At 41.8% G+C, this 72,089-nt stretch overlaps 1 protein-coding gene, 1 long non-coding RNA gene and 2 gene segments (V, D, J or C); all 4 read left to right on the top strand.

Moving 5' to 3' along the window:
- Window positions 1-6,241: 6,241 nt before the first annotated feature.
- On the top strand, window positions 6,242-7,503 carry LOC126934367 (uncharacterized). The gene is made up of 3 exons (XM_050755207.1): window positions 6,242-6,426; window positions 6,494-6,579; window positions 6,788-7,503. The coding sequence occupies exons 1-3, from the start codon at window positions 6,242-6,244 to the stop codon at window positions 7,336-7,338; spliced, it is 822 nt and encodes a 273-aa protein (XP_050611164.1). The 3' UTR covers window positions 7,339-7,503.
- A 15,901-nt stretch (window positions 7,504-23,404) lies between these two features.
- Window positions 23,405-29,924, top strand: LOC126934483 (uncharacterized). 2 transcript variants are annotated; one of them, XR_007718958.1, is made up of 4 exons: window positions 23,405-24,158; window positions 24,790-24,883; window positions 25,958-26,067; window positions 26,584-29,924. It is a non-coding gene; the product is annotated as an uncharacterized LOC126934483 (long non-coding RNA). The 2 variants fall into 2 exon arrangements; XR_007718957.1 differs by having other exon boundaries at window positions 23,405-24,883.
- An 8,529-nt stretch (window positions 29,925-38,453) lies between these two features.
- On the top strand, window positions 38,454-38,967 carry LOC126934472 (immunoglobulin kappa variable 1-5-like). The segment is given in 2 exon segments: window positions 38,454-38,521; window positions 38,638-38,967. Coding segments are annotated over 2 exon segments (378 nt in total).
- Window positions 38,968-61,590: 22,623 nt separating this feature from the next.
- On the top strand, window positions 61,591-62,460 carry LOC126934478 (immunoglobulin kappa variable 3-15-like). The segment is given in 2 exon segments: window positions 61,591-61,652; window positions 61,822-62,460. Coding segments are annotated over 2 exon segments (564 nt in total).
- The last annotated feature ends 9,629 nt before the right edge of the window (window positions 62,461-72,089 follow it).

Raw genomic sequence — 72,089 nt, 5'->3', positions numbered from 1 at the left:
TTGCTTGCTTTTGTTAAATTTGTCAAAAAGATCCGATAGTTGTAGGTACGCAGTCTTATTTGCAGGTTCTCTATTCTGTTCCATTGATCTATGTATCTCTTTTTGTACCAGTACCATGCTGTTTTGATTACTGTAGCCTTGTAGTATAGTCTGAAGTCAGGTAGTGTAATGCCTCCAGCTTTGTTCTTTTTGTTTACAATGGCTTGGCTATTTGGGCTCTTTTTTGGTTCCATACAAATTTTAAAACACTTTTTTTCTAGTTTGTAGAATAATCACAATGGTACTTTAATGATAATAGCATTGAATATATAAATTGCTTTGGGCAATATGGTCATTATAATGAAATTGATTCTTCCTATCCATGAGCATGGAATGTTTTTCCATTTAATTGTGTCATTTCTGATTTCTTTGAGCAGTGTTTTATAGTTCTCTTTATAGAGATCTTTCACCTCTCAGGCTAGCTGCATTCCTAGGTATTTTATTTCTCTTTGTGGCAATTTTGAATGTTATTGCATTACTGATTTGACTCTCAGCTTGGCTCTTCTTGGAGCATAGAAATATTAGTACTTTTTGTACATTGATTTTGTATCCTGGAACTTGGCTGAGGTTGTTTGTCAGCTTAAGTAGCTTCTGGGGTTTTCTGAGACTATGGGGTTTTCTAGAGATATAATCATGTGAGTCCAGGTGCAGCGGCTAGTGTGTGTAATCCCAGCACTTTGGGAGGCCAAGGTGGGTGGATCACTTGAGATCAGGAGTTTGAGACCAGTCTGGTCAACATGGTGAAACCCCATCTCTAGTAAAAATTCAAAAATTAACTGAGCATGGTGGTACACACCTGTAATTCCTGCTACTCAGGAGGCTGAGGAGGGAGGATCATTTGACTCCAGGAGATGGAGGTTGCAGTGAGCAGAGATTATACTGCTACACTGCAGCCTCGGTGACAGAGCAAGATTCTGTCTCAAAAAAAGAAAAGAAATCATTTTGTATGTAGCAAGGATAGTTTGACTTCCTGTCTTCCTATTTGGGTGCCTTTTATTTCCTTCTTTTGCCCGATTGTTCTGGTCAGTACTTCTAACACTATGTTGATAGGATTGGTGGAGAGAGGGCATCATTGTCTTGTTACAGTTTTAAAGGGAAATGCTTCTAACTTTTGCCCACTCAGTATGATGCTGGCTGTGGCTTCGTCCTAGATGTCTCTTATTATTTTGAGATATGTTCCTTCAATACCCAGTTTGTTGAGAGTTTTTAACATAAAGGGATGTTAAATTTTATCAAATGTCTTTTCTGCATCTATCGAGATAATCAAGCCATTTCTGTGTTTAGTTCTGTTTATGTGATGAATTATATTTATTGATTTGCATATGTTGAACCAAACTTATATCCTGGGGATAAAGTCTACTTGATCATGGTGGATTAGCTTTTTGATATGTTGCTGGATTTGATTTGCTAGTATTTTGCTGAGTATTTTTGTATCAATGTTCGTCAACCATATTGGCCTGAAGTTTTTGTTGTCGTTGTTGTTGTATGTCTGCCAGGTTTTGTAAGATACTGGCCTCATAGAATGAGTTAGGGAGGAGTCCCTCCTCCTATTATGTCTCTCTCTCTCTCTCTCTCTCTCTCTCTCTCTCTCTCTCTATATATATATATATATATATGTCTATATATATATATACACTTTTTTTTTTTTTTGAGGCAAAGTGTTACTCTGTTGCCCAGACTGGAGTGCAGTGATGTGATCTCCACTAACTGCAAGCCCCACCTCCCGGGTTCATGCAATTCTCCAGCCCCAGGCTCTCATGTGGCTGAGATTACAGGCACATGCCACCATGCCCAGCTAATTTTTGTGTTTTTAGTACAGACAGTGTTTCACCATGTTGGCCAGGCTGGTCTTGAACTCCTGAATTTTTTTGTGTGTCTTATCTCCTTCAGTTCAACTCTGATTTGCTGCAATGTTGGAAGAACACTGGTGGCCTGGTGCATGTCCATGGGAGCCACTCTGCTGAAGCATTTTCCTTGTCAGACGCAATCTGCCAGTGCAGGAGCTATGATGTGGGCCCCCAGGATGTACCTAGGGGCTGCAATGCAACCAGGAATGATGAGGCTGTGGCCCCAGGAGACAGTAGCAGCCCAAGGGACACTCAAATCAGATTGGCCATGTTACATGGACAAGATCACCTGGCAGAGTTTATGTCATACAGTTCCCCTAGGGCTAAAGTCTCCTATGGGAGCAAGTTGAGCCTAGGGGAATGAGTGTCCCTGGCCATACTCCACTACAGACGTTCTGCACCAAACCCTCTGGGCCCTGTGCTGGCTGGAGTTCTGTCCCTATCACTTCTCTAAGTAGCTCTCCCTGACAAATCAAAGTCTGTGGTGTTCAAGCGATTCCAGACTCCTTGTTAGTTCAACTCATCCCTATCACAGGAGTCACTGGGAGCTAGGAATGTGTCCTGGTACATGGTAGCCCCACACAGTGTTCCCAGCTTCCTCCCCCTTCAGCCCAGCATCTTTGTCTTCCCTTCATCTGTTCTCAGTGCCTTCCCTCTGAAGATCTGCTAGAAATGCAGATCTTCAGAGATCTGCAAATTAGAGAGACATTAGTCTCTCTAATGTCCTGATCCCTTGGTGTGAGCTCTTCCTCCTGGCTGTGAGTAGTCAGCCATCTTGGAGCAGTTCTCATGGAAATATAATTCTATGTTGGCAGGTCTTTTCTTTCAGTACTTGAAATGGTGTTATTTCCTTCTAACCTTCATGGTTTCTGAGAAGGAATTATCTGTCATTCAAACCATTTTTCCCCTAAAGGTTATGAGTAATTTAAAAAAAAAAATCTGCCTGTAAAGGTTTTCTCTGTGTTTACTTTTTAGAAGTTTGACTAGGATATGCCTTACCATAGATTTCTTTCTGTTTATCTTGTGTCTACATCCATTTTCCTTTTGGTCTATTTTCTCACTGTTGTTTAGATTTGATAATTACTGTTATTCCAGTTTCCTATGTCTACTCATTTCTGCTATTAGGCCATACACTGAGCTGCTCATACAGTGATTGTATCTTTCAATTCTAAAATTTCACTTTTTAAATTTTATTTTATTTTGTATTTCATTCTTGATGCTATTATTTGTCTCAAGTGTGTTTGCAATTGTTCATTGATGAATTTTTATGAGGGTTGCTTTAAAATACTTTTAAGATAATTTTAACATATCTGTCATGTAGGGGTTAAATAGCTACTGACTTTCCCATTCAAGTTGAGATTTTCTTAATTTTTGGTATAAAGAGTGCAATTTCATTGATATATGGACCTTTTAGGTGTTGTGTTATAGTACCGGACCTAATATTTTGAATGCTCTAACAAGTTCCCAGTTAATTAAAATGCTGTGGCTGCTGGACTACAGAGGCAAAGAGCCAATTAGATAAGAGGTTTTCTATCCTACTTGCATCTATAAATATTCTGGGAAGATTTTTAAACAAGTGGCTAACTGAACTCCAGTCAAGTATTTTTAGCCAACTAGGCTGGGATAAGAGCAGGCAGCAATACTTTAAAAATATTTCAATTTGATTCTAGTATGTGGCTAGAATTACCTTGGAAAGAGTGATTCACAGCTTTCAGGTATGAAATACAAAATGAACACACACGATACATGTTGTTGAGGGAAGTAGATCATAAGACACAAAACTAAAAATTTCCATGAATTTTCTGAGCCTTGGAGGTTCTTGTTATAGCAGCACTTCTCCTGAAAGAGCTGGAGCAAAGGTGCCACTTAGAAATATTTTCCTTTTCCTACCTTCTTTTAATTATTTGTAATTTTACTTTACATTAAGTTGAGGATTAATTATCATCTAATTATGGTATGTGTTCTTCAATCCAGACATATTCCCAGATATATTCCTCCTCTAAACAAAAAGGTAGCAGAAAACTATCTTTTCATGATTTATTATTTGCTGAAATAAGTACGTTTGGTTGCCTTCTTGTCTACTGGCATAAGGAAACTTGCATTACCACAGCTTGAGATTTAGCTTTAGGATTTTCTATAGTATTCCCAAGTAGAAGCATCTACTCCTGGATATCCAGGAGTAGACATCTGTGGTCAACAGGGTCTAAAGTTGCATTACTGGACACACGTGTCCACCAGCTGGGTTCCTGTGTAGGATGACTAAAGAATCTGCTTGTACTCCTGGCCCTTGGCTTCCAGAACCATTACCTCATTCTACTACGGCCTTTGGCTTAAAGATTCAGCACACCTTGAGGGACAGCATCTAAAATCTGCAGAATATTATACCCTTGTGGATTTCTTTGGGTGATTTATTTGTTAGAACCAATGGATGCTATAATCACGTGGCTATTATTTTGTTTCTTTCCCCACAATGTAGGAACATGGTTCTGAAATATTCCCATATTAATACAAAAAAACACTCTCAGAGCACTGAGATAGCCAATTATCTTTGGGCAGGAAAGGTAAACATATATCTAGAATACAGAAGGATCCTAGTAAGGATGCATCACAGTCATCTCCAGGGGACAGTCATCTGATATCCCAAATTACCACCCACTGGTTGAAGATATTTGTCTCTGCTGCTGTGAAGTTGGATACCCAGAAGGGGCAACAGTGGTATCAACACAGGTGGGGATGGTGGTTGTGAGGCATGGCTCATGTCATTTTACACATTCATAGCCCTGTCCAGGCCATCATGGCTACTTCATTACAGACTCTATTATGCAAATATTATGGAAGTTAAGAGAAAAGACTGAGTTCAGTTAATCTGCTTACAAGTGGATAAGCCTTCCAGTATGGTTGGTTGTTTGGCATCTTATCTGTGGAAGATGTGCTCTGCTTTTTGCAGAAATAAATAAAATTCTGCACATGTAATTTCTTATTCATATGTGTGCATCCACATACCTCTCCTCTGGTGCTTCCTATGATCTTCCAACTTTCTTTATCAAAGACTGTGACCAACCAGCTATCACTAATTCATGCATATACCTGACTCGGTGCATTTCTCTCTCCACACTAAGTTGATGACTACATGCTGTCCTCAAATATCTGCTAACTCAAGATAATATCTCGCAGTCACCCATGATTGTGGCCATAGTGTGGGAGCAGCCCACTTTTACTTGCACAAATATATGATGCTGACCTATTCAAAAAGCCTAGATTTTCTTATTGCTGTTTTGGTTTTCTTCTTTTATTTGTTTGCATTTTTTGTTTCCCCATTTGCTATTAGCTGATCGAGAAAACTCATGAGGTCACTGGAGTGAGCTGATGAAAAGGTGTTAGAGTCAGAGAGAAAAATGATAGGAGGAACTGGAACACATATCCATGTAAATGAAGCATGGCCTCTGAATCTACCTGAACCAAACCCCAAAAGTACCTAATGTTCATCCTAATATTGAATGGTGCTGAGCCCCACCTGACCCTAAAAATTGGTGAGACTGGCCTCCTCCACTTATGCAGTGCAGCTCAGTCACATACTTTTTAAATGCCTCATGGGTTACCTACCGTTACACAGTGATATTCTGCATTTTGAACAAGAAATTTTTTATTTGTTATCTGGTCACTGTTTGGTCTTTTCTAAAATCCCAGGGATTTGTGTCGTGAGTTTTATTGGAGTTTGCAAGACAGTTCACGAAGTGTTCCCATCTAATGCAGATGCATCTAGCACCAAACAATGTTCTGGATCACATGACAGAGCCACTTGTATCAAAGCCCAAAACCTTCTGCAAAACGTTCTCTTTTTCTGAGCCCACTCCAAAAAGACAGCCTTCCAAGTTAGTTTATAAGTGGGGAGGTGGAGTAGACCCAAGTTTGGGATTTGTTGCGTCAACACTCTAAGCAGGCCTTGCCAACACTGTGCTGCATTCTCAGTGGTTGGAGCTGCAAAGTACAGTTATTTATCCTTACCTTGAAGGGAATGAGCCAATGCTACTCACCTACCTTCACTAAATCCCTGATACCTTCTCCAATGTGACAGGCCCTTAAATTTTGTAGGGTTGAATCCCACACTCTGGTCTTCATGTGCATTCACTGAACATCCAGAGTCCTTATTATTTTCTGCTGATCCTATCGAGTTACCATGATGACATCAAAATTGTGTTGTATGGGGTGATGCTTTGTGAAGCGTCCACAGGATCAAAGTTTCTTCAGCCTCATTGTGAATGTGTTGTCAGGAAAGTTAAGATAGCCCTGGGCCGAGACTGAGGATGTGAGCTGCTGTTCACCCCAGATGACTGCAGAGCCTCCCAGAGACTGTGATGGACTCTGCCTTCACTCTGCGGGGGGGCCCTGGGTCTGGTCAAGCCCTGCTGGAGCCTCAGCTGCGCTCATCTGCAGGTGCCAGCAGAGGGCGCCTCTCACATTCACGGAAGGGGCGGGGAGGGCGTTCTCCAGACAAAGGTGAAGACTATTTAAAACAACAGGACATTCCCATAATTTGCATGTATCCTTCCTCCCACATCTGAAGTGGTCCTGCTTCTCAGTATTTTATAAGAGGGTTTTTCTCCTAGATGTGTCTTCAGCAAAACTGAAGTCAAAAGCACTGAGATGGTGTCCCCATTGCAACTCCTGGGGCTTCTGCTCCTCTGGGTTCCAGGTGAGAATATTTAGAAAAAGCTGAAACTAATTATTTGAATCATTAATTGTCTTAATTGGGAACCAAGGACCGTATGGAACTTGGCTTGTTTTCAAATGTGATTTTTTTTTTTAAGTAATGCATATTCTTTCATCTTGTCCTACTAGATTAGTGATGGTTTCATTAAGCAGATGCTTATATTGTGCTAATGTTTGCTGTATGGTTTCAGCCTCCAGAGGTGATATTGTGATGACTCAGTCTCCAGCCTTCGTCTCTGTGACTCCAGGGGAGAAAGTCACCATCACCTGCCAGGCCAGTGAGGGCATTAGCAACTACTTACACTGGTACCAGCAGAAACCAGATCAAGCCCCAAAGCTCTTCATCCAGTATGCTTCCCAGTCCATCTCAGGGGTCCCCTCGAGGTTCACTGGCAGTGGATCTAGGACAGATTTCACTTTTACCATCAGTAGCCTGGAAGTTGAAGATGCTGCAACATATTACTGTCAGCAGGCAATAAGCACCCTCACACTGCTACAACCCAAAACAAAAACTAGCTCAGCCTGGCTGAACAGAGAAACTGAGCAATATCCTGTTTTTATAATCTTTGCAGGTGCAGTTGGGGAAATAATCTACCAAATGCCGTCACGTATGGCCCATTCAGCAGAGCTGACATCCAAGAGTCAGTGCCTCATACTTTCATCTTTACTCACAGTCACTTTCAAACTAGGAGAAGAGTTGTTGAAGATTACTTCTTCTGTTTCTTTCCATAGGTGTACATAAATTGTCCTTTACAAGTTGGTAAAAACTTTGGATTATTCTTCAGGGCTACAGTTATTCATTTATGACAAAACTGCTTTGAAGGGTAAAGATTAGGCAACAGTCAGGTGATGGCCTGGAGCTCTTTTGACAGAAGAGCCATGGACTCAGGTTTCAGCCATTGTGAGTTCACAGGAATGAGACATTGTTCCTATTTCCAAAGCAGCTCTGTGAAGTCTGACATTTGTTAAACCAGATTAACACTTAAGGTTCACTTTCACTGAATATTTGGGTTTTGATACATGAAACTGGTCCATCAGGAACAGGGTAAATACCTAGCTATGGCTTTGGAAATGGGGACTATCCCAGAAACAATATTTACCTGGAACAAAAAAGGAATCAGCATCTTTCGTTGCCAGTCTTAGAAACAGGACAGGGCTACAAGACGAAGAAGGTTGAAATTAACAACTCTTAATTCCTCCATAAGAACTGCTTCACCAAAATCTGAGTGTACCAAAGCAAAAACTACAAAGAGAAAGTAGCTTCAGGAACTCAAGTAAGATGTAAAAAAAAAAAGGACATTTGATTTTATATCTTGTTTGATATATGAAACACAGGGAGATCACCCACGATCCTTGAAATGTTCTTTTCTGCATGTCAAAAGCATTGTCTGTCTCCTCTCTTTTTCCACCTCTATTATCCAAACTGCAGTTTGAAAAAATGTATTTTTAAATTTTTCATTATTCTTGATTGACAGACCAGTATCTTATTGCTAACATTTTTTAAAACTAAGAGCAACTAAATTCATTTTTTTGAGTTTGTTTCCTGTGTATTTATTCATTTATTTAAAAATAACTTTGGAATACAGTGCAGTCATTGAGAATTCAGGCTTATACTCAGTGACATTTTTGTTAAAGATTTGCATTATATTTGGTCACATAAAGTTACATCAATTTTCTATCAAATTTTTTAATAACACAGATATTTTATTCCAAAGAAGTGAAAAAATGCATTGTAAGAAATAATGTGTTTCAGACACTGCCATCAACTTTCTCCACAAGATATTTCAAGTTGGAGAACATCTTCTGGAAAAAAAACTTGAATTTTGTGCCATGGTTGGTTAAACCCAATGTCAAGAAAGGCTGAGAAAGAGACAACATTCTGTAAGATTCTTTAGTTTTTATGTGTGTGGGCTGTTTGTATGTGTTCTGAAGCATGTTGCTTTCAACCTGTATTCCACTTCTTCTATGGATATGCAGAAACCTTAAGGAAAATAAAGTTGTAATTAGAAATATCTGGTCCTGATATTGGACACCTGCCTGAGGTCACTTATTAGACCCTCCCCATGCATCAAAGAACTGACTCCCCTACTCTCTCTATCAGGTCCCATCCACTGTGAGGACCTTTCTTCCATCTGTGTTGTGTACAATCAATCGTACTGGACATTTTACATGCAAAGTAAATTTTCAGAATGATGCTTGTTACTTCTCTAAATGTGTTTTTATAGATTCGTGTCCAATTCATCTTTTTCAACTGTCAAAGTAGTTAAGCGTCTCTAGTTGAGGGAAATGTACCATGTATGTTTCCAATAAGAAAGACAGACATATTTTTGAATTTAATGAATTTTCACTTAATATCAGATTTTTCAGGAACAAGTAAACGCCATCATTTGAGGGTTAGTTGCATGTGAATAATTAAGACAAATTTTGATCCCAAGTACTGAGACTCAGTAGCGGAATGAGCCATGCAGAGAACACTAACCACATAATGAAACTGAATAGAATACTTTCAGTAGTTGACAAACTGCATAAAAATCAGGCAATGATGTGTGGTATCTGGAGGCTGAGGCCACTTATTTTTGCTGATAGGGGAAGGAAGGTCTCAGGGTCATACTGAAGATGTATCTGAGTGATGAGAAGACAACGAAGCGACCGTGGTGACCGGATCACCATGAGGAGGTTAGGGACCGGGAGATTTCAGATAAACAACTGTGTATTGAAAAAAGTATTTTTTTAAACCTCTGTAATAGCCAGCCAATCCTATAATAATCAAATGCCTTCTGTGATTTTATTCCCTTAAGAATAAAATTTATCCTAATATCTTTCACCAAATACCTTGGCTTGGATCATACCCGTGACATAGAATGAATGTTCTCTTGCTCAGAAGCTGGAAGCCCAGATCTCTCCTTTGTTGCTAGTTTGTAGGCTTCCTAAAGCCCCTCCCTGCACTCAAGCCCTTATTGGTGTGTTGGTGGCTGACTTTGGGGTGGGACCATCTGAGGCAGGGGCAACACTGGACACTGGACATAGGACTCTGACCATTAGTGTCCTGGTGTCCTGACTTCAGCTGTGGGAACTCCATGTGACAGGGTTCATATGTCCCATGGGACTGAGATTGAGTCCATTGCTCAGGGAGCCCAGCATTCACCTCCTGCTGGATCAGCCAGCAGGACTCTGCTGGGAAGCCCACAGAGTGAGATGTCATTAATACTGGGGAAGATTTGTATTTTGTTTCCACCTCAGATTCTAGTGGCAACACTGTAGACCCCAGTGTCCAGTCTCTCCCTCAGTGTCTCCAAAAGAAAGAGTTTCTATCACCTGCCTAGAAGCAGTAGAATCCAGAAAATATGCCAAAGATCCACCTATGTGCTCTGCTTTGACCAACACACAGCCCCAGCTTGATGCAATGGTCCTGGAAAAGACCCTTGCTTTTTAATTAGCAACTTAGTTGTCCTGATGACATTGTTGGTTATTATTGTCTAAAACTGTGCTGTCTCACATGGTTAACACTAGCAATGCATAGCTGCAAATATACAAATTAGAATTAATTAAAGTTAAAAATGTAGATTCTTAGCTATACACACTGTATTTCAAAGGCTCAGTAACCACATATGATTAACAGTTACCCTTTCAGAGCATAAATAGAGACATTTTCATCATCTTGGAAAAATTGTTTTGGCTGGTGCTGTGGCCACTCAGTGTTGTGCTTAGAGCACAAGCCTCAGCAGCTTTCATTCAGAGGTCAGTGTGGCCCTGGATCCTTCCTGGCTGGAGCAGCCACTGTGGTCCTCAGAGCTGCTCTGAAAGGGTTTCTTGGATGAGAAGAATGAAACTGAGCTGACAGTTCCAGACCAGGGCCCAGTGTTTCCCATCCCCACCCCTGCCATTATGTTCTGCAGGATTCCTCGTGGCCCATCATCTCTTTTCCAAAACATTTGGCATCTCACATGGGTCACAGAATCTAGCCCATAATACTTCTGTGACGAATAAGCTTTCTGAGTAATTTTTGTCCTCAACTATGCAGCTAGTTTGTTGAGAAGAGAAATTATTTTGTGAATCTGGCCTGGTAATGGATGAATCTGGCCTGAGATCCCCTTCATTAATACCCATGAAAAGACTCACAGTCAAGACTCACTGGGGCTCAGCATCTGTAATCCTATGTAAGAGACTAAGCCACAATCCTGACACTAGATGGTAGACAAACCCCATAATAACCCTAACATCTAAGCCTGATCATAGAAATACTGGGAGAGCTTAGGAGTGATAATGTTTCATTATCAATAGCCCCTGAGGCTGGAACGTGGTCTCTGTGTTACCTAGAGTACCTGGGAGGAGTTGCCAGTGTCCTGAGTTATGGGAACCACCTCTGTGCTGTGTGCTCTGAGGCTAAAAGCCCAGCCTTGCCTTCATGCCTGCCTTAGCTATGTCCCCAAAGCCCACCTGCTATGGAGCGAATTGTGCTTCAGAAATGCTTATCTTGAATCTCTAACCTCGAATATAGCTGCATTTGAAGAGAAAGCATAAAAGGTGGTAATTAGGGTTAAAGGAGATGATAAGGGTGGGGCCCTGATTCAATAAGATTAGTGTCTTTATAAAAAGAGACCCCACTGAGCTCTCCTCCACCCCCAACCTCCATGCATGCAGTGAGGAAAGGCCATGTGAGGACATGGACCGAAGGTGGCATCTGAAAATCAGAGAGAGGGTCCACAGCATAAAATAGACATTTCTGGACCTTGATCTTGGACTTACCAGCCTTCCAAACTGTTAGAAATAAGTTTCCTTTCTTTAAGCCATCCAGCCCAGGGAATTTTGGTGTGGCAGTCCCAGCAGCCAATCTACTGCCCCCACCTTCTCTGAGCAGGATCAGCCTCAGGAGGCACCTTGTAGACTTTGGGACCCAGGTTTCTTCTCTTCTTCCTTCTGTTCTGACTGCCTGGTGAGGAAGGGGAACTAAGGCTTCATCCTCAGATAGTTTGTATTAAATGTGAACATTTCTTTAATGACGAAGTTGTTAGCCTGCTTTTTTTTTCTGATCAGAATTGCATCAAATTGAATAAACTACTTGCTTCGTATTAATATTTGGGGATCTGCATGTCTGTTCCCCACTTGGATGACAGTGAACTTGTGGTGTGAATACCATCTCCAGCCCCCTCCCTGTGTCCCAAGTGAAAGGGTCACTATCACCTGCAGGGCTGGCTGGAGTATGAACAGCATTCTAGTCTGGCACCAGCAGAAACCAGACCTGGCTCTGAGCTCCTACTGGCTCCTGCTATCCCGCTGGACATGATCCCTGTCTGGGTCAGGGGCAGTGGGCCTGAACAGATGTCACTCTGGCCATCGGCAACCAAGATGCCTTCAGAGGTAGGTGCTCCCTCCTCCTGTCCCCTGTCATGCACAAATCTTCCCTAGCAACAGCTCTGCACAGAGGCCGCTAAGGGTCTGAAACCTCAGGGGAACAGGTTTGGGGATACTTCTGAATTCGTATCCCCTCTTTGCCTCATATCCTCTTCCCACCTCCTCTATGGGCACCTCTAGTGTATTTGTGGGCATCACTGCACGGAGCATGTCAGGATGTTTTCTCCCACCCCTACTCCCAATTCATGATGAAAATTCATCTTCACTTCAGACATGGGCTGTCCATGCCTTGTTTCTCTTATATACATGCCCCGGCACATTGCTGAACCCATAGATCTGACCTGACTCCATGAATCTTTGTGGAAGGGTCATGGTTGGCAAGCTGTGGTTACTGGACACCAGAAAGTAAAATGACAAATACTAAGAAGCTTGCGCATGGGACAGACATAGACCATTGTCAGCAGAGTCCCAGCAGCTGGTAAGCCATGAAAGCTGGGCAGAGAGATCCCACATCACCCCAGTCAGAGGGGAGACTGCCAACAGGCCATGAGGTGGCTTTATCCTGTGACTACACAGCCATAGAAGCATGTGTGCTGCCCTGTCTGATGGGAACAACCAGAGGAGGACTTGTTTACCCTGAGCCCTGCACACAAAACAGCCCTTTATTCAGAGCTCAGAGCCACTTTTTCTGCCCCCATTACTCGTTGCTGTGTTCCCCAGACCTATCTGGGGTCACTCCTGATCCTCAGCAATGAATAGTGACTGCTGTCATTCCAGCAGGGCCATGGGGATGGTTCCTGAGTTTCATGACCCTGGGCTTTGTAGTGAGGAAAGGTCCACGGGGTGGAGCACCCATTGCTGGTTTCCAGTATTCAGACTCAATTTATTAAAGTTTGAAATCATACCTTAGACTGTCAGTTAAAGTTATAGCCATTTATATATAAATACACATAATATATTTATTCATAAATAGATGCATAGTATATATATGTGTATCGATACAGCTTATTTCAAAAATATTAGATATATTTAATATGTCAAGTTTATATTAGAAATACATATAGACATATACATAAATGTTATGTTTATTTATGTAGCATGTGTTCCTTTTCCTTCTAAGCAGAACAGAATCTGGCTGAGAAAATACTCTGGAGACATTTGCTGACCTCTTGGGCTCCAGCAGAATCCTATCTACTCAGGACCAGTGAGGACAGCTGGCCCGGGAGCCCAGGCCCAGCTCTAAGGCCCTGATCTCTGGGACTTTCACCCTGGCCACAGGCTCCATGCTTGTTACAGCACCCATGAGTGTGTGAGCAGTTTCCTTCCCCGAAGTTCCTGCCAGGCAGCCCCATGGGCAAGGCCTTTGGTTACCCCCAGGTCCTTAGCCCCATGGCTCAGGAGAGTAGCTGTTTCTGCCACAGCCCTGGGCAAGAGCCCAGCAGCTCTTGGGTAGCACAAGCCTGGCCTTAGCCCTGGGTTGAGGACCCTATTCCAAATCTCTCCTGACTTATTACGGCACCTGAAAGCCCATCATGTTCTTAAACTCATTAAGACTTAAAAGACTACATTTCCACAATTGCTGAAACTAAGCATTGCCACCTTGAAAATTAGAAATTGGAATTCATTGTCATTCTCAAAGCCTAGCTTCTTCCAAGCACACCAGATGAAGATGCACATAGATTCTCTCCTCTCCACACAACTTTACTTAGAAGCACAGTGAAATTTAAAATGTGGGTAAGCTCTTAGCACCTACACAGCAGCCATATCTTTCCTTCTTTAGTACATAGGGCACTAGCTCTGTCCTGGTGTTTAGGACAGTGAGCTTCTCCCAGCCCAGGACAGGAGCAGGGCTTAGGGTCCCATGTGATCAGTTCCACAATAATATGTCAGGGAAGTGAAGGAGGAACAGGGCTTCCGGGAAGGATTTTGATCCCTCATAAGAAGAAGGAAGGTAAAGAGCTTTGCTCTGCACTTTTCCATGGATACTTATGAGAAGACGTGATGCTTAGAGATGTTGCAGCCTTTTTGAGACCATGAGACCACGACACATTGAGCTCACATCTGAAAACCCAAAGTGATAAAGGTGGCAAAGCAGAAATGTAGAAAGAACCTGGGACATTTCTTCTGTCACCAAGCTGCTATATCCTACCAAAATATCCTGAAATTTAGACTTCTTGTCATTGCTTAAGTCATTGCTATCCTTTCTTTCACTTTTCTCTAAAATTATCTAACTTATTCATAAAATACACTTAAGAGCAGGCCAAAGACATGTTCTTTAGGAGAAGAAATGCATTATTATGTGCATGTGTGTTTGTGGGAGTCTGTGGCATGTAGGGCAGGAACCACACTAAGTGATATTCTCCCCTGGCATCTTGGTCCTGCTATGTCCATGGCTAGAGGCACCAGATCTCTTCAAAGAGTATGTAAATTCTTCTCTCTTCTTGTCTCCATTCTTTTTATATCTTAAGCATAAACATCCCCTGTCTGTCCTTAATTCCTCCCTCGTCCAAGGCCATAAAAGTTTAAGATTTGAGTCAGCATGGCATTGTTACCAGAGAGGGGTTCCTATCCAGACCCCAAGAGAGGGTTCTTGGATCTCACGCAAGACAGAACTCAGAGCGAGTCCATAGAATAAAGTGAAAGTAAGTTTATTAAGAAAGTAGAGGAATAAAAGAATGGCTACTCCATAGGCATAGCAGCTCTGAGAACTGCTGGTTGCCCATTTTATGGTTATTTCTTGATGATATGCTAAACAAGGGGTGGATTATTTATGCTTCCCATTTTTAGGCCATATAGGGTAAGTTCTCGGTGTTGTCATGGCATTTGTAAACTGTCATGGCACTGGTGGGAGTATAGCAGTGAGGATGACCAGCTGTCCATTTCATTGACATCTTGATTTTGGTGGGTTTTGGCTGGCTTCTTTACGGTAGTCTGTTTTATCAGCAAGGTCTTTATGACCTTGCTGTAATGTGTTCTGACCTGCTATCTCATCCTGTGACTTGGAATGCCTAATTGTCTGGGAATGCAGCCCAGTAGGTCTCAGCTTCATTTTACCCAGCCCCTAATTAAGATGGAGTCACTCTGGTTCAAACCCCTCTTACAGCATGAGACACAGGCAGCAGGGAGCTGTGGATTCTACACTGTCCTTGTAGTCGCTTCTCCCTCTTTATAGGCTGTGGGATCATTTCTGGAATGAAGATGCCCACATGGAAGGAACATACTAAGGTCAGACAGTCTTGGGTCCAAATCTCGGCCCCAGCATGTGCTGATCATGTGACTTTGGGTAAACCAGTGATGAGCTCTGATAACTGGTTTCCTCGTCTGTGAAATGGAGCACTGTGCATATCATGGGGTATATTAGTTGGTTTTCATGCTGCTGATAAAGACACACCTGAGACTGGGAAATTTACAAAAGAAAGAGGTTTATTGGACTTACAGTTCCACGTGGCTGGGAAGGCCTCACAATCATGGTGGAAAGTGAATGGCACATCTCACATGGCGGCAGACAGGAGAAGAGAGCTTGTGCAAGGAAAGTCCCATTTTTTAAACCATCAGATCTTGTGAGACTTATTCACTCTCATGAGAACAGCAAGGGAAATACCCACCCCCATTCAATTATCTCTCACAACATGTGGGAATTACAGATGAGATTTGGGTGGAGATATATCTAAACCCTATCATGGGGTATTCTGAGGGTTTAATCAAATGGTGCATATTGAACTGCATTTGTGTGTGTGTGTTTGTGTGTGTGTGTGTACACATACGAATATATATACTCAGTCCCCTTTTTATACACTATTGAATGAAGATATGTAAGATAATACTAATATTACTAGCCAACTATTATTTTCAAACCGAAGTCTTCAATATTTATTCTGTAATTAACAGGGGCAGTGGGGACATAGTGCAGTGAAATCCCACTATAGGCACTTATATGTGCATTGTTCCCACCATAAAAACTTTCACCAATCCATTTATGCAGATTAGAAAGATAAACAAGGTTACAAACAAGCATAACACCTTTAGTCCACTTTTTTTCCTGAGCCGATTTTATGTTAGCATTCATCCTTGGGCTCCTAAAGCTGTGGTCAAAAGTCTAAATTCTACATTCTTTCTTCCCACACCCACAGCCTTTTTCAGTGCTCTCTATGCCTCCTCCATGCTGGGAATCCAGACCCACCCTCCTGCTACCCTCGCTTGAATCAAGCACTAACTGCCAGGAAGCTTTTCTTTGTCAGCCATCCAAGACAACCTCTGCCAGGAACCTTGCTGGAGCAATCAGCATCTTCCCCATAGAAAACAACTGAGAAGGGCTGGGCGTGGTGGCTCACGCCTGTAATCCCAGCACTTTGGGAGGCCGAGGCGGGAGGATCACAAGGTCAGGAGATCGAGACCATCCTGGCTAACATGGTGAAACCCTGTCTCCACTAAAAAACACAAAAAAAAATAGCCTAGCATGGTGGTGGGCGCTTTTAGTCCCAGTTACTCAGGGGGCTGAGGCAGGAGAATGACGTGAACCCAGAAGGCGGAGCTTACGCTGAGCTGAGATGGCACCACTGCACTCCAGCCTGGGTGACAGAGCGAGTCTCTGTCTCAAAAACAAAAAGCGGGGGCGTGTAGCAGGGAACCTGCAAACTCCATGGTGGTGTTGAAGAGATGCATACACTCTTGAGATTTTATGTCTTCTCCATGTGTTCTTGACAACAACTCTATTTTTACAGCCTTGGAGGAGGGAGGAATTAAGGACAGACAAAACACAACTCTCTAAAAGCCTTTACAAACTGTAAATGACTTTATTTTAGATTTTAGAGCAAGGACACATCTTGCCATCTTGCATTCCCTGACCCCTTCCACACTCCTTTTTCCCTTCCAATTTCTCTGACTCAGTCGGTTCCTCTCACATTGTGTCCTGAAAATCTAATTTTCCCTCCTAATATGAAAAACAAAATCCTCTTCCTCCTATCATGTGCTGTGAGATCTGACCCATAAACTTTTTTTGTTTTTTTTTTTTTTTTTTGAGATGGAGTCTTGCTCTGTCACCCAGGCTGGAGTGAAGTGGCACAATCTCGGCTCACTGCAACCTCTGCCTCCCAGGTTCGAGTGATTCTCCTGCCTCTGCCCCTCAAGTAGCTGGGACTACAGGCACGTGCCAACATGCCCGGCTCATTTTTGTGTTTTTAGTTGAGATGGGGTTTTGCCATGTTAGCCAGGCTGGTCTCAAACTCCTGACCTCGTGATCTGCCTACCTCAGCATCCCAAAGTGCTGAGATTACGGGTGTCAGCAACCACGCCCGACGCATAAACTCTCCAATACTCAGGTTGTATAAGGGATCATGGAGGGATTTTACCCAATAGATTTTCTACCTAAGAAGAATTCTTTTACTAGCTCATCTCTCACTAAAATGTTTTCTATCTCTTGTCAAAATTGACACCAGATAATAAAAAGGTGGAAATGTTTGAAAGAACTGCACACAACCACAGACTCACTAAGGTAAAGGATAGCTCTTCCCCTTGTGTTAGTTTCCAATGATGTCATTTAAATTACCACAATCTTACTGGCTTGTAACAACACTAATGTATTACCCTATAGTTGTGGAGGTCAGAAGTCTCACTGAGCTAATACCAAGGTGTCAATAGGGCTGTAATTATTCTGGAGGCTTCAGGGGAGAAAATTTGATCCTCTACTTTTTATTTTCAAAGTGCTCCACATTCCTGCTTCCATGGCCCCTTTCTCTGTCACTCCTGCATCCCTTCCTATTGTTTCAGCACTTCTCTGATTGTCACTCTCCCCTGTACCTATTATAGAAAGCCTTGTGATTATATTGGTCTCACCTGGATAAACTAGGATGATTTTCTATCCAAAACATTCTTAATCACATCTATTAAATCCCTTTTTACTATGTAAGGTAGAGTTCATAAGTTCTAGAGACTAGGACATGGACATATTTTGGGATGAGAGCATTTTCCATTTCATGGACAATAAATATCTTCCCCCAAATTGTTCTTCTCTAATGTAGAATTTTTAAAAATTACAAGGCACATATATGAAGCAAGAGAGCTGGAGAAAATCTTACATTCAATGCTATCTAATCTGTGGGTTTTAAATGTTGGAGTATCTTCATTCCACTGTCTCTAATTTTGAGTTCTTGATGTGTAGATAGTTTTAGAGGATTTTTTTGTAACCCAGTGTAAACCAGACAGTATCTGATACAGATCTCAATCAATTTACAGGTTTTGTTTTGCCAAAGTTAAGGATGATGGCCTGTGACACATCCTTAGAAGGTCCTGAGAGCATGTGCTCAAAATGGTTGGGTTACACCTTGGTTTTATGCTTTTAGGGAAGACAGAAGTTACAAGCAAAAGCATCAATCAGTGTATGTAAGGTTTACATTGGTTTGGCCTAGAAAGGCCAGACATCTGGAAGCAGGGACTTCTAGGTCATAGGTGGATTCAAAGATTTCCTGACTGGCAATTTGTTGAAAGAGTTAAGCTCTGCCTGAAGAGTTAAATTCCTCATAAAGAAATGCTTGAGTTTAGATAAAGAGGATGTGGAAGCCAGAATTCTTGTCATGTAGATGAAGCCTCCACATAGCAGGTTTCAGAGAGAATAGCTGGTGAATATCTCTTGTCAAAACTTAAAAGTTGTCACACTCTCCAGCAAAAGATCCAGTGAGGGGAGGAGATTCTCTACAAAATGCAATTTTTTTTCCTACAAGTGACAACTTTGTAAGGCCATTTCGGAATATGTCAAAGAAATATGTGTTGGGGTAAAATACTGTGATTTTCTTCAGGGCCTATTAACTTTCATATGATGCTATACCAGAGTCATGTTGGAATTTGGTGTGCTATTGCCACAGAGAGTCTGCTTTGTCAATTTTAAGATCTCTGTTTTAATTGCAATACTGGTTGGTTGTGTCTGAACTACAAAGGAAGGAGGATATGATGAGGCATGGCCAACACCCCCTTCCCAATATGATCTAAACTAGTCTTTTATGTTTCCTTGAGGTTCCCTTGGCCAGGAGGGGGTCCATTCAGTCAGTTGGGGGATGCCTAAAATTCAAATTTTGCTTTACACCAGAAAAAATAAATTACTGCGCAAATTAAATCTAAAATAGGTTGGTCAAGGAAAAGATGGATGGTGAAAGACACGTCAACAAGCCACCTAAATCTTAGGATGACTGTGGCTCAGCTCCATATAGAAACATGGAGAAAATTCCTCTGGCTGTTCTACCTGAGAGGGGAGGGAGCTGGGATATGTATACACTTCCTTCTGTCCTCACAAATTTCTTATTCTGTTTTGAACTACTATAACATAATCTCCATCACTGGGTAATTCATAGAGACCACAAATTTGTTCTGTCACATTTCTGGAGGATGGGAAGTCAAAGATCAAGGCACAGGCAGGTTAGGTTCTGCTTTATCTAGTTTAAGATGGCAACCTGAATGCTGAGTTCCTCTAGAAGGAAGGAAGATCATATCCCGGCATGATAGGAGAGCAGAAGAGAGAGAAGGAGCCCACTCCCACTGTCCCTGTTTATGGTGGCATTAACCCATTCATGAGGGTGGATCCTCATTCCAGGCCCTCTGTCCAGCCGTGCATGCAGGCAGAGTTGCCTTCTCCAGGATCAGATAACAGAAGACACATAGGTGGCCACTGGAAGTCAGTAGAGGGACAGTGAAGGGAAAAGGCCTAGAGTACGGACAGGGACTGCTACATTCATCAAGGAAAAAACACATGTACAGTTAACCCTTGAACAACATGGGCTTAAAAGTTACAGTTCCATCAACAGTTAAATTTTCTTCTGCCTATGCCACCTGTGAGGGAGCAAGCACTTAATAAGTAATAAATATATTTTCTCGTCCTTACGGTTTTCTAAATAACATTTTCCATTCTCCAGCTTACTTCATTGTTTTAGGAATATAGTATATTATAAATACAACATAAAAACCCATGTTAATCTACTATATTATCACTGAGTCAACAATAAGCTACTAGTAGTTAAGTTTTAGGGATCCCAAAGTGATACACAGATTTTTTGCTGCACCAGTGGTTAGTGACCCAACCTCCATGTTGTCCAAGGGTCAAGTGTACTTTCAATTTGGAGCTGCATCTCTCTGGAACAGGATCTTTACAGGTAGTTTGCAAGTGAAGGATTACAGGAAGTAACATCTCTTAAAATGCTACATGGTATGATTATTATTTCAGACTGAAAACGTTTAGAAAACAACAAATGCACAAAGGCGCTTTTCCCTACATCTCCCTTATCTGTCTAAAGTCAGATTCTCCAGGAGAAAAACAATTGTCAAGAAAATCCTCTCTGGGAATTTTTATATCAGAGAAGATTAGTACTCAAGAGAAGTCAAACTTAGAAGAGACTGAAAGTTGACACTTTTTTCCAGACATCCTATTACCTATTCTTTTAAAGGTCCACTTAAAAAAAAAAAAAAATCTTAGGTCATTTATTCTCCTTAAGTTGTCTGCACTCTCCACTTCCCTCTCACCTATGAAGGATGTATATGCAGCCAGAACTCACTGTATTATCTGGGTGATAATTCTGTGATTTTTCCCTGCGTGTTAAATAAACTGTCTTTTTTCTCCTATGAATCTGTCTTTTGTCCGTTTATTCTCACCAAACCTTTAGAGGACAGAAAACACTTTCTTTCTTTCCCCTTTACACAGGTACCTTCCCTTAAAATTCAGGCTGCTTACAAGATAGCAGAAAAGTTTGTGCACAGGCTACAGCACTATAATCTGACTCCCATAGTTGGGCATCAGTATTGCTCCCTGGAGCCCAAGGCTACAGCCCACTTGTACTGATGCAGTTGGGTCCACTTCCCCTGCTGCTGAGCCAGGTCGCGATGCTTTTGGCAACTTTGGAGATGTAAGACAAAATGGGTGTTCAGTTTTATCTGGATTTGAGTGATTTATCCGTGTACATGGGAAATTGCTTGATAGGAGATGGAGCCTCTCTTACCTAAAGACACCAAGAGGGAGGCTGACATCTGGGTCAGGATGATGTCCTCACTCACTGCTGAAGAGTAAAAAAGGAAAGTGGTGTTGATGGTGCATGACAGGGACATGCACAGAGCAGCAGCTGCCCTTGTTTGGAGGGAGAGTTTCCTGGCCTGTTTCCCCAGGCCCTCTCCCTCAACTGCCAGGTTCCAGGAGAGCTGCTTCTGAGTCCTCAGGAACATGCTGGTGGAAAGTGCATCTCATAGCATTAGCCGGGGAATATGATCTTTATCTTTCTACGTTGGAGATAATTATCACTGGAGCCTTTATTAACCCAGGGGTTCAAGTTTATCCTAGGCCAGGCTCCTACAGTTGGAGGCAAATACAGTGACTTTTGTTGAAGTAATCAGATCTGCATCATTATTCAGCCTTTCATGCTGATGAACTGTGGGAAACAATATTCAATAGCAGAAAAGGGGAGAATATGGAAGTCCCCAAACCAAGAGTAAGGTGCAACTAATTCAGACTCTGGGTTTTAAAGACACCTATAGCTCTGAATAATGATGGATCTCTGAGGGACCCACGCATTGAGGAAACAGCCTGCCATTGTTGCGTATCTGCAGTAAGTTGCTTAATCTTATGCTGGAAAGAAGCATGGCTTAATAGCATTATAAGATATTTTCAGTAATTCAGCATTATTTTGATACATTTTATTTTTAAATTTTAAAAGAAAGGAACAATTTTACATTCATAAAAAAAGTTGCAAGTACAGCACAAAGTACCCCCTCCTGTAACTGGAAACATTTGAGACTATACTGAAGACCTGATGACCCCACCCTCTAACACTTTACCATGTTGTAACCTCCCAATGCATTCACCATGCCTGCTGCCTAGACAGAGCTGATTTATCAAGACAGGGGAATTGCCATGGAGAAAGAGTAATTCGCGAAGAATTGGCTGTGTGGGAGACTGGACTTTTATTAGTACTCAAATCAGTCTCCTAGAATATTTGGGGATGTTTTAAAAGATAATTTGGCAGGTAGGGGCTTGGGAATTGGAGTGCTGATTGGTCAGGTTGAAGACGGGATCATGTGGGTGTGGCGGTGGTTGAAGTGAGGTTTTCTTGCAGTCGTCCATTCCTGGATGGGATCACTGAACTGGTTGATTCAGATTACCTGTCTGGGTAGTGTCAGCTGACCAAGCAAGTGCAGCGTCTGCAAAATGTCTCCAGCACTAATCTCTTAGGTTTTACCCAAGAGGTTTTACCCAAGAGATTTAACCCAAGTGATGCTATCCCCAGGAGCAATTTGGGGAGGTTCAGAGTCTTGCAGCCAGAGGCTACTTGACCCCTAAACCGTAATTTCTAATCTTGAAGCTAATTTGTAAGTCCTACAAAAGCAAACTGATCCTAGGGCAAGAAGGGTGTCTTTTCAGGAAAGGGCTATTATCAATTTTGTTTCAGAGTCAAACTATAAACTAAATTCCTTCCCTAGGTCAGTTCAGCCCATTTCCAGGAATGCATAAGGACAGCTTAAAGATTAGGTTAGAAGGAACATGGAGTCGTTTAGGTCTGATCTCTTTCATTGTCATAATTTCCTCAGTTACAATTTTTGCAGAGGCAGTTTCAAAGTGTTCCCTATAAACAAGATATTCTCCTAAACAGGCCCAATACACCAATAAAATACATTACTCCAGCTAGTCCTCAGGAATATTTCTAATTTTGACAACTATTTCAAAAATGTTTCTTATGAAATTGTCTCCAGGAAGAAACACAATCTCTGCAGACAAATCTGTGCTATCCTGGTCTGAGCTGGGACACTGGGGACACTGAACCTATGCTGAGTTACTGAGAACCAACCCCTGCAGCTGTGCCCAACCTGCCCCATCTCCTGTTGATTTGCATGTTCCCGGGTCACAGCCCACAGCCCTGAAGACTTATTAATGGGTTGGTCACACCCTGTGCAGGAGTCAGTCCCCGTCAGGACACAGCATGGACAGGAGGGTCCCACTCAGCTCCTGGGCTTCCTGTTGCTCTGGCTCTCAGGTAAGGAAAAGCATTAGCAATTTACTCAGCCTAGTGTGGTCAATATTGCCTAGCCATTCAGGGAAGGCCTTATAACATGATTAATTGTCTGCATATTTGTTTTTATGTTTCCAATCTCAGGAGTCAGAGGTGACATACAGATGACCCAATCTCCATCCTCCCTGTCTGCATCTGTAGGAGACACAGTCACCATCACTTGCCGGGCAAGTCAGAGCTTTAGTAGTAGTTTAGCCTGGTATCAGCAGAAACCAGGGAAAGCCCCTAAGCTCCTGATCTATAGTGCATCCAGTTTGCAATCTGGGGTTCCTTCGAGGTTCAGTGGCAGTAAGTCTGGGACAGATTTCACTCTCACCATCAGCAGCCTGCAGCCTGAAGATATTGCTAGTTATTACTGTCAACAGTATTACAGTTACCCTCCCACAGTGTTACACACCTAAACATAAACGTCCCAGGGAAGCAGGTGTGTGAGGCTGGGCTGCCCCAGCTGCTCCTCCTGGTGCCTCTATCGGCTGGAAGTGTTCCTCAGATGCAGATTTAATGAAGGATAGAAATGGTTACACATGAGGATTCTGTTTTATGGACTCAATTGAGATTCATACAGCAAAGGAAAAGTCACTATAGATATTCTAAGCAGGAATTATTAGAATACAGAGAATTGTCTGAACTATTGTTGAAGTCAAAATAAAATGTAGAGATTCGTCTCTACATTTATTGTTTTCTTTGGGAAGACAGAGTTGCAATATGGAGCATACAGGAAGACTGGGTGGTCTTACATATGTCAGAGGAACAAATAGAAGAGGTTTTATTAAAAATAAAGAAAAATGTTAGGTATTACCCTTTGAGAAAGTTAAGTGGCACAAGTAAGGGTTGGAGCTGGCAACTGAGACTGGTCAGCAATGGTAGTGGGCAAAATTAGTCCTTGAGTTTTAGCAAGTTATCTGAGAAGATGTAGATAAAACTAGTTTCAGGTTACAACAAGCAGTCAGGCTCACAGAGAATTACATTCTGGGAGCAGTGTTTCATATCCTGAGTGCTTTTTCACCCTGGCTTCTTGACTTTGTTTTAGGTGAGCATCGCAGGAATGACCCAGTTCCTATGATGAACTTCCACATTACAAACTTTTAAAGTCCAATATATAAAAGTCGGGAAGCTTTACACTAGAAACAGGGGATTCTACGGTGCTCCTTCTGTAGAGACAGCTGCACCTGTGCAGGTGATAAGATCATGAGCTGCACACTTTGCCTTACTTTTTATTTTTTTTGTAAATAAGTTGCCTGATTCAATGCCATATTATGGAAGAATTTCTTAACTGTGATGAAAGCACTTGGAAAATCCTCAAATAATATTTCATGCAGAAATATAACTGACAAGAAAGACAAATGCATGTACAGGAAAACAACCGCTGCCCTCCTTATGTTGGATGAGGCCTTTTAAAAACACCTGACACCAGCTATTAGTCTGATCCTTGATGTCTGTTATAATCTTAGGTTATTCTTCTTGGAAAGGTGGATGCTCAGAAGTGCCGGTATCCCCGTGAGTCCCAGTATGTGGCCGGGGTTACTTTGAAAAGGTTGATTTGTACTTTAAGGTCTGACACAGAAAATGAGCACATATGACACAAGTTGCTGGTACAAAACTAAAAACATAAGCATGCATTTGTTGAGCCCTGGAGCCTGTTATCTTCTGGAAGAGCTGGAGCCAAAACTGGGTCACATATCAGTCTTGGATTTATTTAAAAATGTTTTATTTTATCTGTTTTGTTTTAATGACTCCTAGTTTTACTTTATATTAATTTGAGGATAATCATCATCTGATTTTGACATGTGTTCTTCACTGTCTTTCAGTCCAGACATATTCCCTGACATACTCCTGTCACCATATAAGGAACAGAGAACTATCACTTCATGATAGGTTTACTGTTTAACTTTGCTGAAATAGGTAATTATTTGGTTGTCCTTGTGTGTGTTGGCATGGGGGTACCCTGCATCACCATAGCTTTGAGTTTCAATTTAGACTATTCTATATATTGTACTTGAGGATACATGTAAAGGCATTCATTCCTTTGTACCAGGCCCTGTGGTCAGCAAGGTCTAAAATTGCATGACTGGAAACCCATGTAACCCAGCTGTGTTCCTGTGAATCATAAGAGAGTTTCCTCCTACTTCTGACCTATGACTTCCTAAACCATTGCTTCATGTTAACATGGTCATCAGTTTAAAGATTCTGGAGCTTGCAGTGAGCTGAGATCCGGCCACTGCACTCCAGCCTGGGTGACAGAGCGAGACTCTGTCTCAAAAAAAAAAAAAAAGATTCAGCACATGTTGAAGGAGAGTATCTGAAGTCAGTAGAAGGTCATAAGGTCATACCCACATGGACTTCCTTGGGTGAAGTATTTGGTAGGACCAATAGATGCCATGATCATGTGTCTATTATTTCATTTCTTTCTCCACGTTTTAGTGCCCCGATTATGAAATATTCCCATATCAATAACACATACAGACTCTAAACATGGTAATAGTCAATTATAGGTGAGCAGAAAAGGCAAACATTTATCTAGAACACAGAAGAATCCTAGTACAAATGTGTTACAGCCATCTCCAGGGAAAGTGATCTAATATCCCAAATTATCACCAAATTTCTGATGGTTATTTGCCTCTGCTGCTGAGAAGTCCCAGAAGTGGCAACAGTTGGATCAGCACTGGTGCAGATAGTGATGGAAAGTCACGGCTCATGTGTTGCACATGTGCACTCCAGGTCACCACAGCTGCTTTGTATAAACAATTCTTATGCAAATACTGTGGGAGTTAAGGGAAGAGTCTAGGTTCGGTTAACCTGTGTAAAGGTGGATGATTCATGAGCATGGATTGTTTGTTGTTTCACCTATGGCAGACATTCTCTGCTGTTTTGATACAATAACAAATTTCTGCACACATAATTTCCTACTCCCATGAGTGCATTGACATGTCTCTTCTCTAGGGCTTCTTGTCTCTGATCTTCCAATCCGTTTTCTAGGATGTTGGCCAACCAGCTTCCCAGGAATCCATGTATATAATTAACTCACACTTCGTTATTCACGTTAGTTTGATTACCGTGTGTCCTGCTCAGCTACCTTCTGACTCCAGGTAATATTTCACAGCCACCCATGATGGTGGCCATAGTGTGGGAGGAATTCACTCCTATTTACACGAATGTATGGTGTAGATTCATTCAAGAAGAAGCCTAGCTTTTTTCTTTGTCATTGTGGTTTTGTTTGTTTGTTTTTGTTTTTATGTGTTTCCCCTCTGGCATTAGCTGAATGGGAAAATCCATGAGGTCATTGAACATTAGCATAAGAGAGGAAAGTTATATGGGAAACTGGAACACCTGTCATTCTAAGTGAAGCATGCTTTCTCTGAATCTCTTTTCACCCAATTCTGAAAGTGCAAACTCCATGGTAATACTGAGTAGTTCTGAACATCACCTGGACATATAAATTTTTGAGACTAAAATTCCCAGTGGATGAGGGGCAGCTCAGTCACATAGTTACCTATTGCCTCATGTGCACATCTACTAGGGCCCTGAGATATTCTGAGAGCTGCATTTTAAACAGAAAATTGTTTGTTTGTTTGTTTTCTGGGCATTACACTGTCCTACCCTAGAACCCCAGAGACTGACGCTGTGATTCTATTTTGGAGCTGGCAAGAGAGTTCACAGTGTCCTCATCTAATACAGATGCATCTAACCCAAGCAATGTGCTGGATCACACGACCCAAGCAACAGAGCCACCTGTATCAGAACCTGAACTTAGGACAGAACTTCTCATTCTCTGAGCCCACTCCAAACAGACAGCCTTGCGAGTAAGCTGATAAACAAGATGGTGTAGTAGACCCAAGCGTGGAATGTGTTGTGACAACACTACAGGGTGGGCTTGCCAACACTATGGTTTGTTCTCATTGGTTGGAGGTGCAAGACGAAATTATTTTCCCTTACTTTGAAAGGAATGATCAGCATGACTCACTCCCCTTCTCTAAATCCCTGATATCTTCCCCAACGTGACAGGCCCTTAAATTTGTAGCGATGAATCTTATCTTCTGTTCCTCAGGTGTCTTCATTGTATATTGAGAATCCATATTATTTTCTGCTTATTGCATGATCTCATCAACATATTGTTGTGCGGGGTGTTGGTTTGTGAAAGGTCCACAGGATCAAGGTTTCTTCGGCCTATATTGTGATAGAGAGCAGGGGAGTTAATGTAGCCCTGGGCCGAGATTGAGGATATGAGCTCCTGTTCACCCCAGATGACTGCAGAACCTACCAGAGACTGCGATGGACTCTGTCTTCACTCTGCAGCTGGGCGGAGGGTCTGGTCAAGCCCTGTCAGAACCTCAGCACCATGCGTCTGCAGGTGCCAGCAGAGGGCGCTTCTCACACTCATGGAAGGGGCGGGGAGGGCGATCTCCTGGCAACGGTGATGTCTGTGTATTTAAACCAGTAAGAAAGCCCCATAATTTGCATGTATCCCTCCTCTCACATCTAAAGTGGTCCCACCTCTCAGTATCTATAAGAGGTTTTTTCTCTGAGATGTGGCTGAAGCAAAACTTGCAAGTCAAAAGCAGCCAGCGAGATGTCCCCATGGCAACTCCTGGGGTTTCTGCTGCTCTGTGTTCCGGGTGAGAGTATGTGGACAAAGCTAAAAGTGGGACCATTATTTCAATCAGTGATTTTTTTTTCATTAAGAACTCTGCCTCTTATGAAATTTAGCATGCTTTTTAATGTGAATTTATAAAAAGTAATGCATATGCTTCCTCCTTGTCTAACTAGATTAGTGGTGATTTTGATACACATACCGTTATGGCATGTTAGTATTTTCTGTGTGTTGTTAGCCTCCAGGGGTAATATTGTGCTGACCCATCCCCAGCCTTTCTGTCTGGGACTCCAGGAGAGAAAGTCACCATCACCTGCTGGGTCAGTTAGGGCATTAGCAGTAACTTATACTGGCGCCAGCAGAAACCAAATCAAGCTCCAAAGCTCCTCATCAAGTTTGCTTCTCAGTCCATGTCGGGGGTCCCCTTGAGGTTCACTGGCAACGGATCTTAGACAGATTTCATCCTCACCATCAGTCGCCTTCCAGGTGAAGATGCTGCAACTTATTACTGTCAGCAGAGCAATAGTTTTCCTTACACTGAGTTACAACCCAGAACAAAAACGAGCTCAGCCTGGCTGAACAGAGAAACTGGGGATACCCTGTTCTTCTAACCATTGTAGGGGCATCTGGGGCAATGATCTATGCAATACCATGACATCTGCCACACCCAGCAGAGTTGAAACCCAAGAGTCACTGTCTTATAACTTCATCTTTAACAAGTCTTTTTCAGAATATGTGCAGAGCAGTTGAAGATTACCTCTCCCTTTTCTTTCCATAGACTTACATAAACTATTTTCTACAAGTTGGTAAAAAACAAACAAACACACACAAACTTTGGATATTTCTTCAGAGAAATAGTAATTCATTTATGGCAAATAGGTTTTAAAGGGTAAAGATTAGAAGGGGAATAGGTGATGGCCTGGAGATGTAGTGACAAAAGAGCCCATGAACTCAGGTGTCAGTGAGTGTGGGTTCAAAGGAGTCACACAGTGATCTTATTTCAAAAGAAGTCCCCTGAAGCCTCAGGCTTTATAAGTCAGATTAACATTAAGGTTCACTTTCATCAGTGTAGGAGTCAATGGGGAGTTCAGGAAGCAATGGATATTTAGGTTTTCATGTATGGAAACTGGTCCATAGGCAGTATAAATATAGACATTCAGCTAGGGCTTTTGAAAATAAGACGGTCTCCAAAATAATATTTATCTAAAGTAAAAAAAGAAATGAATCATTTATTACCAGTCTTAGGAGCAGGATAGGACTCCAGGCCTAAAGAGGTTGAAATTAAGAATCCTCAATTCTTCAATGTGAAATGCTTCACCAAAAGTTGAGTATACCAAGGCACTCCCAAGCAAGATAATGTAACTTTGGGAGATTAAAGAAGGTGATAAAACTAAATGGACATTTTGTTTCATATCTTGCTGGACATAGGAATTACAGGAGGATCACCCATGATCCTTAGAGAGAATTTCTGTTCTGCATATCAGAAACATTGTCTGTCTCCTCTTTCATTCTCATCCAAAATCCAAAGTGCTGTTTGAAGATGTATTTTTTTTAAATTTTGCCATACTTAATTGTAAGACCAGTATCCTACTGTGAATACTTGGTGATTCTAATATAAACTAAGTTCATTTGTTTGACGTTGTTTGTTGTGCACTTATCTATGCATTCAAAAATAACTTTGGGGATACGATCTAGTCATTAGCGATGTAGACTGGCATCACAGTAAGCGACACTTTAATGATTTTCATCATATTTGGTCACAAAACTATATCACTTTTCAATAAACTTTTTTTTTTTACCATACAACACATATTTTATTCCAAGATGAAAAATATGATAAAAAATAATATGTCTACATTATGGTTTCAGGCGTATGATGTTTCAAGTTGGAGAACACAATGTGGAGGATGTCTAATTTTGAGCCATGATTGGTTAAACCCAAATATCAAGTATGGGTGAGGAAGATATTATATTTTATAAGATACTTTAGTTCCTGTGTATCTGAGCTGTTTAATAGTATTTTGAAATATACTGTTTTTAATCTTTATTCCATGTATTCTCTGAATGTGCCCAAAAGTTTTCCAGCAGGACTTCCTTAAAATATCAAACCTTAAGGAAAAGAACATTGTAACGAATCATATTAGGTCCTGGTTTTGGATGCCTGCCTGAGATCACTCATCAGCTCCTCCTCTGCTTCTAAGGGCTGACTCCCCCACCCTCTCCAGCAAGTTCCAACAACCATGAGGGCCTTTCTTCCTCCTGTGTTGAATACAATTAATCATAATTGTATACTTTACATGCAAACTGTGTTTATTTAACATCAAGATAATGTTTGCTACTTTTGTCAATATGTTTTCCCACCTCTAGTTAATCATTTTCAACTGTAAAAGTCGTTTGGTTTCCTTAGTTGAGGAGATTGCACCATATTTCTTTTAATTAAAAAAAGAAGCATAAAGTTGCTTTTAAGGGATTTAAATTAATGTCAGAGTTTTCAGAACCAATAGATGCTATCATTTGAGGGTCAAGTGCATGTAAATAAATAAGATAATTTTTTATTCCAAGTACTAATATTCAGTAGGGGAATGAGCCATGCACAGAACAATAACTATATAATGAAACTGAATAGAATGATTTCAGTAGTTAATAAGTTGCATAAAAATTAGGCAATGGTATGTGGTATCTGAAGGTAGAAGCTGTTCATTTAAGTTGTTTGGGGAAGATCTTGGGGTTGTACTGAGGATGCATCTGAGTGGTATGGCAGCAGCCAAGTGACCATACAACCTGCAAAGACCATGGAGTCATCACGGGAAGGGCAGAGGTTGGGAGATTCCCAATAAACTACTGCACATTGAAAAATTTATTTTTACCACTTTAGTAGTATAAAACGCAAACAGTCCTACAATAATCAGATGTCTTATGTGTTTTCAATTTCTTAAGAATATAATTTATCGTAATATCTTTTATCAAACACCTTGACCTGGATCACACTCAGGACATAGAATGTTCCCTTGCTCAGAACCTGGAAGCCCAGGTCTGCACCCTTATTGCTAATTGGCAGGCTCCCCAAAGCCCTTCCCTGTCACTCAAGCCTTCATCACCAGGTCCTGTGGGGTGGGATCACCTAAGGTAGGGGCAGCACTGGACACTGGTCATGGTGCTCTGGCTTCAACTGCGGGGTCTGCATGTGACAGGGTTCATATGTCTCATGGAACTGAGAAATACTATTGATTAGGGAGCACCGCATTCACCTCCCACTTGATCAGACAGCATCACTCTGCTCAGAAGCCTAGGGAGAGGGACATCAGTAATACTGGGGAAGATTTGTGTTCTGTTTCCACCTCAAATTCTGGGAGAAACACTCAGCTTCCCAGTTGCTAGCTTCCCTTTCAGTGCCTTCAAGATGGAGAGTTTACATCATCCATCTGGAAGCAGCAGAATCTGGGAAAGGTTCCAAAGATTCACTCACATGCTCTTTCTACCTTGTCCACCCCAGCTTGGTGCGATGGTCCTAGGATCATCTCTGCTTAATATTTAGCAGATTGGTTGTCCTGATGACATTGCTGTTTGTGACCATCTCAAACTTCCCTGTCTCACATGGCAAACACTAGCAGTGCCCAGCCACAAACATGTACATTAGAATTAACTAAAATTAACAATGTAGTTCCTTAGTTGTTTTCACTACATTTCAAGCGCTCAGGAGCCACATATGACATATAACGGCTACCCTTGCAAAGCATAAATCTAGACATTTTCATCATCTTAAAAAATCATTTTCATTAGTGCTGATCAAAAGGGTTACACTGGCACACAGTTTTATAGCTCACAGCACAAACCTCAGCAGCTGTCATTCCAGAGAATCAGGTGGTCTCAGATGCTTCCTGGCTGGTGCAGCCACTGTTTCAAGGATGAGAGGAATGAAGCTGACTAGACACATCCAGACCAGGGGCCCTCTACTCCCCAGCCTAGCCCTCCACTGTGCCCTCCAGGGCCCCTCACAACCTCACTATCTCTTTTCCAGAACCACATCATTGGCATCTCACATGGATCACAGACTCTAGCTCCGAATGTTTTTGTGATCATCTTTTTTGAACACACCTTATCCTCAACAAGGTGACTGGTTTATTGAGGAGAGGAATCATTTTGTGTTCCCTATAGAATGCAGCCTATTGATGGACGTAATAAAATCAACTCCATGAAAACCAATGAAAAAACTCAATCAAGTCTTATTAGAAAGCAGCATCTAAAATTCTATTTGATATTATGTCATAACCTGCCATTGAAGGGTAAGTCACAAACCTTGCCATTGGACAAACCCCATAATAAGCATAAGATAGAAGTCTGATCTTAGAAATAGTGAAAATAAGGGTGGTGTTGTTACAGTATCAGCAGGCGCCCCCAAGGCCGGATGGGGTCTCATGTGTGACCTGGATCACCTGGGAGGAGCTGCCAGTGTGCTGAGTGGTGGAAAAACACCCTCTGTGCTCTGAGACTGGAAGCCTCGCCTTGTCCTTCCTATTGCCTTGGCCGTATCCACAAAGCGCTCCTGCTATGAACTGAATTTTGATTCACAAATTCATACTTTGAATCTCCAAACTCCAATATGACTGTATTTAGACATAGAGGTTATGAAGAGGAAATTAGGGTCAAATGAGGTGAAAACAATGGGGTTCTGACTTAATAGGATTTGTATTCTAATAGAAAAGAAGTATCATTGAGCTGCTCTTTAACCCCTCACCAGCCTCCAAGCGTGCACCAAGGAAAGCATGTACTTGCTTCTCCTACACATGCCCTGGCACATTGCTGAACCCATGAGACGATGTATCCAGAGAGGACATCTGGAAACAAGAAACAGGGTTCTCACCAGAAAGCAAATCCTTCTGGACCTTGGTCTTGAAACTTCCAGGCTTCTAATACATTCACAGTACATGTCTAATAAGTTAGTAATAAATGTCTGTGGTTGAAGCCATCCAGCTGAGGGTATGTTGGTGTGGCAGTCCGGGTAGACTCATCCACTGTTCCCACCTTCTCTGAGCAGGATCAGCCTCAGGAGGCACCTTGTGGACTTTGGGACGTAGCTTTTCTCCTCTTGTTCTTGCTATTCTTACTGCCTGGTGAGGAAGGGGAAGTCAGGCTTCAGCCTCAGATAGTTTGTATTAAACATGAACTTTCCTTGATGATGAAGTTGTTAGCCTGTTTTTCCTTCTGATCAGAATTGCACCAAGTTGGATGAACTACAAGCCTGGTATTAATATTTGGGGATCTGCGTGTCTGTTCCCCTACTTGGATGACAGTGAGCATGTGATGTGGATGCCATCTTCATCCCCCTCCATGTGTCTCAGGTGAGGGGCTCACTGTCACCTGCAGAGCTGGCCAGAATATGAAGAACATCCTAGCCTGGCACCAGCAGAACCTGGGCCTGGCTCTGAGCTCCTGCTGGCTCCTGCTGCCCTCCTGGACATGATCCCTGCCTGGATCAGGGAGAGTGGGCCAGACCAGATGTCACTGTGGCCATCAGCAACCAAGATGCCTTCAGAAGTAGGTTCTCACTCCACCTGTCCCCTGTCATGCACAAATCTTCCCTAGTAACAGCTCTGCACAGGGGCTGCTAAGGGTCTGAAATGTTCTCAGGGGAACAGGCTGGGGGATATCTCTGAATTCACATCCTCTCTTTGCCTCACACCCCCTTCCCACCACCTCTATGGGCACCTCTAGTGTATTTGTGGGCATCACTGCACGGAGCATGTCAGGATGTTTTCTCCCACCTCCTACTCCAAATTCATGATGAAAATTCATTCTCACTTCAGACATGGGCTGTCTATGCCTTGTTTCTCTTACATACATGCCCGGGCACATTGCTGAACCCTAGTTCTGATCCCACTCCATGAATCTCTGCAGAAGGGTCATGGTTGCCAAGTTGTGGTTATTGGAGACCAGAAAATAAAATGGCAACTATTGAGAAGCTTGTGTGTGGGGCAGACATAGGCCGTTGTCAACAGAGTCCCAGCAGCTGGTGAGCCATGAAAGCTGGGCAGAGGGGAAGTTGGGAGTGAGTCATGGAGGGTCTTCATCCTATGACCATGCAGCCTCTGAGCCACATGTGCGCTTCGTTTGACAGAAATGACTGGAAGAGGACTTGTCTATGCTGAGCTCTGGGGACAAAACCTCCTTCCATTCAAGAGCCAGACTCACTATCCATCTATCTCCTGGGCATCTACTGCTCTGTGATTCCACAGACCCCCCTCAGGTCACTCATCATCCTCAGCAATGGGGAGTTCACTGCTCTCTGCCCAGGGGGATATCGAAGAGGGTCCTGAGCTTTATGATCCTCAGGCCCTGGAGTGAGGAGGGGCCATGAGGTGGTGCACCCAGTTCTCATTTTTAATGTTCACATTCAATTTTTAAAGTTTAAAACGATACCTTATACTAGCAACCAAAGTTATATCTCTTTATATATAAACATGTACCACATATTTATTCGTAAATAGACACATAGTATATTCAAATATACAAATACAACTTATTTCTAAAATATATGTATTCAATATATAAAATTTATATTAGAAATTCTTATTACAGATACACATAATGTTATGTTTATTTGTGTAGCACGTGTTCCTTTTCTTTCCAAGCAGAACAGAGTCTGGCTGAGTAAAGACTTTGAGGACATTTGCTGACCCTCCCTCTTTGACTCTAACAGGGTCAAAGTCATTCAGGACCCTGGAGCCCACTGAAAGTCTCTGACACTTTCACTCTTGCCAGGCTGCAGGATATATGCTTAATGCAGCTCCTCTGAATTTGTGAGCAGTTTCCTTCCCTCAAGCCCCTGCCAGGCAGCCCTGTGGACAGGGCCTGTGGTTCCTCCTAGGTCCTCAGCCCTGTGGCTCAGGAGAGCAGGTGCTTCCCCCACAGTGCTGGGCCAGCGTCTGGCAGCTCTCAGGCACTGCCAGTCTGACTTTAGCCCTGGGCTAAGGACCCTATTCCAAATGTCTCCTCATTTATTGCGCTACCTTAAGTCTGTCTTGTTATTAAACTCAAAGTCTACATTTCCACAATTTCTAAAGCTAGCATTTGCCACCTGGAAAATTAGAGATGTAAATTCGTTGTCATTCTCAGAGTCTGGCCTCTTCCAGCCCCACCAGATGAAGTTACTCATATCTTCTCTTCTCTCCACACAACTTTACTTAGAATTACAGTGAAATGTAACATGCGTTAAAACTCTCATCGCCTGCACAGAAACCATCCTCTTCTCCTTTGGTGCCTAGGGCACCAGCTCTATCCTGCTGGGCATGGTGAGGACAGTGAGCCTCTCCCAGCCTGAGATAGGAGCAGGGATTAAGAGAACCTGTGATGAGCTCCACAATGCAATGTCAGGGGAGTGAAGGAGAGGCAGGGATTCTGGGAAGAATTTGATCCTTCCTAAGAAGATGGAAGGTGAAGAGGTTTGCTTCACCTTTTAAAATCAACCACTTCATTTTAGATTTGGGAGCTGGGACACATGTTTCATTGCCCTGACTCCTTCCACATCTCCTCTTTCTCTTACAATGGCTCTGACTCAGTCTGTCCCTCACAGATTGTGTCCTGAAAATCTAATTTCCCTCCTAATATGAAAACAAACCAACGAATAAAACCCTCTTTCTCCTATCATGTGCTGTGAGATCGGACCCCTAAACTTTGTGACACCCAGATCGTATAAGAGATAATCATGGGACTTTATCCAAGAGATTTTCTAACTAAAAAGAATTCTCATGCTAGCTTTTCTCTCGGAGAAATTTTCTCTGTCTCTTGTCATAACTGACACCAGAAGACAAGGTGGAAATATTTCCAAGAACAGAGGACAACCATGCGCTCAGTGAGGTGAAAGACGTCTCTTCCCCTCGCATTAGTTTCCAATGCTGTTGTTTAAATTGCCACAGTCTTATTGGCTTCACACAACATAAATGTGTTACCCTGTAGTTCTGGAGGTCAGAAGTCTCACTGAGCTAATGTTAAGGTGTCAGTAGGTCTGTATTCCTTCTGGAGGTTCCAGAGGAGAGAATTGTATTCTCTGCTTTTTATCTTCCAGGTGCTCCCACATTTCTGGTTCCATGGCCCCTCCCTTCCTCAAGCCACATACTTCCCCATTGTCCCAGCTCCTCTCTGACTGAGACCCTGCTCCTCTATTTTAATGACCTTTGTGATTGTATTGATTTCATCCGGATAACCAGGTTGCTTATTCGCAAAGTCCTTAACTTACATCTGTCAAGTTCTTTTTTTGCTATATAATGTAGAATTGTTATGATGCCACTCCAATGACTGGAGGAACACCAGGGTTCTCAGTCTCACTCCCATTTGTTTAAAACGACACGGATATGTGTGGAGTTGTTTTAAGGAGCGAAAAGTTTAATACGCAAGAAGGAAGGAAGAAGAAAAGAGCTCCCCCGTACACAGACAGAGGGAGGGGGGATTCGAACTAAGAGAAAATTCCATGTGCGGCGGAAAAGTGGCTGCTTATATGAGGAGGCTGAAGGAGGTGGTGTCTGATTTGCATAGGACTCAGGGGATTGGTCTGACCAGGCATGTCATTCATGTAGCCTGAGAAAAAACTTGTCCTCCCACCCTAGGGTTTTAATATACAAATGCAGGGTGTCATAATGTTCTACACACATGGGGATATGTGGGGGCAGCCATGCTGCCAGGCACATGTGGGGACAAGGAAGAAGAAGGTGGGAATCACCATGTTTGACTGGACTCAATTTCTAATGGTTGGTATTTGCATATCAAAGCTTGCCAGCCCTCTAAGAACCAGGGCTTTCCTGCTAGACAAGAAACATTTCTGGAGCTGCTTTAAAAGAAACAAAACCTACCCAAGGACCCCTTTTCCTCTCTATCTAAAATAACTTCTTAAAAACTCCTATAACACTTGGGTTCCAGAGACAAGGACATGGACATCTTTTGGGGTAGGGACATTATTCATTCCACCGCCATAAACATATTCCCCAAAATTGTCCTTCTCTAAACTAAAATTTTTTTTTGTTTTTTTTTTTGTTTTTTTTTTTGAGGCGGAGTCTCGCTCTGTCGCCCAGGCTGGAGTGCAGTGGCGCGATCTCGGCTCACTGCAAGCTCCGCCTCCCGGGTTCCCGCCATTCTCCTGCCTCAGCCTCCCGAGTAGCTGGGACTACAGGCGCCGCCACCACGCCCGGCTAATTTTTTTTGTATTTTTAGTGGAGACGGGGTTTCATTGTGTTAGCCAGGATGGTCTCGATCTCCTGACCTCGTGATCCGCCCGTCTCGGCCTCCCAAAGTGCTGGGATTACAGGCTTGAGCCACCGCGACCGGCCTAAACTAAAATTTAAAAAAAAAAAATCACAAAATATTTTTATGAAGCAAAAAAGCTGGACAAAATCTTAGACTCAGCTTCCTCGAACTTGTGAGTTTTAACTGTTGGAGTAAGCTCACTCCTCTGTCTCTACTGTAGACTTATGGATGTGTAGATAGTTTTAGAGGATTTTTAAATTTTGTGACCCAGTGTAAATAAAACAGAATCTGAGACAGATCTCAATCAAGTTGTAGGTTTATTTTGCCAAAGAAAAGGCTTATGGCCTGTGACACAGGCTTATGTGGTCCTGCAAACTTGTGCCCAAGGTGTTTGGGTTACACATTGGTTTTATAAACTTTAGGGAGACACAGAAATCACAGGCAAAGACAAAGCAGCAGGAAGGTTTGTGCACAGGCTACAGCACTGTGATTTGGCTCCCCTAGTCAGGCATCAGTAAAATTTTATGGAGCCCTAGGCTGCAGCCCACTAATGCTGATATAGTTGCATCCACTTCCCCTGCTACTGAGCCAGGCTGGGACCTTTTTTGGCACATTAGAGATGTGAGATATAACGAGTGCAAATCCCTGTCCAATTTCATCTGGATCCAGCTGGTTTCTACATGTACATGGGCAACTGCTTGATAAGAGAGTGAGCGTCTCTTTCCTAAAGATGTTAACAGGGAGGCTCGTGTCTGGGTCACGATGATATCCCCAGTCACTGATAAAATGTAAAAGAGGAAAGTGGCATTGATGGTGCGTGGCGGGGACATCCTCCATGCAGTGGCCACCCTCACTTAAAGAGATGAACTTTGGGAAATAATACTCAATGGCAGAAAAGAAGGTAGACTATGGAGGAGCTCAAAATAAGAAAAAGGTGCAGCCCATTTAGTCTCTGGGTATTATAGAGACCGGTAGCTCTTGAAAATGGTGGATCTGTGAGCACTGCGTGCATTGAGGGAACACGGTATCAACTTAGTGTATCTGAAGTAAATTGTTTGATCTTATACTGGTAAGAACAATGGCATAACACCATTACCTAATACTTACAAATATACATTGCCCCATGTAAATAAGTTTTATTTGTAACATTTTTAGAAAGCAACAATATTAAACTCACAGAAATTTTGCAAGTATAGCTCACTTACCCCCTTCACTAACTGGAATCATACGAGAGTCTTTTGAAGACCTAAGAATCCTACCATCTAACGTTTTACTATGTGTTCCTACAAACAAGACTGTTCTAAATAATCCCCACATGCTAATGAAACACATTACTCCATTGACTCCTGAGGAATATTTCAAATTGTCAAAAACAAAAACAAAACAAAACAAAAAACCCTGAAAAAAGGTTTCTCATAGCAAAATAGTCCCCAGTAGAAACATATTCTCTTCAGACAAATTTCTGCTACTCTTGTCTTACCTGAGACACCTGGTGACACTGAGCTGGTGCTGAGTTACTGAGATGAGACAGCCCTGCAGCTGTGCCCAGCCTGCCCTGTTCCCTGCTCATTTGCATGTTCCCAGAGCACATCCTCCTGCCCTGAAGACTTATTAATAGGCTGGACACGCTTCGTGCAGGAGTCAGAGCCAGTCAGGACACAGCATGGACATGAGGATCCCCACTCAGTTCCTGGGGCTCCTGCTGCTCTGGCTCTCAGGTAAGGAAGGAGATCACTAATAGTTTACCCAACCCAGTGTGCTCAGTACTGCCTGCCTATTTAGCGAAGTTCTCTTACTCTTGTTTGGACATTTGTTTTTATGTTTCCAATCTCAGGTGCCAAATGTGACATCCAGATGACCCAGTCTCCATCTTCCTTATCTGCATCTGTAGGAGACACAGTCACCATCACTTGTCGGGCTAGTCAGACCATTAGCAGTTATTTAGCTTGGTATCAGCAGAAACCAGGGAAAGTCCCTAAGCTCCTGATCTATGCTGCATCCAGTTTGGAAAGCGGGGTCCCATCTCGGTTCAGCGGCAGTGGATCTGGGACAGAATTCACTCTCACCATCAGCAGCCTGCAGCCTGAAGATTTTGCAACTTATTACTGTCAACAGCATAATAGTCACCCTCCCACAGTGTTACACACCCGAACATAAACCCCCAGGGAAGCAGATGTGTGAGGCTGGGCTGCCCCAGCTGCTCTCCTGACGCCTCCATGGGCTGAGAGTGCTCCTCAGATGCAGCCACACTCTGATGGTGTTGGTAGAGGGGGACATGAAGTCACCTCTGCATCCCAATTCCTTTTTCTTTCTCAGCGCCAGCTGCACAGACATAGCAATGCCTCTCCTGATTTAATACAGACAGAGATCATGACACCTGAGGAGTCTAGTTTATGGTTTCATTTGGAATTCATATTACATAGAAGAAGCCACTATAGATATTCTAAGCAGGAATTGTCTTAATACAGAGAATTACAGTAAACTACTGAAGTCTAAATGAAATGTAGAGATGAATCTCTAAATGTAATGTTTTATTTGCATAGAAATATTTGCCAAATGGGACATACAGGAAAACTCAGTGGTCTTCAGTGTGTTGGAAGAACAAAGAGAATGTTAACGTTTTATGAAAAAGGGAAAATATTACCTATTGCTCTTTGAGAAAGTTCATTGGCACTAGGAAGGGTTGGGAGCTGGCAGGCTCAGACTGGTAAGCAGTGGTGGACAAAGTGAATCCTAGAATTATATCAACTTATCTCAGAAGTTGTGGGTAAATTTGATTTCGGGTTACAATAAGCCAGAGCAGTGAAGCTTGCAGAGAACTTTGTTATTGAAATGCCAGGGATTTGATGTAGATCCTGCTGCTCACCACACAGAAAGCCAATCACTAATACAGCATGTATTCCAAGGAACAGGCTTTAATCAGGTGCTGCAGCCGAGGAGATGGGACACCATTCACAAATGTATCTCCGTGGCAAACTGAAAATTAGAGGTTTATATAGCAGGGAAGAAAAGTGGGAACACAGAAATTAGGGAGGGGCAAGGAAGGTAATTTGATCAACAGGAAGCAGGAAGTCAGTTAGGCAATGATAATGGGCATAGGATCTCACTGTCCTGATTCAGTGATATGTAAGTTTCAGCTCCTTTATGGTATCTGGAGGCCTGATGGTTGGCTTCCTGAAAAAAAGAACTCAGATAAGACAAATGTAACTATCTGGAGTTTTAAGACTGGAGGGTTCAATATCTACATTTATTCAAAAATCCATAAACATTGGTTCCATGGGATAATAGGGCCTATTTCAATTGCGTTCTAGAAACAATATTTTGCATCCTGAGTGCCTTTCCTCCTGGTTTCTTGAATCTGTTGGGTGTGACAAGAATGACTCAGTTTCTCTGATTAACTTTCACAATACAATCTTTCAAAGCCAAGGATATAGTAGTCATGAAGAAGATATTAGAAGCAGGATTCTCTGGTGCTCCCTCAGAAAAGAGAATGCACCTGCCCCTAATTATGGGCTTTCTAACCATGTGGTCCTCAATCCTGTGTGGAAGTGTAAGGGTGGGTGTGCTGATGCTGACAGTTTCCTACAGCATCCTTCCAGATGTTTCTCCAGTCCTCACGTCTGTCCCTGTGTCTGTCTTAAGTACCAATGGAGAATATTGAGTCATTCTTTTCCGACTTCCAAATCTCATTGGAGGACGTCTTATTGGGCAACTCTATAGGACAAAAGAGAGATAAAAAGGGACATTTACATAAGTTAAAATGATTTCTCCCCCAATGAGGCCATTAAAAAATTAAATTTAAAACCACATATTGAAAACACATCCAGCTTTGTTTTCCTCTTAAAGCATGTTTACATTTTCAAATATTTTCAAGGTTTTAAAGGTTGAAAGCATAATTATTTGTCCATGGAATGATCAAACACCTTTTTAATTAAATGGAGTTAACATTTTCTTGAAAATTTGTACTCACTGAAGTAAAGGAATATATTTAAAATGTGTGAAACTATGTTAGAAATTATTGGGCTTAAATTCAACTGTGCAGTTTGGTTTGGGATGTTGTTGACTCCTGAGACCTGCCACAAGAATCTTGTATCATGTGTACTCACTGCTGTTCAGCCTTGTCCTCAGAAAATTGATATCTATAGACTGAAGGCAAGCTCAGTGCCCTTCAGAGAAACCACTCAGCTGAGCTCTTCCTTGATCAGCCAGATGATTGTGAACATGAGCATCCATGAACATGAAAACAAATGTTTCCTGTTATCACCCACTGAGTTGTGTATTTAACCAGTTACCAATCATTAATGCATAAAAGCTTGATACAGTGTTTACACCTCTACCTGTATATACACACATGTATTTTTCTTAATTGGTGGTATAAATGTGAACATTTAGTAATCAAATTATAAAGTTATTAAGGGAAAATTAAAGTCAAAAATAAAACTAATTAATATTTCAATAAAAAATTAAAATTTACTTTATGGAAATATGTGCATATATGTATATAACATACATAGAAGTGAATATATATTTATTTGATAAAAAGTGGGCTACAAATATATATATAGTATTCATATACATTTAAATAACCTTTGTTACATTCCATACAAAAATGGCATTCTGCACCACATAGAGTTGATACTCTTGCTAAGATAATTTCTTTGCATTCTTTATTTTAAAACTCTACTAAATGGTTGTCCTCACCTAAAATATTTTTCCAACCAAGTAGAGCTCCCAGGGTAGAACTAAAACAAATTTTGACTAATACTGAATAATAACCATTGCATCCTATGAAAGTCTCCATTATGCTCATGCCCACAATGATTATATGCCAAATAGAGTTCTCACAGCAATGGATACTGGATGGAGTCACATCAGTGCCATTGTCAGGGAAGCCTTGGAAATGTAAAAACTATAACAGTGGATAAACTGCAAGGGTTACATCTGAAGATCACATTGCAAAGAGAACAGCAGTTTAATAATATTGGCTGTTAGTTTTGACAGATCATCAGGCCTTAAAAGAAATTCAACAGGATGATTGCAGACAAAGCCATTCTGGATGAGCTATGACTAGATGTTTCAAAAATGAGCCATAATCAAAGAAAATGCTTTACAAGTGAGTATTAATTGAAATGCCAGTAAAGAGCAGGGGCTTTTAACAATGAGGATGATTCAACACATGGACTTTAGTCAGTCACCTTTCCCAGCTTTCCCAGAGAGTCTCACGAACCAAGGTTATGGAGGTCCCCGTGGGGACTCAACAATATGAGTTTCAGCTAACTGAGATGTACAGGGCTACTGGCTCTTCCAAACACCTAATTTGCCAAGAAGAACCCCTAACATTGTTTGACACATCAGGGCTCAGACTAACAGCTGGTATCAGGTAATTCTAGTGGACCTCATGTAACATGAGGAGGATAGTGGTTATTTTCCTAAATACAAATTTACCTTTCTTTTTGGTTATGTTTCTGCATAAAATACTACTTGAGGATATTCCAAGTGCTTTTATCAGAGTCAGGAAATTCATCTATAATATGGATTTGGATCATGCAAGCTGTTTACCTCAAAAAATAAGTGAAGCAAAGTGTAGCTCATGCTCTTGTCATGTGCACAGGTGCAGCTTTCCCTATAGACAGGGAAAAACTCATTATTAGTCAAGCAAAGCTGGCACACAAACCCTTGTACTGTTGAATTGCTATGCTTTCAGAAGTGGTGGAGGCTCTGAAACACTCACGGGGCTTGGTGCTTTTATTCCCATAAACTGAATATTTTTATCTTGAAAATGAGCTGTAGACTCATCATTGTTATGCCAACTGAACACCTTGAAATGCTCGAGTTCTATTTTCTCAGGGCTATGGTTTTCTGGTTGACGGTTGATGGTTCTTTTTCTTTTTTTTTTTAGATGGAGTCTTGCTCTGCTGCCAGCCTGGAGAGCATTAGCACCATCTCGGCTCATTCCAACCTTTGTCTCCTGGGTTCAAGCTTTTCTCCTGCCTCAGTCTACCAAGTAGCTGTCACTGCAGGTGTACGCCATCACACCCAGCTAATTTTTGTAGTTTTACTAGAGATGTGGTTTTACCATATGGACTAGGATGGTCTCAATCTCTTGACCTCATGATCTGCCCACCTCTGCCTCCCAAAGAGCTGGGATTACACATGTGAGCCACTGCGCTGGCCTGGTTGATGGTTCTTAATCCAAAGGGTTGACATAACAATTATTCCATTAAATTGGAAGAAATGATAGGATAAGCATGTGACCATTTAGACTTAATACAATACTGGATAAGTTGTCAACAACAGATTTTAGAGTGTGTGCTGGGGCCATAGATGTAGTCCACATAAAGCAAGAGCAAACATAATTGATTTTACATATTTTAGAGAGGAAGTACAGAAAACATGAAACCTAGGTGACCTTCTGGAATGTTTCTATTTATTGACATTTCCCCTGGTAAAACTCAGAGAAGATTTCAACAGTCATCAGGATGAAGTTCTAGGGATCACAGTCATGTGAAGCATTCCCTGCACTTGGATCTCCAGTGAGGCAAAGGGAAGAGGAAATGTATAGTGGGATGTGGAGGTGAAAACACCAGGGACAGCCTCCTGGTCAGCTTAAATGTTGAAAAGTGTATTTATTTTTTCTCTTTAGTTTTATCACGGAATCATTTAGATCTGAGAAAAGCCATTATGACTTTTTAGGCAGAAAGGTGTTTATTATCATGAATTAGATGGATGGAAAACATTTGGGGAAACCAGAGTGGAAACTCGGGCAACTCCAAGCACTCCTTTTGCTATCCCTTGACCCTGCCCGCCCGTGTTTTCCACACTGAAGGAAGATACTCTCATTTTGTTAGAAACCTGGCAAGTGAAGATATTGTGCCCACAGGACTGGGCTGCCTGGCTGTGACCCAGACCAGGAAAATGCGCACATTTGAGTGAGATCAGGCAGTTACCCTCCCTCGTCTCAATCCAAAAGCGTTCTGTAGCAACACATTTGATGGGCATTCTTCACCACATCTGGGACTTAGGAAGCCAAGGACATGAGGAGTAGCCTTTCCAGACTCTACCATAGAGAAAGTATTGCCAGGAACTAGAGTATAAAATAAATATGAAAAAAGTTGGTGACAATAACTAAATGAGTCATTCATATATGTGTGTTAAATAATTTAATCTTTTCTATACACTCTTTCTTTAAAAAAAAAATCAAAGAGCTATTTTTAGCTACCTTTACAATTTAGACCACAAATTAAATAATAAGTAAACAGATTAATGGCTCACGAGAGAAGAATATTTTTTCCTAGGTGGTGTTGGTTTTAACAGATTGGAGTTTCCCCACATTTTGGGGAGGAAAATGTTATGTGGGTGCCATGGTGTCCTTTGTAAAGAAAATGTTTATATTAGGTTGTAGCATGCTGCATGCTGCACTTGATACTAGTAATGCCTGGAAATTCAAGCGTAGCAAGATGTGTATTTATAATAGAAAGCCACAGGATGCACTTGGGCAGAAATAACCCCTGTACCCGTGAAAACAGATGAATCTACATGAGACTGAAATGAAGATGTCATCAACACAGGCAGGGTTGCAGAGAAAGGGGTCAGGTCTCTAACAGTTGATAGTAGAGCTGCTGTCCTTCTGGGGGCAGTAGTGAGAAGAGCTGCTCTCTTTTCTGCAGGAGACAGCTTGAATGTGGAGTTTCAGGCAGCAGGAGCTCCTCCCCAGCCTGCGCCAGAAGTGCCATTCTTGGAATTGTGCTAGAGGCTTTGCCTGGAGCCTGTTCCTTAGGGCTTTTCAACAATGTATAAGGAATTTAATACATCTAGTAAATCCCTTTATGCTTCATGGATTTGACATTTCCAACAGGGAATATACACAGTCCACAGGGCCATCATTCCCTCCCTCCTTTTTTCTCGACAAATATAATACTTTCCAGGTGGACCTGCCAGAGGAAGCCAACGTGAACAACTATCCATGTCACCAAAAATGCAAGACAAATAAGCTCGGGGTTCTCACGTAGCTGCACTGTTCCCTGGTACAAAATGGGAGAGTGTAAAACTCTTAGGTCCACCATCAGAGAGATGGTGCAGTGTCACCTTCTGAGCATAGTAAGTGAGTATTTATACACTGACACCTTTAACACCAACATACAGGCCAAAGTAGAAAAAAAATAAAATAAATTGGACTACATAAAATTTTAAATGTGCATCAAAAGTCATAATCAACACAGTGAAAATGCAACATGTGAAATAGAAGAAAATATTTGTAAATCATATATCTGATGGGGGTTAATAACATCTACTCTACAAACATAAGTCCTACATATCAACAGTAAAAATAAAATACCTGATTAAAAATGAGAAAAGTACATGAATTGACATTTGTCTAAAGAAGATTATTTAGAGATAATTAGATAACTAGCATAAGAAAAGATGCTCAATATTATTAATCCTTAGAAAAAGAAAAAGAAACCCCACTTGACACCTCTTAGGATTTTTTTTTTTTCCTACAGAGACTGACCAGCCTTGATGAGAATTTAGGTATTTGGAACTGCTGTGGACACTGTTGTGGTGATATAAATGGCCCACCTGCTGTGGGAAATTGTATGGTGATTCCTCAAAGAATCAAAAATAGAAATACTATATAATTCAGCCATTACATTTTTGTATGTACACCCAATTAATTGAAGACATTAACTTGAGAAGATATTAGTCTACCCACATTCAGAACCGAATTATTCATGATAGCCAAAAGGTAGAAGCAACTCACATCTTCACAAAGGAGAGAACTGATAATCCACATGTCGTATATACATACAATAGCATATTATTGAGGGAAATTCTGACACATGCTACAATATGCATGAAATTAGGGGACATTACACTAAGTGAAATAACTCAGTCACAAAAATACTGGGTTATGATTTCACTTTGGTATTTGCAGAACAGTTTCCATTTAATCATGAATCAACCCTGTCTCCTTCCCTTTCTTGCTTGTAGTTTTCGGGAATAACTGTAGAATATTCTGGAAATGTAACATTCTGAGATGGGGCACGATTGGCCAATATAGCCTGGGCTCTGTTTCTGTCCCTACCGGAAACAGTAATTCCTTCAACACTAGCACAGTGTGTCATGTGATTCCATGACATAAAACCCAGGGTGGGCTGCATTCCAGGGTCTCTCAGCTGCAGTCCTTGTGGGGTATGCATGGTCTAGAGTCAATCAGGCCCAGGCAACTTTGTGTTCTCTTATGCTGACTCTCTGTAAGTAATAATTCACTTTATGTAACTGGTTGTGGATGGGTGTTGTGTCTCACTAGATTTGGGTAAGTTGGTGACCTGGGCACAGCAAACTTTCTTGACAAAATTGGTGCAGTGAGAAGGTTTGATCTGAGAGAACCATGGCTTATTGGTGAAGGTGGAGGAAAAATACTCTCCAGTATGTGGCCCAGGACAGAGACATCAGCCTGGGGATGCAAGGGCTGGACATACAGATGGATGTTTAATGAGGAGGAAGGATAAATGGGACATTTGTCCTCCTCCCATTAATAAGGATCAGCTGGCTTACTGAATTGAGACAGAAAAGAATGTGGAAATAGGAATGGGGTACACAGTTCTCTAGTTGTTAGACAGTTGTATGACTGCTCATTCCTAGGGCCAGAGAGCTTAGGACATGGGTAATCAGATGGACCCTGAGTCACCCATAATGAAACAAGAAAGATACTCTCAGTGGTTCCTGAAGCATCTGAGAAGGAATCAAAATCAACAAAATAGGCCTTCACAGAAAAGGAGGCTCACTCTCTACAAAAGAGACATGGAAAAAGGCCAGGGAAGACTGCAGCCTGGTTGGTGTATTTGTTTGGTTAAGCCACATTGCAGACCCAAATGTCTTTGTCTGAAAGGCACAGTTAGGAATAGGGCCAAGGTCTCCACCAGAGGCTACTGGCCCTATTTTTCTCTCAAGATAAAAGGTGAAAAAAACAAATTCAGACTTTTCTGGGATTTTTATATGCTGTAATCCCCCTGACAGTATTTCCAGGTCCTGTCAGAAAAAATTAAACTGATGACATCAGAAGGTGTCTGGACAAATGAGGACCCCGTGGTGAGTATGTGCTCATGTCCTGATCTGCATGTGGACCATTCCCTTTGGGCCATGTTGGGTGCTGGTGACCATGGTTCTCATTGCAGAGTGCAATAGAAGTACTGACATTTTACTGCTGTGCCACAGAACATCACTGCTGCCTGAGGGGCTATCCCCACTCATAGCTAAGTATGCAAGGCATGACAGTGGGAAATATCCACTCCTGTCTGCCTGCTAAGCTTCCAAGCCCCAGAACTGTATTCAGCAAAAGCAGGACTGCATATTCAATGAAGATTGGAACACTACCTAGTTAATATAATAGTTGTTACGAAAAGATGAAGAGTCACAAAGCCTGGTGTCACAGTGGAACAACCCACTTTGGCAGACCAACAATGGACTGTTGAAGGATGAATGCCAAGGCCACCTGAATAGGAAACCAAGGAAGTATCCCAGGTATAGTTACAAGAAGGTATCCCAAGTATAGTTAATTGTGGCTAATTTATGCACCATGCATGCAGTGAGGTTCTGGTGGCATCCACTAATAAGAAGGAGACCCATAAGGTAGTAGTTATTTTTGGGTACTGGGGACAGTAGAAACCTTACCTGGGTGTTCTTTTGGTCATATTAGTCAAAAGCACAAAGTTGCCATCCTTGAACGAGGCCCTTTGCAATGGTACCCTTGGAATTTGTTCAACAATCCCATGTTGAACATGGCTGGGTCATATGGTACATCTAGTTCTAGATCTTTGAGGAATCACCATACTGTTTTCCATAATGGTTGAACTAGTTTACAATCCCACCAACAGTGTAAAAGTGTTCCTGTTTCCCCACATCCTCTCCAGCACCTGTTGTTTCCTGACTTTTTAATGATCGCCATTCTAACTGGTGTGAGATGGTATCTCATTGTGGTTTTGATTTGCATTTCTCTGATGGCCAGTGATGATGAGCATTTTTTCATGGACTAGGGAAGGGGAACATCACACACCGGGGCCTATCATGGGAGGGGGGAGGGGGGAGGGATTGCATTGGGAGTTATACCTGATGTAAATGACGAGTTGATGGGTGCTGACGAGTTGATGGGTGCAGCACACCAACATGGCACAAGTATACATATGTAACAAACCTGCAGGTTATGCACATGTACCCTAGAACTTAAAATATAATAATAATAATAAATTAATTAAAAATAATAATAATAATAATGTCATTTTTCTGTTTAAAAAAAAGAAATACAACTTATTTCCAAAGCATTATATCTATTCGATATGTAAAGTTTATATTAGGTATTTATATTACATACACACATAATTTTACATTTATTTGTGTGATATGTGGTCCTTTTCTTTCCAAGCAGAACACAGTCAGGCTGAGTAAAGACTCTGAGGACATTTGCTGACCCTCCCTCTTTGGCTCTAACAAGGTCCCAGTCATTCAGGACCAGGGAAAGCACAGCTGACAGCACCCATCCCAGGAATCCAGAGCCACTCCTGAGGTCTGGGTCCTGAGACTTTCACTCTTGCCAGGCTGTGGGATATATGCTTAATGCAGCTGCTGTGAATTTGTGAGCAGTTTCCTTCCCTCAAGCCCCTACCAGGCAACCCTGTGGGCAGGGCCTGTGGTTCCTCCCAGGTCCTCAGCCCTGTGGTTCAGGAGAGCAGATGCCTTCCTCCACAGCTCAGGGCCAGCACCTGGCAGCTCTCAGGCACTGCCAGCCTGACCTTAGCCTTGGGCTAAGGACCCTATTCCAAATATCTTCTCATTTATTGCAGTACCTGAAAGTCTGTCTTGTTCTTAAACTCAAAGTCCACATTACCATAATTGCGAAAGCTAGCATTTGCCACCTGGAAAATTAGAAATGTGAATTCATTGTCCTTCTCGGAGCCTGGCCTCCTCCAAGCCCACCAGGTAAAGTTGCCCATATCTTCTCTTCTCTCCACACAACTTTACTTAGAACAATAGTGAAATGTAACGGGTGGTAGAGCCTATATCATCTGCACAGAAGCCATCCTCTTCTGTTTTGGTGCCTAGGGCACCAGCTCTATCCTGCTGGGCATGGTGAGGTCAGTGAGCCTCTCCCAGCCTGGGACAGGAGCAGGGATTAAGAGAACATGTGACGAGCTCCACAATGCAATGTCAGGGGAGTGAAGGAGAGGCAGGGACTCTGGGAAGAATTTGATCCTTCCTAAGAAGATGGAAGGTGAAGAGCTTTGCTTCACCTTCTGAAATCAATCATTTTATTTTAGATTTGGGAGCTGGGACACATGTTTCATTTCCCTGACTCCTTCCACATCTCCTCTGTCTCTTACGATAGCTTTGACTCAGTCTGTCCCTCACAGATTGTGTCCTGAAAATCTAATTTTCCCTCCTAATATGAAAACAAACCAACAAACAAAACCCTCTTACTCCTATCATGTGCTGTGAGATCTGACCCTGAAACTCTGTGATACCCAGATCGTATAAGAGATCATCGTGGGACTTTATCCAAGAGATTTTCTAACTAAAAAGAATTCTTGTGCTAGCTCTTCTCTCAGAAAAATTTTCTCTGTCTCTTGACAAAACTGACACCAGAAACAAGGTGGAAATAGTTCCAAGAACAGAGGACAACCATGCGCTCAGTGAGGTGAAAGACATCTCTTCCCCTTGCATTAGTTTCCAATGCTGTTGTTTAAATTGTCACAGTCTTATTGACTTCCCACAACATAAATGTATTATCCTGTAATTCTAGAGATCAGAAGTCTCACTGAGCTAATGTTAAGGTGACATTAACATTATGTATTGATTTATATCTTTCCTCATAGTTTCTGTCTCTCCAAAGTGTTTAAACCCAACGTGTAATCCTATCACCTTGGGCACATATTTGCAGGACATCCTAAGGCTGTGTCACAGGCCATAAGCTTTATCTTTGGCAAAATAAACCTACAAATTAATTGAGACCTGTCTCAGATACTCTTTTGTTTATACTGGGTCACAAACTTAAAAATCCTCTAAAACTGTCTACACATCAATAAATCTACATTAGAGACAGTGGAGTGATCATATCCTAACAGTTAAAGCTCACAATTTCATTGTAGCCTTTATTTTTAAAACTTTACCAAATGGTTGTCCTTACCTAAAATATTTTTCCAATCCAGTAGAGCTCCAAGGGTAGGACTAGAGAAAATTTTGACTAATGTTAAATATTAACCATTGCATCCTGTGAAAGTCTCCATTATGTTCATGCCCACAGTGATGATATGCGAAATAGAGTTCTCACAACAATGGATCTGGATGGAGTCACATCAGTGCCACTGTCAAGGAAGCCCTGGAAATGTAAAAACCATAACAGTGAGTAAACTGCAAAGGTTACATCTGATGATCATATTGCCAAGAGAACAGCTATTTAATAATATTGGCTGTTGGTTTTGACAGATCATCAGGCCTTAAAAGAAAGGCAACAGGATGATTTCAGACAAAGTCATTCTGCAAGAGCTATGACTAGAAGTTTCAAAAATGAGCCATAATAGAGAAAAAAAAAAAAAAGCTTTCCAAGTGAGTATTAATTGAAATGCCAGTAAAGAGCAGGGGCTTTTAACAATGAGGATGATTCAACACATGGACTTCAGTCAGTCACCTTTCTCAGCTTTCCCAGAGAGTCTCACGAACCAATGTTATGGAGGTCCCCGTGGGGACTCAACAATATGAGTTTCAACTAACTGAGATGTGCAGGGCTACTGGCTCTTCTGAACACCTAATTTGCCAGGAAAACTGACTCCTCCAGAACCCTTAACATTGTACCACACATCAGGGCTCAGACTAACAGCTGGTATCCGGTGATTCCAGTGGACCTTGTGTAACATGAGGAGGGCAGTGGTTATTTTACTATATATGAATTTGCCTTCTTTTTCGGTTATGTTTCTGCATAAAATATTATTTGAGGATTTTCAAAGTGTTTTCATCAGAGTCAAGAAGTTCTTCCAAAATATGGCTCTGGATCAAGCAACTTATTTAACTAAAAAATGGTAAAGCAAAGTATAGCTCATGCTCTTGTCATGTGCACAGGTGCAGCTTTCCCTATAGACAGGGAAAAAACCATTATCCATCAAGCAAAGCTGGCACACAAACCCTTGTGCTAGTGAATTGCTATGCTGTCAGATGTGGTGGAGGCTCTGAAACACTAACTGTGATTGGTGCTTTGTGCTTTTACTCCCATAAACAGAATATTTATATCTGGAACATGAGCTGTAGACTCATCATTGTTATGTCAACTGAACAGCTTGAAATAGTCCATTTCTATTTTCTCAGGGTTGTGGTTTTCTGGTTGATGGTTCTGAATCCAAAGAGTTGACATAACAATTGTTTCATTAAATTGGAAGAAACGATATGATAATCACGTGACCATTTCTACTTAATGCAATACTGGACAAGCTGTCAACACAGAGCATTAGGGTGTGTGCTGGGGCCGTAGATCTAGCCCATATAAAGCAAGAGCAAACAGAATTGATGTTACATATTTTATAGAGGAAGTACAGAAAATACGAAACCTAGGAGACCTTCTGGAATATTTCTATCTATTGCCACTTCCACTGGTAAAACTCAGAGAAGATTTCAACAGTCATCAGGATGAAGTTCTAGGGATCAGTCACGTGAAGCAATATCTGCACTTGGATGTCCAGTGAGACAAAGGGAAGATGAAACACGTACTGGGATATGGAGGGGTAATCACCAGAGACAGCCTCCTAGTCAGCTTAAACGTTGAAAATTGTATTTTTTCTCTTTAGTTTTATCACTGAATCATTTGGATCTGAGAAAAGTGATAATGGCTGGTTAGGCAGAAAGGTGTTTATTATCACGAATTAAATGGATTGAAAACGTTTGTGGAAACCAGAGTGGACGGCTCAGGAATCTCCAGGTACTCCTTTTGCTATTCCTTGACCCTCCCCGCCCCCATGTTTTCCACAGTCAAGAAAGATACTCTCATTTTATAGGAACCTGGCAAGTGAAGGTATTGTGCCCACAGGACTGTGCTGGCTGGCTGTGACCCAGACCAGGAAAATGAGCACATTTGAATGAGATCAGGCATTTTCCCTCCCTCGTCTCAATGCAAAATGACTCTGTAGTAACACATCTGATGGGCAGTCAGAGAAAGGGGTCAGATTTCTAGCAGCTGACAGTTGAGAGCAGAGCTGCTGTCCTTCTGGGGACAGTAGTGAGAAGAGCCGCTCTCTTTTCTGCTGCCGGAGACAGCTTGATTGTGGAGTCTCAAGCAGTAGGAGCTCCTCCCCAGCCTGTGCCAGCAGTAGGATTCTTGGAATTGTTCTAGAGGCTTTGACTGGAGCCTGTTCTTTAAGGTCTTTAAGGCTTTTCAACAATTTGTAATGAATTTAATATCCTCTAGTAAATCACTTTATGCTTCATGGATTTGACATTTGCAACAAGGAATATACACATTCCACAGTGACATCATTCACAGTCTCCTTTTTTCTTGTTAAACATAATGCTTTCCAGGTGTACCTACCAGAGAAAGCCAATGTGAACAACAATCCATGTCACCAAAAATGCAACACAAGCAAGCTTGGGAAAGCTGCTGAGTTCTCACCGGCCTGCTTTGTCCCCCTGAGTCTTTTTTTTTTTTTTTTTTTTTTTTTGGTCCCCCTAGTCAAAATCATGAACAAAGTTGCCAACTTTGAATGGAGTCCTTTGCAACGGTAGCCTTGGAATCTGTTCAACAACGCATGTCCAAGGCATTTCTTTAAGACCTGTATAGCCTGCTTGCTCGATGGAAATCCAGGTGTCCACTATTTCTATGCATGCTGACTAGAGTCTGTGGCAATGTAAAATTGTTACTGGGTGTACCAGACTCAGATATTGGATGCAAAAGTTTTCTGAAGCAGCCACCAGTTGTGCCTCTTTTGAATGACAACTCCTTGCTTGCTGTAGGAAAATCATAGGGCCAGAGTATCTGAGAGCTAGGGCACCAGGCGTGATGCTGCTACCTTAACTAGTCATTCTCACTTTGGTGCCTACAAACACAACCAATAAAACTGGATAGGCCCAACAGATCCAAATTATTAAATAGAAATGATGCAATCAGAATCAGTGCTAACCAGGATTCTACAGGCCCCATGTGCCCCAGGAACAAATGGCGAGCATGTTAGAAGGGAACAAATGACCCATAGGGGACAATTTTGCTTCTCCTTTGGCCACGTAGAGTCCAACATTCAGAGACATGCCTGTGTCAGTATGGCATTGGGCCCTGATGATTATACAAAACACATGCCAGTGGGCCCTCTGGGTGTGGCCACCATCCAGCCAGGGGATGGCATCTTTTGACTGACACTGAACATGGACATTCTGCCCATGGGCCATACTACATGCAATGACAGTAGCCATGCAGGCTGCCCCTACACTATATTTTACTCCATTTCCACTAAATCATGGGCCATTGTCAACAACCCAGCCACCTGGTCAGGAAAATAGCAACCGAGTGACTGAACTATTAAAGGATCCCCTGTGTAGGGAAAAAGACTATGGCAATAGCTTGCTTCCTGGACAGCTAAATGTATGTCACTTAATTAGATTCTGGGGCTACCATGGCCACCTTCGAGAAGAATTTATGTCGTGTTTTTCGATACCACATCAGACTTCACTCTGACCAAGAAACAGCCTGGCTGCCCAATCAACTTGACAATGGACACACTCTTGTGAAACCCAATAGAGACTTTCCATGCAAATACCAACAGCCAACACTGCCTGCTGTACCTGGATAAACACCTCAGGTATCCTAGAAATATAAGTGGAGGTGATCCTGATGCAGGCTCAATGGCTGCAGACAATGGGGTATCTGAAAGATCCCCCTTTCACCTCTTTAGCATCTTATTTTTTTGATCATGGGATCGTGGACTAGGTCACGGCTTTGGGAGTGTTATCCTCCTGCCAGTGGCAGTAGCTTTCCTTGGACCAGTGAAATGTACTCTCACTATGGCTTAATAATCTGCGTTGAGATTGTGTAAGGCAAGGTGCTTCATCAATCTGAAAAGATAAACTTCCGCACCAGTTTAGGGGAAGTGTGTGGGCATATGAAATATACTAGCTTTACTAAGGAGGATGTCTAGGTGGTGGAGCAACTGCAAGACAGTTCTCCAGTGACCCTGGACTGACTTAGTTCTCTCCACTTTCTTTCTTATTTTAAGAGTTCTCAAGAATAATTGTAGAATGTGCTGGAATTGTAACATCCTGAGATAGAGAAGAACTGGTCAGAACAGCCTACCTGTGCTCTATAGCAGTTTCCCGTAGAATGGAATGTCCTTTAGTACATAAGTCCTGTGTGTCTTGTTACCCCAGGATATGAAACCCAGAGTGGCTGCTCTCCCAGGTTCCTGAGCTGTGGTGCAAAGTGGGGACAGTCGACTCCATCAGCTCCACATGGCTCTCCTGTGCCTTGCGGGACTGACCCAGGAGTCCAAGACTTTTGTGTTCCCTTGCTGCTTCTCTGTAAATGATAAGCCCACTTCATGTAACTTGCTGTATGGGGTGTTCTATTTCCCAGACTCAAGTACGTTGGGAACCAGTGCACGGTGAACCTACATCAAAGATGTCATTAACATAGAGACAGAAATGCAGTGGAGGTTGCTGGGGATAGGGATAGATAAAACGGGGGGGGGGGAGTATTGTTTAAGGGGTATAGATATTAATTTTTATAAGATGAAAAGAATTCTGGAGACAGTATCAATAATAATAGTAGAACATGTGAGTATGCTTAATGTCATGCACTGCATTTTAAATATGGTTAAAATGGGCAATTTTATGTTCTCTGCATTTTCTATAGTTAAATAATTAACATCTTTGTTATAGTGTTGTTAGCTCAGAAGACATTGCTTTATTTTGTAATTTTCTTAGCAAATATTTATAAATAATCACTTTGTGATGCCATTGTTCACAAATTTTGTGTGTGTGTGTGTGTTTGTGTGTGTGTTTTGTAGACATGAGGTCTCCCTGTATTGACCAGGCTGGCATCAAATTCTTGGCCTTACGTGATCCTTCCTCCTCGGTCTCTCAAAGTGCTGAGATTACAGGTATGAGCCCAAGCAGCTGTCCATAAGAAACAATTTATAAGACATTTCATAGGGGACTTCTTCAAAGTGCATATTTCATTGCAGCCATCTCCAAAGTCAATCTCCTAAGCCATGTTTCTGTACACAAGTGTACTTCTCCCTCTGTGATGTCACATGCCATCAGCATGAAGTCACATGACACATAGGAGAACAAGGCAAGGAGTCAACCCAACTTTATGAGTGGAAACACTGCAAAGATCTGGCATTAATAGGGTTTAGGTGTTGCAGCACTTCTCCACTAGCAAAACACCCTCTGATTCTCTTCCTGGATTGTTTTCTCCAATGTTTTCTAATATGTAATGCTAAAGGAGACATTAGATCTTTTTTATCCCGAGTCTAGTTGAATGCTATTTCACTCAAAACGTATTGCCTTAAGGAGTATGATAATAAATATTGAGTAACGCTTGTTACTACTACCAACAGTCCCTTTAGATCTCCTGTTATCATCCTAAATATCATGACTTAGGGAAAATATTTAAAAGGTGGTTAAGACAATATTGATCCTGTTTACAATATACTGACACAAGTCAAGCACTCACAGAAGTCAAGAAAATTGTAAGGAAAACATAACCTAATGATCATTAGCCATTCTGGTCACTGTTGAGTGATGATTAAGAAAAAGTGTTAAAAACAACTAGCTGAAACATTGAGAACTCTTACGAATTCTGGGAAGAGATGTTAAATTGGTACAACTACTTTGGAAAACAGTTTGGCAGAGTATTAAACACTCACTGTAAGACCCAGCAACTGCACTTCTAGGTATTTGCCCAAAAGAAATAAAGAAATATGCATGCAAAGCCTTGTATAATAACATTTGTGGTAGCTTTATCCATAATAGCCCAAAGTAGAAACAGCCCACATGACCATCAGCAGATGATGGGATATATTATGAAATTACTACACAGTTAAATAGTACTCAAAATAAAGAGTAACACATCATGAGGACACAGGGTGACATGAGTGAGACTAGGAAACCGTTATGCTGCACGAAAGTCACCAGCCACAGAAGAACATGTGCTGTATTCCATTTATGTGAAATTCTTAAAAAGAAAGTGGAATCTATACTAACAACAAGCCAACCAAGGATTTTCTGTTCTGTGAGGTGGAAAGCAAGTTGCATCCTGAAGAGCAGGACAAAACTTTCTGGAGTTATAGAAATGTTGTGTGTACTGATTTTGCTTACAAGAGTGTATTTATTTATAAAACCTTGTTCAACAGTACACTTAAAATCAATGTATTTGATTGGAGTCATTTTTTTCAATAAAATTGGTTAACAGTGAAAAGTGAGTAACTGCAAATCCAATTAAGTAACGTTGTCTTCACATCTTCTATTCTTGCAGTGTACTGGAAGCCACATGACCCAAAAGTTATTTCTGGGAGATAATCGCAGCCTGACACTAAAGAACTGCGTATCTTCTGGCAATAACTCCCTTTTCTAGGTATTTTTGGATTTTTCCAAGAATTTAAGTATATTTCATAGGTTAAATCAAAATGGTATATTTTTAATACACATTTCTTATTTATATCAACTAAAGTTCTAAGCAATGAAAAGTCACTAAAATTGGTAAAGAATTTAAATACGAGGAAATATTTTTTAAGTTACGGTAAGAGATCCAACATATCTTATGGTTCATATAAATTTTTCAGAAATTAAAATTACCTATCCAGTGTTCTTATAAAAACTGTAATACTTTTTACAATGTGTGGTCATTAAATGTGTAGATATACAGATGGATTCCATTTTTCTTTTTTCTTGAGTTTTTTTATATTAAAAACAGATACCAGCCTTTAATTTCTTTGTTTTGTTATATCCATATTAATTTCTGGACTACAGGACATTATGAACTCCTATAATAATTCTGAGAGTATTTTTTTTATTCACTTGAATTTTTGTGTAATTTTGATAAGTAGCATGCCACTAACTACCAAATATAAAATTGGAGGTTTTCTTTGAGTAACTTTTTATTACAGATTTCTTGTTACTCTTCAGGCAAGAGGTAGGCAGGACTTCACTCTGGACCAGATGTGAGGCTGGCCTAAACAGGAACAGGGTTCTGAAAGGACCTCTCCATAAGACACGCTCACCAATGCTATGACAGTTTACCATTGCCATAGCAACTTCCAGAAGTCATACCCTTTGCCATGGCAACACCTGGAAATTCCTGCCACTGCCATGGCAACACCTGGAAGTTGGGGCACACCACCCACTTTCTAGCTATTTCTGAACAGCCCACCCCTTAATTATCACATGATTAAAGGTGGGTATAAATGTGACTGTAAAAGTGCCCCTGGCTGCTCCTCTCAGCCCTCTGCCTATGAAATACGCCTGCTCTGCAGGAGTAGTCACAGAGTGTAACACCACTGCTGCCTCAATAAAGCTGTTTTTTTCTATCACCAGCTTACTCTTACATCCTTCCTGAACAAAGCCAAGAACTGGCCTTGCATCAATATTGAGTCAGCCACCCACCACTAGAGATGGTGAGAGGCAGCGTTTGATGTGGCAGTGAGACGGCAGAAACAGCGGAGAAGCAGGACAGCAAGACACAGCACGAGATGGCACTTTAAGAGAAGATGGACACAGCGGTCAGCAATGGGCAAGACAGCTCTTGGAGATGTGGCAAGACAGCGACCAGCGAGAGAGGGCGAGACGGTGATCAGCGCTACAGCCATCAAAGCTACAGAGTTGCTAACATTGCAGAGCTGTTAACACTGGCCAAAGGCTGTTTTAAGAGCCATCATCTTTCCTGACAGGCAGTGGAGCCCTGGGGATGGGCAAGTGGCCACAGAGTCACTGCTTCATGCAGGCCAGCCGCTATGTGCTCCAGTTCCCCAACCGGACCCCAACCCACCCAAGCTGGAGAACCTGGAGAGATCTTCATGCAGGCCCCACGTTAGAGACTACTTGGCACCATTTTGGTTCCTGCACACCAGTAAGTGTCCCCTCTGCCCATCTGCCCTATATCAGATGATCCAGGGAATCAAGCCTTTGGCTAGATAGTCCATTTGAAGTCCCCCATAGCACACCTGACTACATCCTGGTTGCTCCTTCTCGTAGCCATTTCTCCTCTGTCACTTTATTTATCCATCAGCCATTTTATCTTATTTTCTGCCCTAATATATACGTTTGGTTTTTACTTTTGTCTTTGGCTCACTGCTAATTAGGTTTGTGCAATTGTTTAAGGCAGGACACTTGGTTATAAGAATTCTCCTGTTCTGTTGACTCTAAGAAGCCGGAGTCTCATTGTTCTATGGCCCCAACCAGGCCTTTGGGGCTCACTGTTGGCCACCCCACTGAGGCTCCAGGATTTCCTGCACTGGTCAGCCCCTGGATATTCCAGAATTTGCTGGCATTTGATGTGGGGACACTCACAGGCTGATACTTGGGTACTCTGTGTTTTCAGAATTTGGTACTTTTGGTCACTACTTGGAAGTTCCAGAGTTTTCAGCCTTGACATTCCTCCTTGGATTGTGCATTGGAGGCTCATCCTACAGGAATGTTGGTTTGCCTTCTCTTGTTTTCTGCCCTAAAGTTATCATTTTCCATATTGGCATTTTGTTTTCTTATTGTCACATTATTTCCACTTTTTCTTCTACACTTTACTTAATAAAAATATTGCTTAAAGCCCGGTGCAATGGCTCATACCTGTAATCCCAGCACTTTTGGCGGCCAAGGTAGATGGATCATTTGAGGTCAGGAAGACCAGCCTGGCCAACATGGTGAAACCCTGTCTCTATTAAAAATATCAAAAAACGAATTGAACTTAGTGGAACACGCCTGTAATCCCAGCTATTTGGGTGTCTGAGGCATGAGAATTACTTGAACCCAGGAGGCGAAGGTCGCACTAAGCCGAGATTGCACCATGGCACTCCAGCCTGAGTGACAGAGTGAGAGTCTGTCTCAAATAATAATAATAATAAATAAAAATTTAAAAATAAAAAATAAAAATACTGCTTTAGTCATATTTTGTTCACTAACAAATGCTTGTAATCCCCTTTCATAATGTCTTGCTACCTCTACCTTCTATGCAGGAAGTGGAAATCTGAGAAGAGGACAATGATGGCCCAGTCACCTTCCCTCTTGTTAGACTTAGAAAAACTTCTGCGTCCAGTAGAAATCCTTGTTAGAAATGGGGACAATGGCAATCATCACAGAGGACGTGTCACTAGGGTGCCTATTAGGTTATTGGAGCAAATTCAAATTCAGCTTAAAGAAAAAGAAACTCATTTTCTATCACAACATTGCTTGGGTTCAACATAAATTAGAACACCAGGAGACTTGTCTTAAACATGGTTCCATACATTATAATACTATTTTACAATTAGACTTATTCTGTAAAAAAGAAGAAAAGTTGTCTCTTGTGTACATGCTTTTGTGGCCCTCTACTTCCCCCTTATTGTTAGCCGCGTGTGGTGGCACGTGCCTGTAATCCCAACACACTGGGAGGCTGAGGCAGGAGAATCGCTTGAACCAGGGAGATGGAGGTTACAGTGACCCAAGTTCGCACCACTGCACTACAGCCTGGGCCACAGAGTGAGATTCTGTCTCAAAAAAAAAAAAAAAAAAAAAAAAAGTATCTTTGAATTTTAAACATCAATTTGACAAGAAATTCACAGTTCCTTCTCTTTAAAATAATGTAATGTTTCTTTTAAGAATCATCCTGGTTTGATGCCTTTCTACCCAACATGATAGAAGTGTAGCAAAAATCTATGAAAAATTCCAATTCCCTGTGCCTACTACAACTACCTGGGTTTGAAAATTTCTTCCCTTTCTCTCGTCATTTCTTCAACATCCACTTCCACCTAGTCCGTGACTCAAAACAATACTTGTCAGGAAATATTCTGGAAAGAGCAAGAAAGACTTCCTTAGAGGTGTCAGAGATTCCTGTACCACCATCTGATGATCTCTAGAGGGAGTTGTGAGTGTGAGGAAGAGCAGAGCTTGTAAATCTACCTGCATTCACTCCCACTGTATTTCCTAACAACAACCACAGCAACACCTGTAACGTCATAGGACAAGCCTCTACTACTTCCAAGGCTTTTATCTCAGTAAATCTTCTCTACCTCTATCTCAGGCAGCTAGAAAGTTTGATACTCGTACAAATAGTATTGTAGCTTTTTGCTCATAATTGGAAAAGCAGGCAAGACCCAAGATAATACAGGCATTCCTTAAGCCAGTTAGCATTCTGTTTTTGGATCACCATTGTACACATGTACCAAGCATATGTCCAAGATAGATGTAAAAATCCATGAAGCAAGAGTTACAATAGCTTGTGTTTTCTATTGTATTGTATTTTCCTCTTATATCATCTTCTCTTCTTTGTCATTAAAAAATATGTCAAAGTCGGTCTAAATTAATTATTGGATCATAAGTAGATAAAATCTTTTATTTGATAACACATTGACCCATTTGATATTTGATAACACATTGTTTCTTTGCAAGACATAGTCTTCATTTCCAAGATAACAAGACTGACAAAATTATACTGGAGCAAGTCCACAAGCAATGATGGCAGCTTATCCTTATTGTCCTGCAGAAAGTATTAGACAAAAGATAACAAGGTAGAATGAAGATTATATAAGAAAGAAGGACAGCAACAGGACATGGTAACCTTTTACAGTATAGCATTTTGATAATGGATGATGAGAAGTAATACATTAGACAGGGATGGGTGGGAATGATTGAAGGTCTGAGTACTTTAGCACAGATTAAGACCAAATCATTAGGATTTTTAGAGTTGTGTACAGGTACTGAAGAAAAAGCCTTAAAATTTAGTTTGACTGTGGATAAAACATTCTTGGATTAGATTTAAGACTATTTTCCATGCTAAGTTTATTTATGATAATGATGATGACTGTAGTGCTTAATATTCAAACAATAAAAGCAAAATTAATTCCCACATACATAATGTAATGAATACTATTGTAAATGTTTTATCTTATTTAAACTGTCTACAGCACTATAAGATAGGTACCACTATTGTCACAATTACACAGAGATGGATACCGAGACACAGGGAAGTGAAGTTACTTGATCAATTTCAAGCAAGCGGCAAGCCATGGAGCATCTATGTCAGGGCCTGCCAGGACATGGGACTGTGAACAGAAGTTTTTCACTTTTAACTCAAAGAGGGTATGTGTCTGGGTTAATGAAAAGCTTCACGACCCTCAGAAAACATTATTAACAAGCAAATGAAGGTGTGCCTGGAAGATTACGTTGTAACAGACTCTTCATTTCAATACATTCAATAATGCATTTAGGGGGACGACCGGGCATATTGAGGATAGGAAGAGAGAAATGAAAACACAGCCTTTTATATTGCTCTTAACAGGCTTGTACCAAACATCATCTGGGTGAATTTAGGTGATTGAGGAGAAGAAAGACACAGGAGTGAAATTCTGTGATCACCAGGGGGAAGTTCTACACTCAGACTGAGCCAACAGACTTTTCTGACCTGACAACCAGGGAGGCACAGGATGCTCAGTGCAGAGAGGAAGAAGCAGGTGGTCCCTGCAGCTGGAAGCCCAGCTCCCACCCCAGCTGCTTTGCATGTCCCTCCCAGCTGCCCTACCTTCCAGAGCCCATATCAATGCCTGGGTCAGAGCTCTGGGGAGGAACTGCTCAGTTAGGACCCAGAGGGAACCATGGAAGCCCCAGCACAGCTTCTCTTCCTCCTGCTGCTCTGGCTCCCAGGTGAGGGGAACATGAGGTGGTTTTGCACATCACTGAAAACTCCTGCCACCTCTGCTCTGCAAGAAATATAGTTAAAATTCAATGTAGATCAACAATTTTGCCTCTACGCAAAGGCAGTGGGTTTGATCTTGATTACATGAGTGTGTTTCTGTTTTCTTTCCAATTTCAGATACCACCGGAGAAATTGTGTTGACGCAGTCTCCAGCCACCCTGTCTTTGTCTCCAGGAGAAAGAGCCACCCTCTCCTGCAGGGCCAGTCAGAGTGTCAGCAGCAACTTAGCCTGGTACCAGCAGAAACCTGGGCAGGCTCCCAGGCTCCTCATCTATGGTGCATCCAGCAGGGCCACTGGCATCCCAGACAGGTTCAGTGGCAGTGGGTCTGGGACAGACTTCACTCTCACCATCAGCAGCCTGGAGCCTGAAGATTTTGCAGTTTATTATTGTCAGCAGTATAGTAACTGGCCTCACACAGTGATTCAACCTGAAACAAAAACCTCAACAAGACCCTCAGTGTTTCCTCATTATACCAGCTGCTTCCTTGACAGACAGCTAGTGGGGTGGCCACACAGTTTTAGCATCTCTGCTCTATTTGGCTATTTTGGAGTTCACGTTCTAAAGTCCAAAATGACTTATATTAATCCATTACCTCCTTCCATTTCAGCATGGCTATTAATCGCATTTTAGAACACATCTCTGTTTATGGCATCACAAAGAGTTTAATAAATCTTCTGTGCAAAAAATAAACAACAAACACACTTATGAAGCTGAAATATCAAAACTATTTCAGCACTCTGAAAACTGGCGAACCATGAAGTAATTAAGGATGCATATTCTTTATAGAAAAAAAAAAAGTACTAGTGCTTTGAGTAAGGACAGATAAAGTCTGTATGTAGCTTTTTACCTGTGACAGCACCCTTTTATTCCCAGGTCATTCAGCGTGATTTACAGAACTGGAGTTTTACCAATGTGAGGATAGCAAATGAAACTGGCAGCTTGCTGCCAAAGGGGGTGGACTTGAGTAAAGCCAAGGAGTGGAAAAAAATTCTTCAGTGTTTCTAGCTAAACGTGGAGAACTCCACAGGAAATGAACAGAAAAAGCCCACAGCTTTGCTAGTCCAAGATGATGCCCTGTTTGGGGCAAGTAGTGCATCTGCTGATAGTAAATAGCAGATTCCTGGATAAGATAGACACATATTGCTGAAACAATCTCTGCACACATTCCTAGTGACCTAGAAGCTATAGATATGAGTGATGAGACCCAGGAGTTTTTGTGCAAAGTAAAACCAGAGGGAGGTGGGAACCAGCTGCATTTTGTATGCACTTTGCTTTTTAAACCACACACATATGGGTTGACAGAAGATAGATGTATACACTCCAGATATTTGAGCAAAACGTCTCAAATCATCGGTGACCACTTCGCTATGCAGACACATGTGCAGTTCCTATAAATTCAAACTAAAGATTGATATTAAGAATAAAAGGAAGCAGAGATATCTGCGGTCAAACACCATGTGAGATACAGATTTTTCAATATGATGCATGAAAATATATTTAATACATCTAATCCACTGAACATATAGTGGATTATAGCTCAGCCTATCCCATCCTAAATGTTCACAGAACACTTACATTAGCTTACTGTTGGTCAATGTTATTTACACAAAGTTTATCTTACAATAAACTGTTGAATACCTCATGTAATGTATTGAATCTTGTACTGAAAGAGAAAATACAATAGTTGTATGAATACTAGAAGTTCTATTTCTACTTGAATGCATATCACATTCACACCATCTGGTCTCCACCAGAGACTACTGGTACTATATTCCTCTCAAGATAAAAGGTGAAAAAAAGGAATTCAGACTTCTCTGGGATTTTTATATGCTGTAATCCACCTGTCAATATTCCCAGGTCCCCTCAGAAAAATTTAAACTGATGACATCAGAAGGTGTCAGGGCAAATGAGGATCCTGTGGTGAGTATGTGCTCATGTCTTGATCTGCATGTGGACCATTCCCTTTGGGCCATGTTGGGAACTGGTGATCATGACTCTCACTGCAGAGTGCAACAGAGGTACTGACATTTTGCTGCTGTGCCACAGAACATCACTACTCCCTGAGGGGCTATCCCCACTCATAGCTAAGTATTCAAGGCATGACAGTGGGGCAAATCCACTCCTGCCTGCCTGCTAAGCTTCCCAAGCCCCAGAACCTTATTCAGCAAATGCAGGACTGCATATTCAATGAAGATTGGAACACTACCTAGTTAATTTAATAGTTGCTACAAAAAGATGAAAATGTCACAAAGCCTGGTGTCACAGTGGAACAATCCACTTTGGCAGACCAATGATGGACTGTTGAAGGATGAATGTCAAAGCCACCTGGAAATGAAACCGAGGAGGTATCCCAGGTATAGTTACGAGGAGGTATCCCAGGTGTAGTTAATCGTTGTTGGTCCTGGTGGCATCCACTAATAAGAAGGAGACCCACAAGCTAGTAAGTATTTTTGGGTACTGGGGATGGTAGAAAACTTACCTGGGTGTTCTTTTGGTCATGTTAGTCAAAATCACGGAACAAAGTTGCCATCCTTGAACAAGGCCCATTGCAATGGTACCCTTGAAATCTGTTCAACAGGGCATGACTGAGGCACTTCTTTAAAACCTTTAGAGCCTGTTTCCTTGATGGAAATCCAGGTGTCCACCATTTCTATGCATGCAGACTGAAGCCTGTGGCAACAGCAGACACCAGTTGTGCCTCTTTTGAAAGGCCACTCCTTGCTTGCTGTAGGAAACTGATAGGGGCTGAGTGTCTCAGAGCTAGAGTATCAGGCATGACGCTACTACCTTAACTACCCATTCTCACCTTGGTGCCTACAACACAATCAATAAAGCTGGAAAGGCCCAACAGATTCAAATTATTAAATGGTAATGATGCGGTCAGAATTCGCCCTAACCCAGTTCCCATAGGATGCATGTGCAAATGAATGAATGCCCATAAACAAATGACAAGCTTCCTAGAAGGGAACGAATGACCCATAGGGGACAATTTAGCTTCTCCTTTGGCCACAATGAGCCAAAGATTCAGAGACATGCCTGTGTCAGTATGGCATGGGGACCTGATGATTGTACAAAACAGATGCCAGTGGGTCCACTGGGTGTGACCACCATCCAGCCAGGGAATGGCATCTTTTGACTGACACTGAACATGGACATTCTGCCCAATGGGCCAAACTACATGTAATGACAGTAGCCATGGAGGCTGCCCCCTTACACTGTATTTTACTCCATTTCCACTAAATCATGGCCCATTGGGTTATCAACAACCCAGCTACCTGGTCAGGAAAATAGCAACTGAGTGACTGAACTATTAAAGGATCCCCTGTGCAGGGAAAAGGACTATGACAATAGTTTGCTTCTTGCACACCTAAATATGTGTCACACAATTAGATGCTGGGGCTACCATGGCCACCTTCGAGAGGAATTTATGTCATGTTTTTGGATATTCCATGAGACTTCACTTTGACCAAGAAACAACCTCACTGCACAATCAACATGACAATGGGCACGTTCTTGTGGAACATAATGGATGTTCCATGTAATTACCAACACCCAACACTGCCTGCTGTACCTGGATAAACACCTCAGGTATCCTAGAAATACAAGTAGAGGTGATCCTGACACAGGCTCAATGACTGCAGACAATGGGGCGTCTGAAAGATCCCCCTTTCACCTCTTTAGCTGCAGTGGTCCTCAGAGCTGCCCTGAAAGGGTTTCTTGGATGGGAGGAAGGAGACTGGGATGACAGTTCCAGAACAGCACCCTGTGCTTCCCATTCCCACCCCTGCCATTAGGTCCTACGGGATTCCTCGTGGCCCATCATCTCTTCCAAATCCTTTGGCATCTCACATGGGTCATAGAATCTAGTTCATAATATTTTTGTGACAAATAACTTTTCTGAATATCTTTTGTCCTCAACTATGTAACTAGTTTACTGACAAGAGAAATTATTTTATGAATGTGGCCTAGTGATGGATGAATCTGGCCTAGGATCCCCTTCATTAATATCCATGAAAAGACTCACAGTCAAGACTCATTGGGACTCAGCATCTGTAATCCTATATAAGATGCTAAGCCACAATCCTGACACTAGATGGTAGACAAACCCCATAATAACCCTAAGACAGAAGCCTGATCATAGAAATACTGGGAGAGCTTAGGAGTGATAATGTTTCATTATCAATAGCCCCTAAGGCTGGAATGTGGTCTCTGTGTTACCTAGAGTACCTGGGAGGAGCTGCCAGTGTCCTGAGTTGTGGGAACCACCTCTGTGCTCTGTGATCTGAGACTAGAAGCCCAGTCTTGCCTTCATGCCTGCCTTGGCTGTGTCCCCAAAGCCCACCTGCTATGGACCGAATTGTGCTTCGGAAATTCTTGTCTTGAATCTCTAACCTCCAGTACAGCTGCATGTGAAGATAAAGCATATAAGGTGGTAATTAGGGTTAAAGGAGATGATAAGGGTGGGGCCCTGATTCAATAAGATTAGTGTCTTTATAAAAAGAGACCCCACTGAGCTCTCCTCCACCCCCAACCTCCATGCATGCAGTGAGGAAAGGACATGTGAGGACATGGACAGAAGGTGGCATCTGAAAATCAGAGGGAGGGTCCTTAGCAGAAAGCAGATCTTTCTGGATCTTTATCTTGGACTTCCCAGCCTTCCAAACTGCTAGAAGTAAATGTCCTTCCTTTAAGCCATACAGCCCAGGGAATATTGGTGTGGCAGTCCCAGCAGACAATCTACTGCTCCCTCCTTCTCTGAGCAGGATGAGCCTCAGGAGGCACCTTGTGGACTCTGGGACCCATCTTTTCTTCTCTTCTGCCTTCTGTTCTGAGTGCCTGGTGAGGAAGGGGAACTGAGGCTTCATCCTCAGACAGTTTGTGTTAAACATGAACATTTCTTTGATGATGAAGTAGTTAGCCTGCTCTTTCGTTTTCTGATCAGAATTGCATCAAATTGAATGAACTGCTTGCTTCGTGTTAATATCTGGGGATCTGCGTCTTTGTTCCCCACTTGGATAATAGTCAGCACATTGTGTGGATGCCATCTCCGTCCCCCACCCTGTGTCCCAAGTGAGAGGGTCACTGTCACCTGCAGGGCTGGCTGGAGTATTAACAGCATCCTAGTCTGGCACCAGCAAAAATCAGGCCTGGCTCTGAGCTCCTGCAGGCTTCTGCTGCCCCGCTGGACATGATCCCTTCCTGGGACAAGGGCAGTGGGCTTGAACAGATGTCACTCTGGCCATCAGCAACCAAGATGCCTTCAGAGGTAGGTGCTCCCTCCTCCTGTCCCCTGTCATGCACAAATCTTCCCTAGCAATGGCTCTGCACAGGAGCTGCTAAGGGTCTGAAATCTTCTGAGGGAAACAGGCTGGGGGACACCTCTGAATTCACATCCCCTCTTTGCCTCACATCCTCTTCCCACCTCCTTTATGGACACCTCTAGTGTATCTTGTGGGCCTCACTGCCTGGAGCATGTCAGGATGTTTTCTCCCACCTCCTACTCTGAATTCATGATGCAAATTCATCCTCACTTCATACCTCGGCTGGCCACGTCTTGTTTCTCTTGTGTACCTGGCCCAGCACATTGCTGAACTCATGGTTCTGGCCCTACTCCATGAATCTCTGTGGAAGGATCATGGTTGGCAGGTCATGGTTACTGGAGACCAGAAAGTAAAATGTCAAATATTGAGAAGCTTGTGCATGGAGTAGACATAGACCATTGTGAACAGAGTCCCAGCAGCTGGTGAGCCATGAAAGCTGGGCAGAGAGATCCCACATCACCCCAGCCAGAGGGGAAGTTGGAAATGAGCCTTGGAGGGTCTTCATCCATGACCATGCAGCCTCTGAGCCACATGTGCTGTTTTCTTTCATGGAAATGACCAGAAGAGGACTTGTCTATGCTGAGCTCTGGTGAAAAAACCTCCCTCCATTCAGAGCCCAGACTCACTATCCATCTCCTGGGCATCTGCTGCTCTGTGATTCCACACACCCCACATCAGGTCACTCATCATCCTCAGCAATGGGCAGCTCTCTGCTCTCAGCCCAGGGGAACATGGAAGAGGGTCCTGAGCTTTATCACTCTCAGGGACTGTGGTAAGAAAGGAGCCTTCAGGTGTTGCACCTGGTGTTCATTTTCAATGTTCACGTTCAATTTATTAATGTTTAAAACTATACCTTATACTAGCAATCAGAGTTCTCTTTATATATAAATATATATCACATGTTTTTTCATAAACAGATACATAGTATAAAGAAATACAGAAGTATAACGTATTCCCCAAAATTGTCCTTTTGGAAAGTAAAATTTAAAAAAATCGCAAAGTATTTTTATGAAAAAAGAGAGCTGGACCAAATCTGAGATTCAGGTTCCTTTAAATTGTGAGCTTTAACTGTTAAAGTATGATCACTCCACTGTCTCTAATGTAGATTTATTGATGTGTAGACAGTTTTAGAGGATTTTTAAGTTTGTGACCCAGTGTAAGCAAAACAGTATCAGAGACAGGTCTCAATCAATTTACAGGTTTATTTTGCCAAAGATAAAGCTTATGGCCTGTGACACAGCCTTAGGATGTCCTGCAAATATGTGCCCAAGGTGATAGGATTACATGTTGGGTTTAAACACTTTGGAGAGACAGAGATTAAGAGGAAAGACATAAATTAGTACATATGAGATATATATTAGTTTGTCCTGGAAAGGTGGGATGTCTTGAAGAAGGGGCTTCCAGGTCATATATGGATTCAAAGGTTTCCTGACTGGCCATGGGTTGAAAGAGTTAAGCTCTGCCTAAAGACCTGAATTTATCATAAAGAAATACTTGAGTTTAGATAAGGGAGCATGGAAGCCATGTTTCTTGTTATGTGGAAGAATCCTGTGGGTAACAGACAAAGTAGATGGTGAACGGTGCCTATCCGATGTTTAAAAAAAAAAAAAAAAATGTCAGACTCTCAGGAAAAGACTTAGTAAGGGGAGGAGATTCTCTCAAGAATGAAAATTTCCCTGACTACAGGCAACTTTGCAGGGCCACTTCAGAATATGATGAAGAAATATTTTTGGGGTAAAATATTTAGATTTTCTTCAGGGCCTATTCTCTGTAATGTTGGAGTATGCTACCTTATTGCTACAAAGCATCTGTTTTGTCAGTCTAAAGATCTATTGTAATGATAATGCTGGTCAGTTGTGTCTGAACTCCAAACGGAAGAGAGTATAATGAGGCACATCTAAACCCACCTACCAGTCATGGCCTAACCTAGTTTTTCTGTTTACTTTGAAGCTATCTCTGCCACAAGAGGAGATTGTTCAGCTGGTTGGTGGCTTACAACTTATTTTTTTGTTTTAACAAACAGAGCAACAAAAAGAATCCCTGCATAAATTCAATCTAAAATAGATTGGTTAAAAAAAAAATTAAATGCTTCCTGAATATTCCTACATGTCAAAGAGAGAGTAGTGATAAGAATAAAGATGGGAAATACTTCTCATAGAAAAGATAAACAATTTTTGTTACTATCTTAGTTCGTGTCCACCAGCAATGACGATTCCTATTTAGGCAGCAAATTTACACTGGGAGGAAGGAGGAAAGTGAGGAAGGGAATAGAAGATGAAAGGTAAAAGACAAATCAACAACTCACCTGACTCAGGAGAAATGAAGATCACCCACATGTGGAAACATGGACTAAATTCCTCTGGGCTGTTCCACCGGAGAGATGAGGAAGCTGGGGTATGTATACACCTCATCCTGTCCTCACTGATTGTGAGCTGTCCCTCTTGTTTCATTTCAAGCTGCTATAACAGATTCCTTGTCACCGTGTAATTCATAAAGAACAGAAATGGATTTTCTCACACTTCTGAGGAATGGGAAATTTAAGATCAAGGCATGGGCAGGTAAAGGTCTGCTTTCTCTGTTTTCAAGATGATGCCTGGAGCATTGACTCCTTCAAAGAAAGAAAGGCCTTGTCTTAACGTTACAGACGAACAGAAGAGAGAAAAATATTCCAGCCCAATAAGCTCTGTTTATTGTGTTATTAGTGTATTCCTCTAGAGGGTTCCACCCTCATGATCTAAACACATCCCAATAGACCCCACGTGGCAATACCACTACACTGAGATTTAGCTTTACAACAGACGGATACTGGAGGACATAGACAAACCATAGCACTTTTCTAAGTGATACACATTCGAGGCATCCGGCCAGCAAGGCAGGCAGGCAGATCTCTCTGCCCAAGATCATAAAGAACCTAAGACATATATACGGCCACTAGAAGTGAGCACAGGTACAGCAAAGGGGAAAGCCCTAGATTACAGATGGGGACTGCTACATTCATCATGGTACAGTTAACCCTAGAATAAATTGGGTTTTAAATTTGCAGATTCACGTATATTTTCTTCTGTGTGTGTCACCTGTGAGCAAGTACTTTATAAGTAGTAAATATATTTTCTGATTTTTATGGTTGTCTTAACATTTTTTTTTCTTTAGCATACTTTATTGGAAAAATAGAGTATACAATAAGTATAACTAAAAAAGCAATTAATCAACTATTTTATCACTAAGGTTTCCAGTCAAAAGTAATCTATTAGTACTTAAGTTAGGGATGCAAAAGTTTACACAGGTTTTCATCTGCACCAGTGCTCAGTGCCCCAACCTCCACGTTGTTCAGGGATCAACTGCCCTTTCAGTCTGTAGCTGCATCTCTCTGGAACAGCATCTTGGCAGGTGGGTTGCAAGTAAAGGAATCCGGGAAATAACATCTCAAACTATGCTGCATTCGTATGATGATTATGAAAAACCAAAGGCATTTAGAAAGGAGCAAATGCACAAAAAGACTTTTCCTAAATATCCCTTATTTGCCTAAAAGCAAATTCTTCAGAAGGAAACCAATTGTCAAGAAAATTCTTCCTAAGAATTTTTATCAGTGAAGATTAACACAAAACAGGAATCAAAAATAGAAAAGACTGGAAGTTGATACTTTAACCAGGCAGCTGATTACCTGTTCTCTTGAGGATGCACCTCTATTCTCATCTATTCTCTCCAGGTTGCCTACACTTCCCAATTCCCTCTTCCCTAGAAAAGAAATAGAAACACCTGGATTTCATTGACTTATCAGGTCATCTCCCTGCGATGATATCCTGCTGCACTTTAAGTGAATTTTGTTTGCCTTTTCTCTTATTAATCTTCCTTTTGTCAGTTTATTTTCAGCAAACATTTAGAGGACAAATGGGGCTTTCCTCCTTTCTCCCAATATAACCAAGTTCTCTTAAAATTTGGGCTGCTTACAAAGCAGCAGGAAGGTTTGTGCACAGGCTACAGCACTGTTATTTGGCTCCACTAGTCAGGCATCAGTAAAATTTTGTAGAGCCCTAGGCTGCAGCCCACTGATGCTGACATTGTTGGATCCACTTCCTCTGCTACTGAGCCTGGCTGGGACATTTTTGGGCACATTAGAGATATTAGATATAATGAGTGTGAATCCCTGTCCAGTTTCATCTGGATCCAACTGATTTCTCCATGTACATGCAGTTGCATGATAAAAGGTTGTCTCTTTCCTAAAGATGTTAACAGGGAGGCTGGTGTCTGGGTCAAGATGATGTCCCCAGTCACTGATAAAATGTAAAAGAGGAAAGTGTCATTGATGGTGCATGGCAGGGACATACTCCGTTCAGTGGCCACCCTCATTAAGAGAGATGAACATTGGGAAATAATACTCAATGGCAGAAAAGAAGGTAGACTATGAAGGTGCACAAAACAAGAATAAGGTGCAGCCCATTTAGTCTCTGGGTATTAAAGAGACCTGTCACTCTTGATAATGGTGAATCTGTGAGTGCTGCATGCATTGAGAAAATTCAGTGTCATCTTTGTGTATTTGTAGTAAATTGTTTGAACTTATACTGCTAAGAACAATGGAATAACACCAATACCTAATACTTACAAATATATGTAGCATCACGACAATACATTTTATTTTCAATTTTTTTTTGAAAGGAACAATGATAAATTTACAGAAAAAATACAAGTGTATGACAAATATCCCCTTCCCTAACCAGAATCAAAGGAGAGTCTTTAAAGACCTTAGAATTGTATCATCTAAAATTTTACTATGTGCTTCCTACAAAAAAGAATATCCTCCTAAATACTCCCCATACACCAATGAAATGTGTTACTCCATCGACTTTTGAGGAATATTTCAAATTGTCAAAAAAAAATCTAAACAACGTCTCTCATAACAAAATAGTCCCCAGTAGAAACACATTCTCTGCAGACAAATTTCTGCTACCCTGATCTTACCTGGGACACCTGGGGACACTGAGTCGCTGCTGAGTTACTGACATGAGCCAGCCCTGCAGCTGTGCCCAGCCTGCCCCATCCCCTGCTCATTTGCATGTTCCCAGAG

This window comes from Macaca thibetana, chromosome 13 (assembly GCF_024542745.1).
Source record: "Macaca thibetana thibetana isolate TM-01 chromosome 13, ASM2454274v1, whole genome shotgun sequence".
Lineage (NCBI taxonomy): Eukaryota > Metazoa > Chordata > Mammalia > Primates > Cercopithecidae > Macaca > Macaca thibetana.
Note: the sequence above shows the minus strand (reverse complement) of the source record. Positions and strands in the feature narration are given on the sequence as shown.

What these genes read in the sequence shown, in the direction of transcription:
- LOC126934367 (XM_050755207.1), top strand. Translation starts at nt 6,242, where the DNA reads ATGGACTCTGCCTTCACTCTGCGGGGGGGCCCTGGGTCTGGTCAAGCC. An exon ending in GACATTCCCATAATTTGCAT is followed by an intron (nt 6,427 to 6,493) that starts GTATCCTTCCTC and finishes TTTTTCTCCTAG; the next exon opens with ATGTGTCTTCAGCAAAACTG. An exon ending in TCTGCTCCTCTGGGTTCCAG is followed by an intron (nt 6,580 to 6,787) that starts GTGAGAATATTT and finishes GTATGGTTTCAG; the next exon opens with CCTCCAGAGGTGATATTGTG.